The sequence below is a fragment of the Mobula birostris genome, chromosome 29, assembly GCF_030028105.1.
Source record: "Mobula birostris isolate sMobBir1 chromosome 29, sMobBir1.hap1, whole genome shotgun sequence".
In the NCBI taxonomy this organism is placed as follows: domain Eukaryota; kingdom Metazoa; phylum Chordata; class Chondrichthyes; order Myliobatiformes; family Myliobatidae; genus Mobula; species Mobula birostris.
In genome coordinates this window covers 39,674,254-39,746,342 of record NC_092398.1, presented here as the reverse complement: position 1 = coordinate 39,746,342, position 72,089 = coordinate 39,674,254, and positions in this window count along the sequence as shown.

Here is a 72,089-nt window from a genome sequence, read left to right as displayed (position 1 = left end):
AAGGTGTTTCCATTAGGTTTGCAGTGAGTACTTTGGTGTAAAATTGAAATGTATACTATTTGTATTGCCTAAGCCTAGTATGCACTGAGAAAGTAACTTTTTTGTCTTGATGAACAGAGGCATGAAACAGCTTTCAACCTACTCATACTCATGTGGGAAGTTAACCAAAGGTGTTTCCATTAGGTTTGCAGTAAGTACTTTGGTGTAAAATTGAAATGTATACTATTTGTATTATCTAAGCATTGTATGCACTGAGATAACAACTTTTTTGTGTTGATGTGTGGAGCCATGAAAAAACTTTCAAACTACTCATGATCATTTGGGAAGTTAACCTAGGGTGTTTCCATTAGGTTTGCAGTCAGTACTTTGGTGTAAAATTGAAATGTATACTATTTGCATTATCTAAGCATTGTATGCTCTGAGATAACAACTTTTTTGTGTTGATGTGTGGAGCCATGAAAAAACTTTCAAACTACTCATGATCATTTGGGAAGTTAACCTAAGGTGTTTCCATTAGGTTTGCAGACAGTACTTTGGTGTAAAATTGAAATGTATACTATTTGTATTAGCTACGCATTGTATGCACTGAGAAAGTAACTTTTTTCTCTTGATGAACAGAGGCATGAAACAACTTTCAACCTACTCATACTCATGTGGGAAGCTAACCAAAAGTGTTTCCATTAGGTTTGCAGTCAGTACTTTGGAGTAAAATTGAAATGTATACTATTTGTATTATCTAAGCATTGTATGCACTGAGATAACAACTTTTTTGTGTTGATGTGTGGAGCCATGAAAAAACTTTCAAACTACTCATGATCATTTGGGACGTTAACCTAAGGTGTTTCCATTAGGTTTGCAGACAGTACTTTGGTGTAAAATTGAAATGTATACTATTTGTATTGTCTAAGCATAGTATGCACTGAGAAAGTAACTTTTTTGTCTTGATGAACAGAGGCATGAAACAACTTTCAACCTACTCATACTCATGTGGGAAGCTAACCAAAAGTGTTTCCATTAGGTTTGCAGTCAGTACTTTGGAGTAAAATTGAAATGTATACTATTTGTATTATCTAAGCATTGTATGCACTGAGATAACAACTTTTTTGTGTTGATGTGTGGAGCCATGAAAAAACTTTCAAACTACTCATGATCATTTGGGACGTTAACCTAGGGTGTTTCCATTAGGTTTGCAGACAGTACTTTGGTGTAAAATTGAAATGTATACTATTTGTATTATCTAAGCATTGTATGCACTGAGATAACAACTTTTTTGTGTTGATGTGTGGAGCCATGAAAAAACTTTCAAACTACTCATGATCATTTGGGACGTTAACCTAGGGTGTTTCCATTAGGTTTGCAGACAGTACTTTGGTGTAAAATTGAAATGTATACTATTTGTATTATCTAAGCATTGTATGCACTGAGATAACAACTTTTTTGTGTTGATGTGTGGAGCCATGAAAAAACTTTCAAACTACTCATATTCATTTGGGAAGTTAACCTAAGGTGTTTCCATTAGGTTTGCAGTAAGTACTGTGGTGTAAAATTGAAATGTATACTATTTGTATTGTCTGAGCATAGTATGCACTGAGAAAGTAACTTTTTTGTCTTGATGAACAGAGGCATGAAACAACTTTCAACCTACTCATACTCATGTGGGAAGCTAACCAAAAGTGTTTCCATTAGGGTTGCAGTCAGTACTTTGGAGTAAAATTGAAATGTATACTATTTGTATTATCTAAGCATTCTATGCACTGAGATAACAACTTTTTTGTGTTGATGTGTGGAGCCATGAAAAAACTTTCAAACTACTCATGATCATTTGGGAAGTTAACCTAGGGTGTTTCCATTAGGTTTGCAGTCAGCACTTTGGTGTAAAATTGAAATGTATACTATTTGTATTATCTAAGCATTGCATGCACTGAGATAACAACTTTTTTGTGTTGATGTGTGGAGCCATGAAAAAACTTTCAAACTGCTCATGATTATTTGGGAAGTTAACCTAGGGTGTTTCCATTAGGTTTGCAGTCAGCACTTTGGTGTAAAATTGAAATGTATACTATTTGTATTATCTAAGCATTGTATGCACTGAGATAACAACTTTTTTGTGTTGATGTGTGGAGCCATGAAAAAACTTTCAAACTACTCATAATCATTTGGAAAGTTAACCTAAGGTGTTTCCATTAGGTTTGCAGTAAGTACTTTGGTGTAAAATTGAAATGTATACTATTTGTATTGTCTAAGCATAGTATGCACTGAGAAAGTAACTTTTTTGTCTTGACGAAGAGAGGCATGAAACAACTTTCAACCTATTCATTCTCATGTGGGAAGTTAACCTAAAGTGTTTCCATTAGGTTTGCAGTAAGTACTTTGGTGTAAAATTGAAATGTATACTATTTGTATTATCTAACCATTGTATGCCCTGAGATAACAACTTTTTTGTCTTGATGAACAGAGGCATGAAACAACTTTCAACCTACTCATACTCATGTGGGAATTTAACCAAAGGTGTTTCCATTAGGTTTGCAGTAAGTACTTTGGTGTAAAATTGAAATGTATACTATTTGTATTATCTAAGCATTGTATGCACTGAGATAACAACTTTTTTGTGTTGATGTGTGGAGCCATGAAAAAACTTTCAAACTACTCATGATCATTTGGGAAGTTAACCTAGGGTGTTTCCATTAGGTTTGCAGTCAGTACTTTGGTGTAAAATTGAAATGTATACTATTTGCATTATCTAAGCATTGTATGCACTGAGATAACAACTTTTTTGTGTTGATGTGTGGAGCCATGAAAAAACTTTCAAACTACTCATGATCATTTGGGACGTTAACCTAAGGTGTTTCCATTAGGTTTGCAGACAGTACTTTGGTGTAAAATTGAAATGTATACTATTTGTATTAGCTACGCATTGTATGCACTGAGATAACAACTTTTTTGTGTTGATGTGTGGAGCCATGAAAAAACTTTCAAACTACTCATATTCATTTGGGAAGTTAACCTAAGGTGTTTCCATTAGGTTTGCAGTAAGTACTTTGGTGTAAAATTGAAATGTATACTATTTGTATTGTCTAAGCATAGTATGCACTGAGAAAGTAACTTTTTTGTCTTGATGAACAGAGGCATGAAACAACTTTCAACCTACTCATACTCATGTGGGAAGCTAACCAAAAGTGTTTCCATTAGGTTTGCAGTCAGTACTTTGGAGTAAAATTGAAATGTATACTATTTGTATTATCTAAGCATTGTATGCACTGAGATAACAACTTTTTTGTGTTGATGTGTGGAGCCATGAAAAAACTTTCAAACTACTCATGATCATTTGGGAAGTTAACCTAGGGTGTTTCCATTAGGTTTGCAGTCAGCACTTTGGTGTAAAATTGAAATGTAAACTATTTGTATTATCTAAGCATTGCATGCACTGAGATAACAACTTTTTTGTGTTGATGTGTGGAGCCATGAAAAAACTTTCAAACTACTCATGATTATTTGGGAAGTTAACCTAGGGTGTTTCCATTAGGTTTGCAGTCAGCACTTTGGTGTAAAATTGAAATGTATACTATTTGTATTATCTAAGCATTGTATGCACTGAGATAACAAATTTTTTGTGTTGATGTGTGGAGCCATGAAAAAACTTTCAAACTACTCATAATCATTTGGAAAGTTAACCTAAGGTGTTTCCATTAGGTTTGCAGTAAGTACTTTGGTGTAAAATTGAAATGTATACTATTTGTATTGTCTAAGCATAGTATGCACTGAGAAAGTAACTTTTTTGTCTTGACGAAGAGAGGCATGAAACAACTTTCAACCTATTCATTCTCATGTGGGAAGTTATCCTAAAGTGTTTCCATTAGGTTTGCAGTAAGTACTTTGGTGTAAAATTGAAATGTATACTATTTGTATTATCTAACCATTGTATGCCCTGAGATAACAACATTTTTGTGTTGATGTGTGGAGCCATGAAAAAACTTTCAAACTACTCATGATTATTTGGGAAGTTAACCTAGGGTGTTTCCATTAGGTTTGCAGACAGTACTTTGGTGTAAAATTGAAATGTATACTATTTGTATTATCTAAGCATTGTATGCACTGAGATAACAACTTTTTTGTGTTGATGTGTGGAGCCATGAAAAAACTTTCAAACTACTCATATTCATTTGGGAAGTTAACCTAAGGTGTTTCCATTAGGTTTGCAGTAAGTACTGTGGTGTAAAATTGAAATGTATACTATTTGTATTGTCTAAGCATAGTATGCACTGAGAAAGTAACTTTTTTGTCTTGATGAACAGAGGCATGAAACAACTTTCAACCTACTCATACTCATGTGGGAAGCTGACCAAAAGAGTTCCCATTGCGTTTGCAGTAAGTAATTTGGAGTAAAATTGAAATGTATACTATTTGTATTATCTAAGCATTGTATGCACTGAGATAACAACTTTTTTGTGTTGATGTGTGGAGCCATGAAAAAACTTTCAAACTACTCATAATCATTTGGGAAGTTAACCTAAGGTGTTTCCATTAGGTTTGCAGTAAGTAATTTCGTGTAAAATTGAAATTTATACTATTTGTATTCTCTAAGCATAGTATGCACTGAGAAAGTAACTTTTTTGTCTTGACGAAGAGAGGCATGAAACAACTTTCAACCTATTCATTCTCATGTGGGAAGTTAACCTAAAGTGTTTCCATTAGGTTTCCAGTAAGTACTTTGGTGTAAAATTGAAATGTATACTATTTGTATTATCTAACCATTGTATGCCCTGAGATAACAACATTTTTGTGTTGATGTGTGGAGCCATGAAAAAACTTTCAAACTACTCATGATTATTTGGGAAGTTAACCTAGGGTATTTCCATTAGGTTTGCAGTCAGTACTTTGGTGTAAAATAGAAATGTATACTATTTGTATTATCTAAGCATTGTATGTACTGAGATAACAACTTTTTTGTGTTGATGTGTGGAGCCATGAAAAAACTTTCAAACTACTCATATTCATTTGGGAAGTTAACCTTAGGTGTTTCCATTAGGTTTGCAGTAAGTACTTTGGTGTAAAATTGAAATGTATACTATTTGTATTATCTAAGCTTTGTATGCACTGAGATAACAACTTTTTTGTGTTGATGTGTGGAGCCATGAAAAAACTTTCAAACTACTCATACTCATTTGGGAAGTTAACCTAAGGTGTTTCCATTAGGTTTGCAGTAAGTACTTTGGTGTAAAATTGAAATGTATACTATTTGTATTATCTAACCATTGTATGCCCTGAGTTAACAACATTTTTGTGTTGATGTGTGGAGCCATGAAAAAGCTTTCAAAGTACTCATAATCATGTGGGAAGTTAACTTAAAATGTTTCCCAATGGTTTGCAATCTGCACTTTGGTGGAAAATTGAGATGTATACTACCTTAATGTCAGAAAATAGTATGCACTGAGAAAGTAACTTTTTTGTCTTGATGAACAGAGGTATGAAACAACATTCAACCTACTCATACTCATGTGGGAAGTTAACCTAAGGTGTTTCCATTAGGTTTTCAGGAAGAACTTTGGTGTAAAATTGATATGTAGACTATTTGTATTATCTAAGCATTGTCTGCACTGGGATAAGAACTTTTTTGTGTTGATGTATGGAGCCATGAAAAAACTTTCAAACTACTCATAATCATTTGGGAAGTTAACCTGAGCTGTTTCCATTAGGTTTCCAGTAAGTACTTTGGTGTAAAATTGAAATGTATACTATTTGTATTGTCTAAGCCTAGTATGCACTGAGAAATAACTTTTTTGTCTTGATGAACAGAGGCATGAAACAACTTTCAACCTACTCATACTCATGTGGGAAGTTAACCTAAGGTGTTTCCATTAGGTTTGCAGTAAGTACTTTGGTGTAAAATTGAAATGTATACTATTTGTATTATCTAACCATTGTATGCCCTGAGTTAACAACATTTTTGTGTTGATGTGTGGAGCCATGAAAAAGCTTTCAAAGTACTCATAATCATGTGGGAAGTTAACTTAAAATGTTTCCCAATGGTTTGCAATCTGCACTTTGGTGGAAAATTGAGATGTATACTACCTTAATGTCAGAAAATAGTATGCACTGAGAAAGTAACTTTTTTGTCTTGATGAACAGAGGTATGAAACAACATTCAACCTACTCATACTCATGTGGGAAGTTAACCTAAGGTGTTTCCATTAGGTTTTCAGGAAGAACTTTGGTGTAAAATTGATATGTAGACTATTTGTATTATCTAAGCATTGTCTGCACTGGGATAAGAACTTTTTTGTGTTGATGTATGGAGCCATGAAAAAACTTTCAAACTACTCATAATCATTTGGGAAGTTAACCTGAGCTGTTTCCATTAGGTTTCCAGTAAGTACTTCGGTGTAAAATTGAAATGTATACTATTTGTATTGTCTAAGCCTAGTATGCACTGAGAAATAACTTTTTTGTCTTGATGAACAGAGGCATGAAACAACTTTCAACCTACTCATACTCATGTGGGAAGCTGACCAAAAGAGTTCCCATTGCGTTTGCAGTAAGTAATTTGGAGTAAAATTGAAATGTATACTATTTGTATTATCTAAGCATTGTATGCACTGAGATAACAACTTTTTTGTGTTGATGTGTGGAGCCATGAAAAAACTTTCAAACTACTCATAATCATTTGGGAAGTTAACCTAAGGTGTTTCCATTAGGTTTGCAGTAAGTAATTTCGTGTAAAATTGAAATTTATACTATTTGTATTCTCTAAGCATAGTATGCACTGAGAAAGTAACTTTTTTGTCTTGACGAAGAGAGGCATGAAACAACTTTCAACCTATTCATTCTCATGTGGGAAGTTAACCTAAAGTGTTTCCATTAGGTTTGCAGTAAGTACTTTGGTGTAAAATTGAAATGTATACTATTTGTATTATCTAACCATTGTATGCCCTGAGATAACAACATTTTTGTGTTGATGTGTGGAGCCATGAAAAAACTTTCAAACTACTCATGATTATTTGGGAAGTTAACCTAGGGTATTTCCATTAGGTTTGCAGTCAGTACTTTGGTGTAAAATTGAAATGTATACTATTTGTATTATCTAAGCATTGTATGTACTGAGATAACAACTTTTTTGTGTTGATGTGTGGAGCCATGAAAAAACTTTCAAACTACTCATATTCATTTGGGAAGTTAACCTTAGGTGTTTCCATTAGGTTTGCAGTAAGAACTTTGGTGTAAAATTGAAATGTATACTATTTGTATTATCTAAGCTTTGTATGCACTGAGATAACAACTTTTTTGTGTTGATGTGTGGAGCCATGAAAAAACTTTCAAACTACTCATACTCATTTGGGAAGTTAACCTAAGGTGTTTCCATTAGGTTTGCAGTAAGTACTTTGGTGTAAAATTGAAATGTATACTATTTGTATTATCTAAGCATTGTATGCACTGAGATAACAACTTTTTTGTGTTGATCTATGGAGCCATGAAAAAACTTCCAAACTACTCATAATCATTTGGGAAGTTAACCTAAGGTGTTTCCATTAGGTTTGCAGTAAGTACTTTGGTGTAAAATTGAAATGTATACTATTTGTATTGTCTAAGGATAGTATGCACTGAGAAAGTAACTTTTTTGTCTTGATGAACAGAGGCATGAAACAACTTTCAACCTACTCATACTCATGTGGGAAGTTAACCAAAAGTGTTTCCATTAGGTTTGCAGTAAGTTCTTTGGAGTAAAATTGAAATGTATACTATTTGTATTGTCTTAGTATTGTATGCACTGAGAAAACAACTTTTTTCTCTTGATGTGCAGAGGCATAATACAACTTTCAAACTATTCATAATCATGTGGGAAGTTAATTTAAAATGTTTCCCAATGGTTTGCACTCTGCACTTTGGTGGAAAATTGAGATGTATACTACCTTAATGTCAGACCATAGTATGCACTGAGAAAGTAACTTTTTTGTCTTGATGAACAGAGACATGAAACAACTTTCAACCTACTCATACTCATGTGGGAAGTTAAGCAAAAGTGTTTCCATTTGGTTTGCAGTAAGTACTTTGGAGTAAAATTGAAATGTATACTATTTGTATTGTCTTAGTATAGTATGCTCTGAGATAACAACTATTTTGTTTTCATGTGTAGATCCATAATACAACTTTCAAACAACTCAGAAACATGTGGGAAGATAACCAAAGGTGTTTCCATTAGGTTTGCAGTAAGTACTTTGGTGTAAAATTGAAATGTATACTATTTGTATTGTCTAAGCATTGTATGCACAGAGAGATCAACTTTTTTGTCTTTATGTGCACAGGTTTGAAGCAACTTTCAGACATCTCAGAATCATGTGGGAAGTTAACCTAAGGTGTTTCCATTAGGATTGCAGTAAGTACTTTGGTGTAAAATTGAAATGTATACTATTTATATTAACTAATCATTGTATGCCCTGAGTTAACAACATTTTTGTGTTGATGTGTAGAGCCATGAAAGAACTTTCAAACTATTCATAATCATGTGGGAAGTTAACTTAAGGTGTTTCCATTAGGTTTGCAGTGAGTACTTTGGTGTAAAATTGAAATGTATACTATTTGTATTGCCTAAGCCTAGTATGCACTGAGAAAGTAACTTTTTTGTCTTGATGAACAGAGGCATGAAACAGCTTTCAACCTACTCATACTCATGTGGGAAGTTAACCAAAGGTGTTTCCATTAGGTTTGCAGTAAGTACTTTGGTGTAAAATTGAAATGTATACTATTTGTATTATCTAAGCATTGTATGCACTGAGATAACAACTTTTTTGTGTTGATGTGTGGAGCCATGAAAAAACTTTCAAACTACTCATGATCATTTGGGAAGTTAACCTAGGTTGTTTCCATTAGGTTTGCAGTCAGTACTTTGGTGTAAAATTGAAATGTATACTATTTGCATTATCTAAGCATTGTATGCTCTGAGATAACAACTTTTTTGTGTTGATGTGTGGAGCCATGAAAAAACTTTCAAACTACTCATGATCATTTGGGACGTTAACCTAAGGTGTTTCCATTAGGTTTGCAGACAGTACTTTGGTGTAAAATTGAAATGTATACTATTTGTATTAGCTACGCATTGTATGCACTGAGAAAGTAACTTTTTTGTCTTGATGAACAGAGGCATGAAACAACTTTCAACCTACTCATACTCATGTGGGAAGCTAACCAAAAGTGTTTCCATTAGGTTTGCAGTCAGTACTTTGGAGTAAAATTGAAATGTATACTATTTGTATTATCTATGCATTGTATGCACTGAGATAACAACTTTTTTGTGTTGATGTGTGGAGCCATGAAAAAACTTTCAAACTACTCATGATCATTTGGGACGTTAACCTAAGGTGTTTCCATTAGGTTTGCAGACAGTACTTTGGTGTAAAATTGAAATGTATACTATTTGTATTGTCTAAGCATAGTATGCACTGAGAAAGTAACTTTTTTGTCTTGATGAACAGAGGCATGAAACAACTTTCAACCTACTCATACTCATGTGGGAAGCTAACCAAAAGTGTTTCCATTAGGTTTGCAGTCAGTACTTTGGAGTAAAATTGAAATGTATACTATTTGTATTATCTAAGCATTGTATGCACTGAGATAACAACTTTTTTGTGTTGATGTGTGGAGCCATGAAAAAACTTTCAAACTACTCATGATCATTTGGGACGTTAACCTAAGGTGTTTCCATTAGGTTTGCAGACAGTACTTTGGTGTAAAATTGAAATGTATACTATTTGTATTGTCTAAGCATAGTATGCACTGAGAAAGTAACTTTTTTGTCTTGATGAACAGAGGCATGAAACAACTTTCAACCTACTCATACTCATGTGGGAAGCTAACCAAAAGTGTTTCCATTAGGTTTGCAGTCAGTACTTTGGAGTAAAATTGAAATGTATACTATTTGTATTATCTAAGCATTGTATGCACTGAGATAACAACTTTTTTGTGTTGATGTGTGGAGCCATGAAAAAACTTTCAAACTACTCATGATCATTTGGGAAGTTAACCTAGGGTGTTTCCATTAGGTTTGCAGTCAGTACTTTGGTGTAAAATTGAAATGTATACTATTTGCATTATCTAAGCATTGTATGCTCTGAGATAACAACTTTTTTGTGTTGATGAGTGGAGCCATGAAAAAACTTTCAAACTACTCATGATCATTTGGGACGTTAACCTAAGGTGTTTCCATTAGGTTTGCAGACAGTACTTTGGTGTAAAATTGAAATGTATACTATTTGTATTAGCTACGCATTGTATGCACTGAGAAAGTAACTTTTTTGTCTTGATGAACAGAGGCATGAAACAACTTTCAACCTACTCATACTCATGTGGGAAGCTAACCAAAAGTGTTTCCATTAGGTTTGCAGTCAGTACTTTGGAGTAAAATTGAAATGTATACTATTTGTATTATCTAAGCATTGTATGCACTGAGATAACAACTTTTTTGTGTTGATGTGTGGAGCCATGAAAAAACTTTCAAACTACTCATGATCATTTGGGACGTTAACCTAAGGTGTTTCCATTAGGTTTGCAGACAGTACTTTGGTGTAAAATTGAAATGTATACTATTTGTATTGTCTAAGCATAGTATGCACTGAGAAAGTAACTTTTTTGTCTTGATGAACAGAGGCATGAAACAACTTTCAACCTACTCATACTCATGTGGGAAGCTAACCAAAAGTGTTTCCATTAGGTTTGCAGTCAGTACTTTGGAGTAAAATTGAAATGTATACTATTTGTATTATCTAAGCATTGTATGCACTGAGATAACAACTTTTTTGTGTTGATGTGTGGAGCCATGAAAAAACTTTCAAACTACTCATGATCATTTGGGACGTTAACCTAGGGTGTTTCCATTAGGTTTGCAGACAGTACTTTGGTGTAAAATTGAAATGTATACTATTTGTATTATCTAAGCATTGTATGCACTGAGATAACAACTTTTTTGTGTTGATGTGTGGAGCCATGAAAAAACTTTCAAACTACTCATGATCATTTGGGAGGTTAACCTAGGGTGTTTCCATTAGGTTTGCAGACAGTACTTTGGTGTAAAATTGAAATGTATACTATTTGTATTATCTGAGCATTGTATGCACTGAGATAACAACTTTTTTGTGTTGATGTGTGGAGCCATGAAAAAACTTTCAAACTACTCATATTCATTTGGGAAGTTAACCTAAGGTGTTTCCATTAGGTTTGCAGTAAGTACTGTGGTGTAAAATTGAAATGTATACTATTTGTATTGTCTAAGCATAGTATGCACTGAGAAAGTAACTTTTTTGTCTTGATGAACAGAGGCATGAAACAACTTTCAACCTACTCATACTCATGTGGGAAGCTAACCAAAAGTGTTTCCATTAGGGTTGCAGTCAGTACTTTGGAGTAAAATTGAAATGTATACTATTTGTATTATCTAAGCATTCTATGCACTGAGATAACAACTTTTTTGTGTTGATGTGTGGAGCCATGAAAAATCTTTCAAACTACTCATGATTATTTGGGAAGTTAACCTAGGGTGTTTCCATTAGGTTTGCAGTCAGCACTTTGGTGTAAAATTGAAATGTATACTATTTGTATTATCTAAGCATTGTATGCACTGAGATAACAACTTTTTTGTGTTGATCTATGGAGCCATGAAAAAACTTCCAAACTACTCATAATCATTTGGGAAGTTAACCTAAGGTGTTTCCATTAGGTTTGCAGTAAGTACTTTGGTGTAAAATTGAAATGTATACTATTTGTATTGTCTAAGGATAGTATGCACTGAGAAAGTAACTTTTTTGTCTTGATGAACAGAGGCATGAAACAACTTTCAACCTACTCATACTCATGTGGGAAGTTAACCAAAAGTGTTTCCATTAGGTTTGCAGTAAGTTCTTTGGAGTAAAATTGAAATGTATACTATTTGTATTGTCTTAGTATTGTATGCACTGAGAAAACAACTTTTTTCTCTTGATGTGCAGAGCCATAATACAACTTTCAAACTATTCATAATCATGTGGGAAGTTAATTTAAAATGTTTCCCAATGGTTTGCACTCTGCACTTTGGTGGAAAATTGAGATGTATACTACCTTAATGTCAGAACATAGTATGCACTGAGAAAGTAACTTTTTTGTCTTGATGAACAGAGACATGAAACAACTTTCAACCTACTCATACTCATGTGGGAAGTTAACCAAAAGTGTTTCCATTTGGTTTGCAGTAAGTACTTTGGAGTAAAATTGAAATGTATACTATTTGTATTGTCTTAGTATAGTATGCTCTGAGATAACAACTATTTTGTTTTCATGTGTAGATCCATAATACAACTTTCAAACAACTCAGAAACATGTGGGAAGGTAACCAAAGGTGTTTCCATTAGGTTTGCAGTAAGTACTTTGGTGTAAAATTGAAATGTATACTATTTGTATTGTCTAAGCATTGTATGCACAGAGAGATCAACTTTTTTGTCTTTATGTGCACAGGTTTGAAGCAACTTTCAGACATCTCAGAATCATGTGGGAAGTTAACCAAAGGTGTTTCCATTAGGATTGCAGTAAGTACTTTGGTGTAAAATTGAAATGTATACTATTTATATTAACTAATCATTGTATGCCCTGAGTTAACAACATTTTTGTGTTGATGTGTAGAGCCATGAAAGAACTTTCAAACTATTCATAATCATGTGGGAAGTTAACTTAAGGTGTTTCCATTAGGTTTGCAGTGAGTACTTTGGTGTAAAATTGAAATGTATACTATTTGTATTGCCTAAGCCTAGTATGCACTGAGAAAGTAACTTTTTTGTCTTGATGAACAGAGGCATGAAACAGCTTTCAACCTACTCATACTCATGTGGGAAGTTAACCAAAGGTGTTTCCATTAGGTTTGCAGTAAGTACTTTGGTGTAAAATTGAAATGTATACTATTTGTATTATCTAAGCATTGTATGCACTGAGATAACAACTTTTTTGTGTTGATGTGTGGAGCCATGAAAAAACTTTCAAACTACTCATGATCATTTGGGAAGTTAACCTAGGGTGTTTCCATTAGGTTTGCAGTCAGTACTTTGGTGTAAAATTGAAATGTATACTATTTGCATTATCTAAGCATTGTATGCTCTGAGATAACAACTTTTTTGTGTTGATGTGTGGAGCCATGAAAAAACTTTCAAACTACTCATGATCATTTGGGACGTTAACCTAAGGTGTTTCCATTAGGTTTGCAGACAGTACTTTGGTGTAAAATTGAAATGTATACTATTTGTATTAGCTACGCATTGTATGCACTGAGAAAGTAACTTTTTTGTCTTGATGAACAGAGGCATGAAACAACTTTCAACCTACTCATACTCATGTGGGAAGCTAACCAAAAGTGTTTCCATTAGGTTTGCAGTCAGTACTTTGGAGTAAAATTGAAATGTATACTATTTGTATTATCTAAGCATTGTATGCACTGAGATAACAACTTTTTTGTGTTGATGTGTGGAGCCATGAAAAAACTTTCAAACTACTCATGATCATTTGGGACGTTAACCTAAGGTGTTTCCATTAGGTTTGCAGACAGTACTTTGGTGTAAAATTGAAATGTATACTATTTGTATTGTCTAAGCATAGTATGCACTGAGAAAGTAACTTTTTTGTCTTGATGAACAGAGGCATGAAACAACTTTCAACCTACTCATACTCATGTGGGAAGCTAACCAAAAGTGTTTCCATTAGGTTTGCAGTCAGTACTTTGGAGTAAAATTGAAATGTATACTATTTGTATTATCTAAGCATTGTATGCACTGAGATAACAACTTTTTTGTGTTGATGTGTGGAGCCATGAAAAAACTTTCAAACTACTCATGATCATTTGGGACGTTAACCTAGGGTGTTTCCATTAGGTTTGCAGACAGTACTTTGGTGTAAAATTGAAATGTATACTATTTGTATTATCTAAGCATTGTATGCACTGAGATAACAACTTTTTTGTGTTGATGTGTGGAGCCATGAAAAAACTTTCAAACTACTCATGATCATTTGGGACGTTAACCTAGGGTGTTTCCATTAGGTTTGCAGACAGTACTTTGGTGTAAAATTGAAATGTATACTATTTGTATTATCTAAGCATTGTATGCACTGAGATAACAACTTTTTTGTGTTGATGTGTGGAGCCATGAAAAAACTTTCAAACTACTCATATTCATTTGGGAAGTTAACCTAAGGTGTTTCCATTAGGTTTGCAGTAAGTACTGTGGTGTAAAATTGAAATGTATACTATTTGTATTGTCTAAGCATAGTATGCACTGAGAAAGTAACTTTTTTGTCTTGATGAACAGAGGCATGAAACAACTTTCAACCTACTCATACTCATGTGGGAAGCTAACCAAAAGTGTTTCCATTAGGGTTGCAGTCAGTACTTTGGAGTAAAATTGAAATGTATACTATTTGTATTATCTAAGCATTCTATGCACTGAGATAACAACTTTTTTGTGTTGATGTGTGGAGCCATGAAAAAACTTTCAAACTACTCATGATCATTTGGGAAGTTAACCTAGGGTGTTTCCATTAGGTTTGCAGTCAGCACTTTGGTGTAAAATTGAAATGTATACTATTTGTATTATCTAAGCATTGCATGCACTGAGATAACAACTTTTTTGTGTTGATGTGTGGAGCCATGAAAAAACTTTCAAACTGCTCATGATTATTTGGGAAGTTAACCAAGGGTGTTTCCATTAGGTTTGCAGTCAGCACTTTGGTGTAAAATTGAAATGTATACTATTTGTATTATCTAAGCATTGTATGCACTGAGATAACAACTTTTTTGTGTTGATGTGTGGAGCCATGAAAAAACTTTCAAACTACTCATAATCATTTGGAAAGTTAACCTAAGGTGTTTCCATTAGGTTTGCAGTAAGTACTTTGGTGTAAAATTGAAATGTATACTATTTGTATTGTCTAAGCATAGTATGCACTGAGAAAGTAACTTTTTTGTCTTGACGAAGAGAGGCATGAAACAACTTTCAACCTATTCATTCTCATGTGGGAAGTTAACCTAAAGTGTTTCCATTAGGTTTGCAGTAAGTACTTTGGTGTAAAATTGAAATGTATACTATTTGTATTATCTAACCATTGTATGCCCTGAGATAACAACTTTTTTGTCTTGATGAACAGAGGCATGAAACAACTTTCAACCTACTCATACTCATGTGGGAATTTAACCAAAGGTGTTTCCATTAGGTTTGCAGTAAGTACTTTGGTGTAAAATTGAAATGTATACTATTTGTATTATCTAAGCATTGTATGCACTGAGATAACAACTTTTTTGTGTTGATGTGTGGAGCCATGAAAAAACTTTCAAACTACTCATGATCATTTGGGAAGTTAACCTAGGGTGTTTCCATTAGGTTTGCAGTCAGTACTTTGGTGTAAAATTGAAATGTATACTATTTGCATTATCTAAGCATTGTATGCACTGAGATAACAACTTTTTTGTGTTGATGTGTGGAGCCATGAAAAAACTTTCAAACTACTCATGATCATTTGGGACGTTAACCTAAGGTGTTTCCATTAGGTTTGCAGACAGTACTTTGGTGTAAAATTGAAATGTATACTATTTGTATTAGCTACGCATTGTATGCACTGAGATAACAACTTTTTTGTGTTGATGTGTGGAGCCATGAAAAAACTTTCAAACTACTCATATTCATTTGGGAAGTTAACCTAAGGTGTTTCCATTAGGTTTGCAGTAAGTACTTTGGTGTAAAATTGAAATGTATACTATTTGTATTGTCTAAGCATAGTATGCACTGAGAAAGTAACTTTTTTGTCTTGATGAACAGAGGCATGAAACAACTTTCAACCTACTCATACTCATGTGGGAAGCTAACCAAAAGTGTTTCCATTAGGTTTGCAGTCAGTACTTTGGAGTAAAATTGAAATGTATACTATTTGTATTATCTAAGCATTGTATGCACTGAGATAACAACTTTTTTGTGTTGATGTGTGGAGCCATGAAAAAACTTTCAAACTACTCATGATCATTTGGGACGTTAACCTAAGGTGTTTCCATTAGGTTTGCAGACAGTACTTTGGTGTAAAATTGAAATGTATACTATTTGTATTGTCTAAGCATAGTATGCACTGAGAAAGTAACTTTTTTGTCTTGATGAACAGAGGCATGAAACAACTTTCAACCTACTCATACTCATGTGGGAAGCTAACCAAAAGTGTTTCCATTAGGTTTGCAGTCAGTACTTTGGAGTAAAATTGAAATGTATACTATTTGTATTATCTAAGCATTGTATGCACTGAGATAACAACTTTTTTGTGTTGATGTGTGGAGCCATGAAAAAACTTTCAAACTACTCATGATCATTTGGGACGTTAACCTAGGGTGCTTCCATTAGGTTTGCAGACAGTACTTTGGTGTAAAATTGAAATGTATACTATTTGTATTATCTAAGCATTGTATGCACTGAGATAACAACTTTTTTGTGTTGATGTGTGGAGCCATGAAAAAACTTTCAAACTACTCATGATCATTTGGGAGGTTAACCTAGGGTGTTTCCATTAGGTTTGCAGACAGTACTTTGGTGTAAAATTGAAATGTATACTATTTGTATTATCTGAGCATTGTATGCACTGAGATAACAACTTTTTTGTGTTGATGTGTGGAGCCATGAAAAAACTTTCAAACTACTCATATTCATTTGGGAAGTTAACCTAAGGTGTTTCCATTAGGTTTGCAGTAAGTACTGTGGTGTAAAATTGAAATGTATACTATTTGTATTGTCTAAGCATAGTATGCACTGAGAAAGTAACTTTTTTGTCTTGATGAACAGAGGCATGAAACAACTTTCAACCTACTCATACTCATGTGGGAAGCTAACCAAAAGTGTTTCCATTAGGGTTGCAGTCAGTACTTTGGAGTAAAATTGAAATGTATACTATTTGTATTATCTAAGCATTCTATGCACTGAGATAACAACTTTTTTGTGTTGATGTGTGGAGCCATGAAAAATCTTTCAAACTACTCATGATTATTTGGGAAGTTAACCTAGGGTGTTTCCATTAGGTTTGCAGTCAGCACTTTGGTGTAAAATTGAAATGTATACTATTTGTATTATCTAAGCATTGTATGCACTGAGATAACAACTTTTTTGTGTTGATCTATGGAGCCATGAAAAAACTTCCAAACTACTCATAATCATTTGGGAAGTTAACCTAAGGTGTTTCCATTAGGTTTGCAGTAAGTACTTTGGTGTAAAATTGAAATGTATACTATTTGTATTGTCTAAGGATAGTATGCACTGAGAAAGTAACTTTTTTGTCTTGATGAACAGAGGCATGAAACAACTTTCAACCTACTCATACTCATGTGGGAAGTTAACCAAAAGTGTTTCCATTAGGTTTGCAGTAAGTTCTTTGGAGTAAAATTGAAATGTATACTATTTGTATTGTCTTAGTATTGTATGCACTGAGAAAACAACTTTTTTCTCTTGATGTGCAGAGCCATAATACAACTTTCAAACTATTCATAATCATGTGGGAAGTTAATTTAAAATGTTTCCCAATGGTTTGCACTCTGCACTTTGGTGGAAAATTGAGATGTATACTACCTTAATGTCAGAACATAGTATGCACTGAGAAAGTAACTTTTTTGTCTTGATGAACAGAGACATGAAACAACTTTCAACCTACTCATACTCATGTGGGAAGTTAACCAAAAGTGTTTCCATTTGGTTTGCAGTAAGTACTTTGGAGTAAAATTGAAATGTATACTATTTGTATTGTCTTAGTATAGTATGCTCTGAGATAACAACTATTTTGTTTTCATGTGTAGATCCATAATACAACTTTCAAACAACTCAGAAACATGTGGGAAGGTAACCAAAGGTGTTTCCATTAGGTTTGCAGTAAGTACTTTGGTGTAAAATTGAAATGTATACTATTTGTATTGTCTAAGCATTGTATGCACAGAGAGATCAACTTTTTTGTCTTTATGTGCACAGGTTTGAAGCAACTTTCAGACATCTCAGAATCATGTGGGAAGTTAACCAAAGGTGTTTCCATTAGGATTGCAGTAAGTACTTTGGTGTAAAATTGAAATGTATACTATTTATATTAACTAATCATTGTATGCCCTGAGTTAACAACATTTTTGTGTTGATGTGTAGAGCCATGAAAGAACTTTCAAACTATTCATAATCATGTGGGAAGTTAACTTAAGGTGTTTCCATTAGGTTTGCAGTGAGTACTTTGGTGTAAAATTGAAATGTATACTATTTGTATTGCCTAAGCCTAGTATGCACTGAGAAAGTAACTTTTTTGTCTTGATGAACAGAGGCATGAAACAGCTTTCAACCTACTCATACTCATGTGGGAAGTTAACCAAAGGTGTTTCCATTAGGTTTGCAGTAAGTACTTTGGTGTAAAATTGAAATGTATACTATTTGTATTATCTAAGCATTGTATGCACTGAGATAACAACTTTTTTGTGTTGATGTGTGGAGCCATGAAAAAACTTTCAAACTACTCATGATCATTTGGGAAGTTAACCTAGGGTGTTTCCATTAGGTTTGCAGTCAGTACTTTGGTGTAAAATTGAAATGTATACTATTTGCATTATCTAAGCATTGTATGCTCTGAGATAACAACTTTTTTGTGTTGATGTGTGGAGCCATGAAAAAACTTTCAAACTACTCATGATCATTTGGGACGTTAACCTAAGGTGTTTCCATTAGGTTTGCAGACAGTACTTTGGTGTAAAATTGAAATGTATACTATTTGTATTAGCTACGCATTGTATGCACTGAGAAAGTAACTTTTTTGTCTTGATGAACAGAGGCATGAAACAACTTTCAACCTACTCATACTCATGTGGGAAGCTAACCAAAAGTGTTTCCATTAGGTTTGCAGTCAGTACTTTGGAGTAAAATTGAAATGTATACTATTTGTATTATCTAAGCATTGTATGCACTGAGATAACAACTTTTTTGTGTTGATGTGTGGAGCCATGAAAAAACTTTCAAACTACTCATGATCATTTGGGACGTTAACCTAAGGTGTTTCCATTAGGTTTGCAGACAGTACTTTGGTGTAAAATTGAAATGTATACTATTTGTATTGTCTAAGCATAGTATGCACTGAGAAAGTAACTTTTTTGTCTTGATGAACAGAGGCATGAAACAACTTTCAACCTACTCATACTCATGTGGGAAGCTAACCAAAAGTGTTTCCATTAGGTTTGCAGTCAGTACTTTGGAGTAAAATTGAAATGTATACTATTTGTATTATCTAAGCATTGTATGCACTGAGATAACAACTTTTTTGTGTTGATGTGTGGAGCCATGAAAAAACTTTCAAACTACTCATGATCATTTGGGACGTTAACCTAGGGTGTTTCCATTAGGTTTGCAGACAGTACTTTGGTGTAAAATTGAAATGTATACTATTTGTATTATCTAAGCATTGTATGCACTGAGATAACAACTTTTTTGTGTTGATGTGTGGAGCCATGAAAAAACTTTCAAACTACTCATGATCATTTGGGACGTTAACCTAGGGTGTTTCCATTAGGTTTGCAGACAGTACTTTGGTGTAAAATTGAAATGTATACTATTTGTATTATCTAAGCATTGTATGCACTGAGATAACAACTTTTTTGTGTTGATGTGTGGAGCCATGAAAAAACTTTCAAACTACTCATATTCATTTGGGAAGTTAACCTAAGGTGTTTCCATTAGGTTTGCAGTAAGTACTGTGGTGTAAAATTGAAATGTATACTATTTGTATTGTCTAAGCATAGTATGCACTGAGAAAGTAACTTTTTTGTCTTGATGAACAGAGGCATGAAACAACTTTCAACCTACTCATACTCATGTGGGAAGCTAACCAAAAGTGTTTCCATTAGGGTTGCAGTCAGTACTTTGGAGTAAAATTGAAATGTATACTATTTGTATTATCTAAGCATTCTATGCACTGAGATAACAACTTTTTTGTGTTGATGTGTGGAGCCATGAAAAAACTTTCAAACTACTCATGATCATTTGGGAAGTTAACCTAGGGTGTTTCCATTAGGTTTGCAGTCAGCACTTTGGTGTAAAATTGAAATGTATACTATTTGTATTATCTAAGCATTGCATGCACTGAGATAACAACTTTTTTGTGTTGATGTGTGGAGCCATGAAAAAACTTTCAAACTGCTCATGATTATTTGGGAAGTTAACCTAGGGTGTTTCCATTAGGTTTGCAGTCAGCACTTTGGTGTAAAATTGAAATGTATACTATTTGTATTATCTAAGCATTGTATGCACTGAGATAACAACTTTTTTGTGTTGATGTGTGGAGCCATGAAAAAACTTTCAAACTACTCATAATCATTTGGAAAGTTAACCTAAGGTGTTTCCATTAGGTTTGCAGTAAGTACTTTGGTGTAAAATTGAAATGTATACTATTTGTATTGTCTAAGCATAGTATGCACTGAGAAAGTAACTTTTTTGTCTTGACGAAGAGAGGCATGAAACAACTTTCAACCTATTCATTCTCATGTGGGAAGTTAACCTAAAGTGTTTCCATTAGGTTTGCAGTAAGTACTTTGGTGTAAAATTGAAATGTATACTATTTGTATTATCTAACCATTGTATGCCCTGAGATAACAACTTTTTTGTCTTGATGAACAGAGGCATGAAACAACTTTCAACCTACTCATACTCATGTGGGAATTTAACCAAAGGTGTTTCCATTAGGTTTGCAGTAAGTACTTTGGTGTAAAATTGAAATGTATACTATTTGTATTATCTAAGCATTGTATGCACTGAGATAACAACTTTTTTGTGTTGATGTGTGGAGCCATGAAAAAACTTTCAAACTACTCATGATCATTTGGGAAGTTAACCTAGGGTGTTTCCATTAGGTTTGCAGTCAGTACTTTGGTGTAAAATTGAAATGTATACTATTTGCATTATCTAAGCATTGTATGCACTGAGATAACAACTTTTTTGTGTTGATGTGTGGAGCCATGAAAAAACTTTCAAACTACTCATGATCATTTGGGACGTTAACCTAAGGTGTTTCCATTAGGTTTGCAGACAGTACTTTGGTGTAAAATTGAAATGTATACTATTTGTATTAGCTACGCATTGTATGCACTGAGATAACAACTTTTTTGTGTTGATGTGTGGAGCCATGAAAAAACTTTCAAACTACTCATATTCATTTGGGAAGTTAACCTAAGGTGTTTCCATTAGGTTTGCAGTAAGTACTTTGGTGTAAAATTGAAATGTATACTATTTGTATTGTCTAAGCATAGTATGCACTGAGAAAGTAACTTTTTTGTCTTGATGAACAGAGGCATGAAACAACTTTCAACCTACTCATACTCATGTGGGAAGCTAACCAAAAGTGTTTCCATTAGGTTTGCAGTCAGTACTTTGGAGTAAAATTGAAATGTATACTATTTGTATTATCTAAGCATTGTATGCACTGAGATAACAACTTTTTTGTGTTGATGTGTGGAGCCATGAAAAAACTTTCAAACTACTCATGATCATTTGGGAAGTTAACCTAGGGTGTTTCCATTAGGTTTGCAGTCAGCACTTTGGTGTAAAATTGAAATGTAAACTATTTGTATTATCTAAGCATTGCATGCACTGAGATAACAACTTTTTTGTGTTGATGTGTGGAGCCATGAAAAAACTTTCAAACTACTCATGATTATTTGGGAAGTTAACCTAGGGTGTTTCCATTAGGTTTGCAGTCAGCACTTTGGTGTAAAATTGAAATGTATACTATTTGTATTATCTAAGCATTGTATGCACTGAGATAACAAATTTTTTGTGTTGATGTGTGGAGCCATGAAAAAACTTTCAAACTACTCATAATCATTTGGAAAGTTAACCTAAGGTGTTTCCATTAGGTTTGCAGTAAGTACTTTGGTGTAAAATTGAAATGTATACTATTTGTATTGTCTAAGCATAGTATGCACTGAGAAAGTAACTTTTTTGTCTTGACGAAGAGAGGCATGAAACAACTTTCAACCTATTCATTCTCATGTGGGAAGTTAACCTAAAGTGTTTCCATTAGGTTTGCAGTAAGTACTTTGGTGTAAAATTGAAATGTATACTATTTGTATTATCTAACCATTGTATGCCCTGAGATAACAACATTTTTGTGTTGATGTGTGGAGCCATGAAAAAACTTTCAAACTACTCATGATTATTTGGGAAGTTAACCTAGGGTGTTTCCATTAGGTTTGCAGACAGTACTTTGGTGTAAAATTGAAATGTATACTATTTGTATTGTCTAAGCATAGTATGCACTGAGAAAGTAACTTTTTTGTCTTGATGAACAGAGGCATGAAACAACTTTCAACCTACTCATACTCATGTGGGAAGCTAACCAAAAGTGTTTCCATTAGGGTTGCAGTCAGTACTTTGGAGTAAAATTGAAATGTATACTATTTGTATTATCTAAGCATTCTATGCACTGAGATAACAACTTTTTTGTGTTGATGTGTGGAGCCATGAGAAAACTTTCAAACTACTCATGATTATTTGGGAAGTTAACCTAGGGTGTTTCCATTAGGTTTGCAGTCAGCACTTTGGTGTAAAATTTAAATGTATACTATATGTATTATCTAAGCATTGCATGCACTGAGATAACAACTTTTTTGTGTTGATGTGTGGAGCCATGAAAAAACTTTCAAACTACTCATCATTATTTGGGAAGTTAACCTAGGGTGTTTCTATTAGGTTTGCAGTCAGCACTTTGGTGTAAAATTGAAATGTATACTATTTGTATTATCTAAGCATTGTATGCACTGAGATAACAACTTTTTTGTGTTGATGTGTGGAGCCATGAAAAAACTTTCAAACTACTCATAATCATTTGGAAATTTAACCTAAGGTGTTTCCATTAGGTTTGCAGTAAGTACTTTGGTGTAAAATTGAAATGTATACTATTTGTATTGTCTAAGCATAGTATGCACTGAGAAAGTAACTTTTTTGTCTTGACGAAGAGAGGCATGAAACAACTTTCAACCTATCCATTCTCCTGTGGGAAGTTAACCTAAAGTGTTTCCATTAGGTTTGCAGTAAGTACTTTGGTGTAAAATTGAAATGTATACTATTTGTATTATCTAACCATTGTATGCCCTGAGATAACAACTTTTTTGTGTTGATGTGTGGAGCCATGAAAAAACTTTCAAACTACTCATGATTATTTGGGAAGTTTACCTAAGGTGTTTCCATTAGGTTTGCAGTAAGTACTTTGGTGTAAAATTGAAATGTATACTATTTGTATTATCTAAGCATTGTATGCACTGAGATAACAACTTTTTTGTGTTGATGTATGGAGCCATGAAAAAACTTCCAAACTACTCATAATCATTTGGGAAGTTAACCTAAGGTGTTTCCATTAGGTTTGCAGTAAGTACTTTGGTGTAAAATTGAAATGTATACTATTTGTATTGTCCAAGCATAGTATGCACTGAGATAACAACTTTTTTGTGTTGATGTGTGGAGCCATGAAAAAACTTTCAAACTACTCATGATTATTTGGGAAGTTAACCTGGGGTGTTTCCATTAGGTTTGCAGTCAGCACTTTGGTGTAAAATTGAAATGTATACTATTTGTATTATCTAAGCATTGTATGCACTGAGATAACAACTTTTTTGTGTTGATGTGTGGAGCCATGAAAAAACTTTCAAACTACTCATGATCATTTGGGAAGTTAACCTAGGGTGTTTCCATTAGGTTTGCAATCAGTACTTAAGGTGTAAAATTGAAATGTATACTATTTGTATTATCTAAGCATTGTATGCACTGAGATAACAACTTTTTTGTGTTGATGTGTGGAGCCATGAAAAAACTTTCAAACTACTCATAATCATTTGGGAAGTTAACCTAAGGTTTTTCCATTAGGTTTGCAGTAAGTACTTTGGTGTAAAATTGAAATGTATACTATTTGCATTGTCTAAGCATAGTATGCACTGAGAAAGTAACTTTTTTGTCTTGACGAAGAGAGGCATGAATCAACTTTCAACCTATTCATTCTCATGTGGGAAGTTAATCTAAAGTGTTTCCATTAGGTTTGCAGTAAGTACTTTGGAGTAAAATTGAAATGTATACTATTTGTATTATCTAAGCATTGTATGCACTGAGATAACAACTTTTTTGTGTTGATGTGTGGAGCCATGAAAAAACTTTCAAACTACTCATGATCATTTGGGACGTTAACCTAGGGTGTTTCCATTAGGTTTGCAGACAGTACTTTGGTGTAAAATTGAAATGTATACTATTTGTATTATCTAAGCATTGTATGCAGTGAGATAACAACTTTTTTGTGTTGATGTGTGGAGCCATGAAAAAACTTTCAAACTACTCATGATCATTTGGGATGTTAACCTAGGGTGTTTCCATTAGTTTTGCAATCAGTACTTAAGGTGTAAAATTGAAATGTATACTATTTGTATTATCTAAGCATTGTATGCACTGAGATAACAACTTTTTTGTGTTCATGTGTGGAGCCATGAAAAAACTTTCAAACTACTCATAATCATTTGGGAAGTTAAACTAAGGTGTTTCCATTAGGTTTGCAGTAAGTACTTTGGTGTAAAATTGAAATGTATACTATTTGTATTGTCTAAGCATAGTATGCACTGAGAAAGTAACTTTTTTGTCTTGACGAAGAGAGGCATGAATCAACGTTCAACCTATTCATTCTCATGTGGGAAGTTAATCTAAAGTGTTTCCATTAGGTTTGCAGTGAGTACTTTGGTGTAAAATTGAAATGTATACTATTTGTATTGCCTAAGCCTAGTATGCACTGAGAAAGTAACTTTTTTGTCTTGATGAACAGAGCCATGAAACAACTTTCAACCTACTCATAGTCATGTGGGAAGCTAACCAAAGGTGTTTGCATTAGGTTTGCAGTAAGTTCTTTGGTGTAAAAGTGAAATGTATGCTATTTGTATTATCTAAGCATTGTATGCACAGAGAGATCAACTTTTTTGTCTTTATGTGCACAGGTTTGAAGCAACTTTCAGACATCTCAGAATCATGTGGGAAGTTAACCTAAGGTGTTTCCATTAGGTTTGCAGTAAGTACTTTGGTGTAAAATTGAAATGTATACTATTTATATTAACTAATCATTGTATGCCCTGAGTTAACAACATTTTTGTGTTGATGTGTAGAGCCATGAAAGAACGTTCAAACTATTCATAATCATGTGGGAAGTTAACTTAAGCTGTTTCCATTAGGTTTGCAGTAAGTACTTTGGTGTAAAATTGAAATGTATACTATTTGTATTGTCTAAGCATTGTATGCACAGAGAGATCAACTTTTTTGTCTTTATGTGCACAGGTTTGAAGCAACTTTCAGACATCTCAGAATCATGTGGGAAGTTAACCTAAGGTGTTTCCATTAGGATTGCAGTAAGTACTTTGGTGTAAAATTGAAATGTATACTATTTGTATTATCTAAGCATTGTATGCACTGAGATAACAACTTTTTTGTGTTGATGTGTGGAGCCATGAAAAAACTTTCAAACTACTCATATTCATTTGGGAAGTTAACCTAAGGTGTTTCAATTAGGTTTGCAGTAAGTACTTTGGTGTAAAATTGAAATGTATACTATTTGTATTGTCTAAGCATAGTATGCACTGAGAAAGTAACTTTTTTGTCTTGATGAACAGAGGTATGAAACAACTTTCAACCTACTCATACTCATGTGGGAAGCTAACCAAAAGTGTTTCCATTAGGTTTGCAGTAAGTACTTTGGAGTAAAATTGAAATGTATACTATTTGTATTATCTAAGCATTGTATGCACTGAGATAACAACTTTTTTGTGTTGATGTGTGGAGCCATGAAAAAACTTTCAAACTACTCATGATCATTTGGGAAGTTAACCTAGGGTGTTTCCATTAGGTTTGCAGTAAGTAGTTTGGTGTAAAATTGAAATTTATACTATTTGTATTATCTAAGCATTGTATGCACTGAGATAACAACTTTTTTGTGTTGATGTATGGAGCCATGAAAAAACTTCCAAACTACTCATAATCATTTGGGAAGTTAACCTAAGGTGTTTCCATTAGGTTTGCAGTAAGTACTTTGGTGTAAAATTGAAATGTATACTATTTGTATTGTCTAAGCATAGTATGCACTGAGAAAGTAACTTTTTTGTCTTGATGAACAGAGGCATGAAACAACTTTCAACCTACTCATACTCATGTGGGAAGTTAACCTAAGGTGTTTCCATTAGGTTTTCAGGAGGAACTTTGGTGTAAAATTGAAATGTATACTATTTGTTTTATCTAAGCATTGTATGCACTGAGATAACAACTTTTTTGTGTTGATGTGTGGAGTCATGAAAAAACTTTCAACCTACTCATATTCATTTGGGAAGTTAACCTAAGGTGTTTCCATTAGGTTTGCAGTAAGTACTGTGGTGTAAAATTGAAATGTATACTATTTGTATTGTCTAAGCATAGTATGCACTGAGAAAGTAACTTTTTTGTCTTGATGAACAGAGGCATGAAACAACTTTCAACCTACTCATACTCATGTGGGAAGCTAACCAAATGTGTTTCCATTAGGGTTGCAGTCAGTACTTTGGAGTAAAATTGAAATGTATACTATTTGTATTATCTAAGCATTGTATGCACTGAGATAACAACTTTTTTGTGTTGATGTGTGGAGCCATGAAAAAACGTTCAAACTACTCATGATTATTTGGGAAGTTAACCTAGGGTGTTTCCATTAGGTTTGCAGTCAGCACTTTGGTGTAAAATTGAAATGTATACTATTTGTATTATCTAAGCATTGTATGCACTGAGATAACAACTTTTTTGTGTTGATGTGTGGAGCCATGAAAAAACTTTCAAACTACTCATAATCATTTGGAAAGTTAACCTAAGGTGTTTCCATTAGGTTTGCAGTAAGTACTTTGGTATAAAATTGAAATGTATACTATTTGTATTGTCTAAGCATAGTATGCACTGAGAAAGTAACTTTTTTGTCTTGACGAAGAGAGGCATGAAACAACTTTCAACCTATTCATTCTCATGTGGGAAGTTAACCTAAAGTGTTTCCATTAGGTTTGCAGTAAGTACTTTGGTGTAAAATTGAAATGTATACTATTTGTATTATCTAACCATTGTATGCCCTGAGATAACAACTTTTTTGTGTTGATGTGTGGAGCCATGAAAAAACTTTCAAACTACTCATGATTATTTGGGAAGTTTACCTAGGGTGTTTCCATTAGGTTTGCAGTCAGTACTTTGGTGTAAAATTGAAATGTATACTATTTGTATTATCTAAGCATTGTATGCACTGAGATACCAACTTTTTTGTGTTGATGTGTGGAGCCATGAAAAAACTTTCAAACTACTCATATTCATTTGGGAAGTTAACCTAAGGTGTTTCCATTAGGTTTGCAGTAAGTACTTTGGTGTAAAATTGAAATGTATACTATCTGTATTGTCTAAGCATAGTATGCACTGAGAAAGTAACTTTTTTGTCTTGATGAACAGAGGCATGAAACAACTTTCAACCTACTCATACTCATGTGGGAAGCTGACCAAAAGTGTTTCCATTGCGTTTGCAGTAAGTACTTTGGAGTAAAATTGAAATGTATACTATTTGTATTATGTAAGCATTGTATGCACTGAGATAACAACTTTTTTGTGTTGATGTGTGGAGCCATGAAAAAACTTTCAAACTTTTCATGATCATTTGGGAAGTTAACCTAGGGTGTTTCCATTAGGTTTGCAGTAAGTACTTTGGTGTAAAATTGAAATTTATACTATTTGTATTATCTATGCATTGTATGCACTGAGATAACAACTTTTTTCGTGTTGATGTGTGGAGCCATGAAAAAACTTTCAAACTACTCATACTCATTTGGGAAGTTAACCTAAGGTGTTTCCATTAGGTTTGCAGTAAGTACTTTGGTGTAAAATTGAAATGTATACTATTTGTATTATCTACGCATTGTATGCACTGAGATAACAACTTTTTTGTGTTGATGTGTGGAGCCATGAAAAAACTTTCAAACTACTCATATTCATTTGGGAAGTTAACCTAAGGTGTTTCCATTAGGTTTGCAGTAAGTACTTTGGTGTAAAATTGAAATGTATACTATTTGTATTGTCTAAGCATAGTATGCACTGAGAAAGTAACTTTTTTGTCTTGATGAACAGAGGCATGAAACAACTTTCAACCTACTCATACTCATGTGGGAAGCTAACCAAAAGTGTTTCCATTAGGTTTGCAGTCAGTACTTTGGAGTAAAATTGAAATGTATACTATTTGTATTATCTAAGCATTGTATGCACTGAGATAACAACTTTTTTGTGTTGATGTGTGGAGCCATGAAAAAAACTTTCAAACTACTCATGATCATTTGGGACGTTAACCTAGGGTGTTTCCATTAGGTTTGCAGACAGTACTTTGGTGTAAAATTGAAATGTATACTATTTGTATTATCTAAGCATTGTATGCACTGAGATAACAACTTTTTTGTGTTGATGTGTGGAGCCATGAAAAAACTTTCAAACTGCTCATATTCATTTGGGAAGTTAACCTAAGGTGTTTCCATTAGGTTTGCAGTAAGTACTGTGGTGTAAAATTGAAATGTATACTATTTGTATTGTCTAAGCATAGTATGCACTGAGAAAGTAACTTTTTAGTCTTGATGAACAGAGGCATGAAACAACTTTCAACCTACTCATACTCATGTGGGAAGCTAACCAAAAGTGTTTCCATTAGGGTTGCAGTCAGTACTTTGGAGTAAAATTGAAATGTATACTATTTGTATTATCTAAGCATTGTATGCACTGAGATAACAACTTTTTTGTGTTGATGTGTGGAGCCATGAAAAAACGTTCAAACTACTCATGATTATTTGGGAAGTTAACCTAGGGTGTTTCCATTAGGTTTGCAGTCAGCACTTTGGTGTAAAATTGAAATGTATACTATTTGTATTATCTAAGCATTGCATGCACTGAGATAACAACTTTTTTGTGTTGATGTGTGGGGCCATGAAAAAACTTTCAAACTACTCATGATTATTTGGGAAGTTAACCTAGGGTGTTTCCATTAGGTTTGCAGTCAGCACTTTGGTGTAAAATTGAAATGTATACTATTTGTATTATCTAAGCATTGTATGCACTGAGATAACAACATTTTTGTGTTGATGTGTGGAGCCATGAAAAAACTTTCAAACTACTCATAATCATTTGGAAAGTTAACCTAAGGTGTTTCCATTAGGTTTGCAGTAAGTACTTTGCTGTAAAATTGAAATGTATACTATTTGTATTGTCTAAGCATAGTATGCACTGAGAAAGTAACTTTTTTGTCTTGACGAAGAGAGGCATGAAACAACTTTCAACCTATTCATTTTCATGTGGGAAGTTAACCTAAAGTGTTTCCATTAGGTTTGCAGTAAGTACTTTGGTGCAAAATTGAAATGTATACTATTTGTATTATCTAACCATTGTATGCCCTGAGATAACAACTTTTTTGTGTTTATGTGTGGAGCCATGAAAAAACTTTCAAACTACTCATGATCATTTGGGACGTTAACCTAGGGTGTTTCCATTAGGTTTGCAGACAGTACTTTGGTGTAAAATTGAAATGTATACTATTTGTATTGTCTAAGCATTGTATGCACTGAGATAACAACTTTTTTGTGTTGATGTGTGGAGCCATGAAAAAACTTTCAACCTACTCATATTCATTTGGGAAGTTAACCTAAGGTGTTTCCATTAGGTTTGCAGTAAGTACTGTGGTGTAAAATTGAAATGTATACTATTTGTATTGTCTAAGCATAGTATGCACTGAGAAAGTAACTTTTTTGTCTTGATGAACAGAGGCATGAAACAACTTTCAACCTACTCATACTCATGTGAGAAGCTAACCAAAAGTGTTTCCATTAGGGTTGCAGTCAGTACTTTGGAGTAAAATTGAAATGTATACTATTTGTATTATCTAAGCATTGTATGCACTGAGATAACAACTTTTTTGTGTTGATGTGTGGAGCCATGAAAAAACTTTCAAACTACTCATGATTATTTGGGAAGTTAACCTAGGGTGTTTCCATTAGGTTTGCAGTCAGCACTTTGGTGTAAAATTGAAATGTATACTATTTGTATTATCTAAGCATTGCATGCACTGAGATAACAACTTTTTTGTGTTGATGTGTGGGGCCATGAAAAAATTTTCAAACTACTCATGATTATTTGGGAAGTTAACCTAGGGTGTTTCCATTAGGTTTGCAGTCAGCACTTTGGTGTAAAATTGAAATGTATACTATTTGTATTATCTAAGCATTGTATGCACTGAGATAACAACTTTTTTGTGTTGATGTGTGGAGCCATGAAAAAACTTTCAAACTACTCATAATCATTTGGAAAGTTAACCTAAGGTGTTTCCATTAGGTTTGCAGTAAGTACTTTGGTATAAAATTGAAATGTATACTATTTGTATTGTCTAAGCATAGTATGCACTGAGAAAGTAACTTTTTTGTCTTGACGAAGAGAGGCATGAAACAACTTTCAACCTATTCATTCTCATGTGGGAAGTTAACCTAAAGTGTTTCCATTAGGTTTGCAGTAAGTACTTTGGTGTAAAATTGAAATGTATACTATTTGTATTATCTAACCATTGTATGCCCTGAGATAACAACTTTTTTGTGTTGATGTGTGGAGCCATGAAAAAACTTTCAAACTACTCATGATTATTTGGGAAGTTTACCTAGGGTGTTTCCATTAGGTTTGCAGTCAGTACTTTGGTGTAAAATTGAAATGTATACTATTTGTATTATCTAAGCATTGTATGCACTGAGATACCAACTTTTTTGTGTTGATGTGTGGAGCCATGAAAAAACTTTCAAACTACTCATATTCATTTGGGAAGTTAACCTAAGGTGTTTCCATTAGGTTTGCAGTAAGTACTTTGGTGTAAAATTGAAATGTATACTATCTGTATTGTCTAAGCATAGTATGCACTGAGAAAGTAACTTTTTTGTCTTGATGAACAGAGGCATGAAACAACTTTCAACCTACTCATACTCATGTGGGAAGCTGACCAAAAGTGTTTCCATTGCGTTTGCAGTAAGTACTTTGGAGTAAAATTGAAATGTATACTATTTGTATTATCTAAGCATTGTATGCACTGAGATAACAACTTTTTTGTGTTGATGTGTGGAGCCATGAAAAAACTTTCAAACTACTCATGATCATTTGGGAAGTTAACCTAAGGTGTTTCCATTAGGTTTGCAGTAAGTACTTTGGTGTAAAATTGAAATGTATACTATTTGTATTGTCTAAGCATAGTATGCACTGAGAAAGTAACTTTTTTGTCTTGATGAACAGAGGCATGAAACAACTTTCAACCTACTCACACTCATGTGGGAAGTTAACCTAAAGTGTTTCCATTAGGTTTCCAGTAAGTACTTGGTGTAAAATTGAAATGTATACTATTTGTATTATCTAACCATTGTATGCCCTGAGTTAACAACATTTTTGTGTTGATGTGTGGAGCCATGAAAAAGCTTTCAAAGTACTCATAATCATGTGGGAAGTTAACTTAAAATGTTTCCCAATGGTTTGCACTCTGCACTTTGGTGGAAAATTGAGATGTATACTACCTTAATGTCAGAAAATAGTATGCACTGAGAAAGTAACTTTTTTGTCTTGATGAACAGAGGTATGAAACAACATTCAACCTACTCATACTCATGTGGGAAGTTAACCTAAGGTGTTTCCATTAGGTTTTCAGGAAGAACTTTGGTGTAAAATTGATATGTAGACTATTTGTATTATCTAAGCATTGTCTGCACTGAGATAACAACTTTTTTGTGTTGATGTGTGGAGCCATGAAAAAACTTTCAAACTACTCATGATCATTTGGGACGTTAACCTAGGGTGTTTCCATTAGGTTTGCAGACAGTACTTTGGTGTAAAATTGACATGTATACTATTTGTATTATCTAAGCATTGTATGCACTGAGATAACAACTTTTTTGTGTTGATGTGTGGAACCAGTGAAAAAACTTTCAAACTACTCATGATCATTTGGGACGTTAACCTAGGGTGTTTCCATTAGGTTTGCAGACAGTACTTTGGTGTAAAATTGAAATGTATACTATTTGTATTATCTAAGCATTGTATGCACTGAGATAACAACTTTTTTGTGTTGATGTGTGGAGCCATGAAAAAACTTTCAAACTACTCATATTCATTTGGGAAGTTAACCTAAGGTGTTTCCATTAGGTTTGCAGTAAGTACTGTGGTGTAAAATTGAAATGTATACTATTTGTATTGTCTAAGCATAGTATGCACTGAGAAAGTAACTTTTTTGTCTTGATGAACAGAGGCATGAAACAACTTTCAACCTACTCATACTCATGTGGGAAGCTAACCAAAAGTGTTTCCATTAGGGTTGCAGTCAGTACTTTGGAGTAAAATTGAAATGTATACTATTTGTATTATCTAAGCATTCTATGCACTGAGATAACAACTTTTTTCTGTTGATGTGTGGAGCCATGAAATATCTTTCAAACTACTCATGATTATTTGGGAAGTTAACCTAGCGTGTTTCCATTAGGTTTGCAGTCAGCACTTTGGTGTAAAATTGAAATGTATACTATTTGTATTATCTAAGCATTGCATGCACTGAGATAACAACTTTTTTGTGTTGATGTGTGGAGCCATGAAAAAACTTTCAAACTGCTCATGATTATTTGGGAAGTTAACCTAGGGTGTTTCCATTAGGTTTGCAGTCAGCACTTTGGTGTAAAATTGAAATGTATACTATTTGTATTATCTAAGCATTGTATGCACTGAGATAACAACTTTTTTGTGTTGATGTGTGGAGCCATGAAAAAACTTTCAAACTACTCATAATCATTTGGAAAGTTAACCTAAGGTGTTTCCATTAGGTTTGCAGTAAGTACTTTGGTGTAAAATTGAAATGTATACTATTTGTATTGTCTAAGCATAGTATGCACTGAGAAAGTAACTTTTTTGTCTTGATGAACAGAGGCATGAAACAACTTTCAACCTACTCATACTCATGTGGGAAGCTGACCAAAAGTGTTTCCATTGCGTTTGCAGTAAGTACTTTGGAGTAAAATTGAAATGTATACTATTTGTATTATGTAAGCATTGTATGCACTGAGATAACAACTTTTTTGTGTTGATGTGTGGAGCCATGAAAAAACTTTCAAACTTTTCATGATCATTTGGGAAGTTAACCTAGGGTGTTTCCATTAGGTTTGCAGTAAGTACTTTGGTGTAAAATTGAAATTTATACTATTTGTATTATCTATGCATTGTATGCACTGAGATAACAACTTTTTTGTGTTGATGTGTGGAGCCATGAAAAAACTTTCAAACTACTCATACTCATTTGGGAAGTTAACCTAAGGTGTTTCCATTAGGTTTGCAGTAAGTACTTTGGTGTAAAATTGAAATGTATACTATTTGTATTATCTACGCATTGTATGCACTGAGATAACAACTTTTTTGTGTTGATGTGTGGAGCCATGAAAAAACTTTCAAACTACTCATATTCATTTGGGAAGTTAACCTAAGGTGTTTCCATTAGGTTTGCAGTAAGTACTTTGGTGTAAAATTGAAATGTATACTATTTGTATTGTCTAAGCATAGTATGCACTGAGAAAGTAACTTTTTTGTCTTGATGAACAGAGGCATGAAACAACTTTCAACCTACTCATACTCATGTGGGAAGCTAACCAAAAGTGTTTCCATTAGGTTTGCAGTCAGTACTTTGGAGTAAAATTGAAATGTATACTATTTGTATTATCTAAGCATTGTATGCACTGAGATAACAACTTTTTTGTGTTGATGTGTGGAGCCATGAAAAAAACTTTCAAACTACTCATGATCATTTGGGACGTTAACCTAGGGTGTTTCCATTAGGTTTGCAGACAGTACTTTGGTGTAAAATTGAAATGTATACTATTTGTATTATCTAAGCATTGTATGCACTGAGATAACAACTTTTTTGTGTTGATGTGTGGAGCCATGAAAAAACTTTCAAACTGCTCATATTCATTTGGGAAGTTAACCTAAGGTGTTTCCATTAGGTTTGCAGTAAGTACTGTGGTGTAAAATTGAAATGTATACTATTTGTATTGTCTAAGCATAGTATGCACTGAGAAAGTAACTTTTTAGTCTTGATGAACAGAGGCATGAAACAACTTTCAACCTACTCATACTCATGTGGGAAGCTAACCAAAAGTGTTTCCATTAGGGTTGCAGTCAGTACTTTGGAGTAAAATTGAAATGTATACTATTTGTATTATCTAAGCATTGTATGCACTGAGATAACAACTTTTTTGTGTTGATGTGTGGAGCCATGAAAAAACGTTCAAACTACTCATGATTATTTGGGAAGTTAACCTAGGGTGTTTCCATTAGGTTTGCAGTCAGCACTTTGGTGTAAAATTGAAATGTATACTATTTGTATTATCTAAGCATTGCATGCACTGAGATAACAACTTTTTTGTGTTGATGTGTGGGGCCATGAAAAAACTTTCAAACTACTCATGATTATTTGGGAAGTTAACCTAGGGTGTTTCCATTAGGTTTGCAGTCAGCACTTTGGTGTAAAATTGAAATGTATACTATTTGTATTATCTAAGCATTGTATGCACTGAGATAACAACATTTTTGTGTTGATGTGTGGAGCCATGAAAAAACTTTCAAACTACTCATAATCATTTGGAAAGTTAACCTAAGGTGTTTCCATTAGGTTTGCAGTAAGTACTTTGCTGTAAAATTGAAATGTATACTATTTGTATTGTCTAAGCATAGTATGCACTGAGAAAGTAACTTTTTTGTCTTGACGAAGAGAGGCATGAAACAACTTTCAACCTATTCATTTTCATGTGGGAAGTTAACCTAAAGTGTTTCCATTAGGTTTGCAGTAAGTACTTTGGTGCAAAATTGAAATGTATACTATTTGTATTATCTAACCATTGTATGCCCTGAGATAACAACTTTTTTGTGTTTATGTGTGGAGCCATGAAAAAACTTTCAAACTACTCATGATCATTTGGGACGTTAACCTAGGGTGTTTCCATTAGGTTTGCAGACAGTACTTTGGTGTAAAATTGAAATGTATACTATTTGTATTGTCTAAGCATTGTATGCACTGAGATAACAACTTTTTTGTGTTGATGTGTGGAGCCATGAAAAAACTTTCAACCTACTCATATTCATTTGGGAAGTTAACCTAAGGTGTTTCCATTAGGTTTGCAGTAAGTACTGTGGTGTAAAATTGAAATGTATACTATTTGTATTGTCTAAGCATAGTATGCACTGAGAAAGTAACTTTTTTGTCTTGATGAACAGAGGCATGAAACAACTTTCAACCTACTCATACTCATGTGAGAAGCTAACCAAAAGTGTTTCCATTAGGGTTGCAGTCAGTACTTTGGAGTAAAATTGAAATGTATACTATTTGTATTATCTAAGCATTGTATGCACTGAGATAACAACTTTTTTGTGTTGATGTGTGGAGCCATGAAAAAACTTTCAAACTACTCATGATTATTTGGGAAGTTAACCTAGGGTGTTTCCATTAGGTTTGCAGTCAGCACTTTGGTGTAAAATTGAAATGTATACTATTTGTATTATCTAAGCATTGCATGCACTGAGATAACAACTTTTTTGTGTTGATGTGTGGGGCCATGAAAAAATTTTCAAACTACTCATGATTATTTGGGAAGTTAACCTAGGGTGTTTCCATTAGGTTTGCAGTCAGCACTTTGGTGTAAAATTGAAATGTATACTATTTGTATTATCTAAGCATTGTATGCACTGAGATAACAACTTTTTTGTGTTGATGTGTGGAGCCATGAAAAAACTTTCAAACTACTCATAATCATTTGGAAAGTTAACCTAAGGTGTTTCCATTAGGTTTGCAGTAAGTACTTTGGTATAAAATTGAAATGTATACTATTTGTATTGTCTAAGCATAGTATGCACTGAGAAAGTAACTTTTTTGTCTTGACGAAGAGAGGCATGAAACAACTTTCAACCTATTCATTCTCATGTGGGAAGTTAACCTAAAGTGTTTCCATTAGGTTTGCAGTAAGTACTTTGGTGTAAAATTGAAATGTATACTATTTGTATTATCTAACCATTGTATGCCCTGAGATAACAACTTTTTTGTGTTGATGTGTGGAGCCATGAAAAAACTTTCAAACTACTCATGATTATTTGGGAAGTTTACCTAGGGTGTTTCCATTAGGTTTGCAGTCAGTACTTTGGTGTAAAATTGAAATGTATACTATTTGTATTATCTAAGCATTGTATGCACTGAGATACCAACTTTTTTGTGTTGATGTGTGGAGCCATGAAAAAACTTTCAAACTACTCATATTCATTTGGGAAGTTAACCTAAGGTGTTTCCATTAGGTTTGCAGTAAGTACTTTGTTGTAAAATTGAAATGTATACTATCTGTATTGTCTAAGCATAGTATGCACTGAGAAAGTAACTTTTTTGTCTTGATGAACAGAGGCATGAAACAACTTTCAACCTACTCATACTCATGTGGGAAGCTGACCAAAAGTGTTTCCATTGCGTTTGCAGTAAGTACTTTGGAGTAAAATTGAAATGTATACTATTTGTATTATCTAAGCATTGTATGCACTGAGATAACAACTTTTTTGTGTTGATGTGTGGAGCCATGAAAAAACTTTCAAACTACTCATGATCATTTGGGAAGTTTAACCTAAGGTGTTTCCATTAGGTTTGCAGTAAGTACTTTGGTGTAAAATTGAAATGTATACTATTTGTATTGTCTAAGCATAGTATGCACTGAGAAAGTAACTTTTTTGTCTTGATGAACAGAGGCATGAAACAACTTTCAACCTACTCACACTCATGTGGGAAGTTAACCTAAAGTGTTTCCATTAGGTTTCCAGTAAGTACTTTGGTGTAAAATTGAAATGTATACTATTTGTATTATCTAACCATTGTATGCCCTGAGTTAACAACATTTTTGTGTTGATGTGTGGAGCCATGAAAAAGCTTTCAAAGTACTCATAATCATGTGGGAAGTTAACTTAAAATGTTTCCCAATGGTTTGCACTCTGCACTTTGGTGGAAAATTGAGATGTATACTACCTTAATGTCAGAAAATAGTATGCACTGAGAAAGTAACTTTTTTGTCTTGATGAACAGAGGTATGAAACAACATTCAACCTACTCATACTCATGTGGGAAGTTAACCTAAGGTGTTTCCATTAGGTTTTCAGGAAGAACTTTGGTGTAAAATTGATATGTAGACTATTTGTATTATCTAAGCATTGTCTGCACTGAGATAACAACTTTTTTGTGTTGATGTGTGGAGCCATGAAAAAACTTTCAAACTACTCATGATCATTTGGGACGTTAACCTAGGGTGTTTCCATTAGGTTTGCAGACAGTACTTTGGTGTAAAATTGACATGTATACTATTTGTATTATCTAAGCATTGTATGCACTGAGATAACAACTTTTTTGTGTTGATGTGTGGAACCATGAAAAAACTTTCAAACTACTCATGATCATTTGGGACGTTAACCTAGGGTGTTTCCATTAGGTTTGCAGACAGTACTTTGGTGTAAAATTGAAATGTATACTATTTGTATTATCTAAGCATTGTATGCACTGAGATAACAACTTTTTTGTGTTGATGTGTGGAGCCATGAAAAAACTTTCAAACTACTCATATTCATTTGGGAAGTTAACCTAAGGTGTTTCCATTAGGTTTGCAGTAAGTACTGTGGTGTAAAATTGAAATGTATACTATTTGTATTGTCTAAGCATAGTATGCACTGAGAAAGTAACTTTTTTGTCTTGATGAACAGAGGCATGAAACAACTTTCAACCTACTCATACTCATGTGGGAAGCTAACCAAAAGTGTTTCCATTAGGGTTGCAGTCAGTACTTTGGAGTAAAATTGAAATGTATACTATTTGTATTATCTAAGCATTCTATGCACTGAGATAACAACTTTTTTCTGTTGATGTGTGGAGCCATGAAATATCTTTCAAACTACTCATGATTATTTGGGAAGTTAACCTAGCGTGTTTCCATTAGGTTTGCAGTCAGCACTTTGGTGTAAAATTGAAATGTATACTATTTGTATTATCTAAGCATTGCATGCACTGAGATAACAACTTTTTTGTGTTGATGTGTGGAGCCATGAAAAAACTTTCAAACTGCTCATGATTATTTGGGAAGTTAACCTAGGGTGTTTCCATTAGGTTTGCAGTCAGCACTTTGGTGTAAAATTGAAATGTATACTATTTGTATTATCTAAGCATTGTATGCACTGAGATAACAACTTTTTTGTGTTGATGTGTGGAGCCATGAAAAAACTTTCAAACTACTCATAATCATTTGGAAAGTTAACCTAAGGTGTTTCCATTAGGTTTGCAGTAAGTACTTTGGTGTAAAATTGAAATGTATACTATTTGTATTGTCTAAGCATAGTATGCACTGAGAAAGTAACTTTTTTGTCTTGACGAAGAGAGGCATGAAACAACTTTCAACCTATTCATTCTCATGTGGGAAGTTAACCTAAAGTGTTTCCATTAGGTTTGCAGTAAGTACTTTGGTGTAAAATTGAAATGTATACTATTTGTATTATCTAACCATTGTATGCCCTGAGATAACAACATTTTTGTGTTGATGTGTGGAGCCATGAAAAAACTTTCAAACTACTCATGATTATTTGGGAAGTTAACCTAGGGTATTTCCATTAGGTTTGCAGTCAGTACTTTGGTGTAAAATTGAAATGTATACTATTTGTATTATCTAAGCATTGTATGCACTGAGATAACAACTTTTTTGTGTTGATCTGTGGAGCCATGAAAAAACTTTCAAACTACTCATATTCATTTGGGAAGTTAACCTTAGGTGTTTCCATTAGGTTTGCAGTAAGTACTTTGGTGTAAAATTGAAATGTATACTATTTGTATTATCTAAGCACAGTATGCACTGAGAAAGTAACTTTTTTGTCTTGATGAACAGAGGCATGAAACAACTTTCAACCTACTCATACTGATGTGGGAAGTTAACCAAAGGTGTTTCCATTAGGTTTGCAGTAAGTACTTTGGTGTAAAATTGAAATGTATACTATTTGTATTATCTAAGCATTGTATGCACTGAGATAACAACTTTTTTGTGTTGATGTGTGGAGCCATGAAAAAACTTTCAACTACTCATGATCATTTGGGAAGTTAACCTAGGGTGTTTCCATTAGGTTTGCAGTCAGTACTTTGGTGTAAAATTGAAATGTATACTATTTGCATTATCTAAGCATTGTATGCACTGAGATAACAACTTTTTTGTGTTGATGTGTGGAGCCATGAAAAAACTTTCAAACTACTCATGATCATTTGGGACGTTAACCTAAGGTGTTTCCATTAGGTTTGCAGACAGTACTTTGGTGTAAAATTGAAATGTATACTATTTGTATTAGCTACGCATTGTATGCACTGAGATAACAACTTTTTTGTGTTGATGTGTGGAGCCATGAAAAAACTTTCAAACTACTCATATTCATTTGGGAAGTTAACCTAAGGTGTTTCCATTAGGTTTGCAGTAAGTACTTTGGTGTAAAATTGAAATGTATACTATTTGTATTGTCTAAGCATAGTATGCACTGAGAAAGTAACTTTTTTGTCTTGATGAACAGAGGCATGAAACAACTTTCAACCTACTCATACTCATGTGGGAAGCTAACCAAAAGTGTTTCCATGAGGTTTGCAGTCAGTACTTTGGAGTAAAATTGAAATGTATACTATTTGTATTATCTAAGCATTGTATGCACTGAGATAACAACTTTTTTGTGTTGATGTGTGGAGCCATGAAAAAACTTTCAAACTACTCATGATCATTTGGGACGTTAACCTAGGGTGTTTCCATTAGGTTTGCAGACAGTACTTTGGTGTAAAATTGAAATGTATACTATTTGTATTATCTAAGCATTGTATGCTCTGAGATAACAACTTTTTTGTGTTGATGTGTGGAGCCATGAAAAAACTTTCAAACTACTCATATTCATTTGGGAAGTTAACCTAAGGTGTTTCCATTAGGTTTGCAGTAAGTACTGTGGTGTAAAATTGAAATGTATACTATTTGTATTGTCTAAGCATAGTATGCACTGAGAAAGTAACTTTTTTGTCTTGATGAACAGAGGCATGAAACAACTTTCAACCTACTCACACTCATGTGGGAAGCTAACCAAAAGTGTTTCCATTAGGGTTGCAGTCAGTACTTTGGAGTAAAATTGAAATGTATACTATTTGTATTATCTAAGCATTCTATGCACTGAGATAACAACTTTTTTGTGTTGATGTGTGGAGCCATGAAAAAACTTTCAAACTACTCATCATTATTTGGGAAGTTAACCTAGGGTGTTTCCATTAGGTTTGCAGTCAGCACTTTGGTGTAAAATTGAAATGTAAACTATTTGTATTATCTAAGCATTGCATGCACTGAGATAACAACTTTTTTGTGTTGATGTGTGGAGCCATGAAAAAACTTTCAAACTACTCATGATTATTTGGGAAGTTAACCTAGGGTGTTTCCATTAGGTTTGCAGTCAGCACTTTGGTGTAAAATTGAAATGTATACTATTTGTATTATCTAAGCATTGTATGCACTGAGATAACAACTTTTTTGTGTTGATGTGTGGAGCCATGAAAAAACTTTCAAACTACTCATAATCATTTGGAAAGTTAACCTAAGGTGTTTCCATTAGGTTTGCAGTAAGTACTTTGGTGTAAAATTGAAATGTATACTATTTGTATTGTCTAAGCATAGTATGCACTGAGAAAGTAACTTTTTTGTCTTGACGAAGAGAGGTATGAAACAACTTTCAACCTATTCATTCTCCTGTGGGAAGTTAACCTAAAGTGTTTCCATTAGGTTTGCAGTAAGTACTTTGGTGTAAAATTGAAATGTATACTATTTGTATTATCTAACCATTGTATGCCCTGAGATAACAACTTTTTTGTGTTGATGTGTGGAGCCATGAAAAAACTTTCAAACTACTCATAATCATTTGGGAAGTTAACCTAAGGTGTTTCCATTAGGTTTGCAGTAAGTACTTTCGGGTAAAATTGGAATTTATACTATTTGTATTCTCTAAGCATAGTATGCACTGAGAAAGTAACTTTTTTGTCTTGATGAACAGAGGCATGAAACAACTTTCAACCTACTCATACTCATGTGGGAAGTTAACCAAAGGTGGTACCATTCGGTTTGCAGTAAGTACTTTGGTGTAAAATTGAAATGTATACTATTTGTATTGTCTAAGCATAGTATGCACTGAGAAAGTAACTTTTTTGTCTTGATGAACAGAGGCATGAAACAACTTTCAACCTACTCATACTCATGTGGGAAGCTAACCAAAAGTGTTTCCATGAGGTTTGCAGTCAGTACTTTGGAGTAAAATTGAAATGTATACTATTTGTATTATCTAAGCATTGTATGCACTGAGATAACAACTTTTTTGTGTTGATGTGTGGAGCCATGAAAAAACTTTCAAACTACTCATGATCATTTGGGACGTTAACCTAGGGTGTTTCCATTAGGTTTGCAGACAGTACTTTGGTGTAAAATTGAAATGTATACTATTTGTATTATCTAAGCATTGTATGCACTGAGATAACAACTTTTTTGTGTTGATGTGTGGAGCCATGAAAAAACTTTCAAACTACTCATGATCATTTGGGACGTTAACCTAGGGTGTTTCCATTAGGTTTGCAGACAGTACTTTGGTGTAAAATTGAAATGTATACTATTTGTATTATCTAAGCATTGTATGCTCTGAGATAACAACTTTTTTGTGTTGATGTGTGGAGCCATGAAAAAACTTTCAAACTACTCATATTCATTTGGGAAGTTAACCTAAGGTGTTTCCATTAGGTTTGCAGTAAGTACTGTGGTGTAAAATTGAAATGTATACTATTTGTATTGTCTAAGCATAGTATGCACTGAGAAAGTAACTTTTTTGTCTTGATGAACAGAGGCATGAAACAACTTTCAACCTACTCACACTCATGTGGGAAGCTAACCAAAAGTGTTTCCATTAGGGTTGCAGTCAGTACTTTGGAGTAAACTTGAAATGTATACTATTTGTATTATCTAAGCATTCTATGCACTGAGATAACAACTTTTTTGTGTTGATGTGTGGAGCCATGAAAAAACTTTCAAACTACTCATCATTATTTGGGAAGTTAACCTAGGGTGTTTCCATTAGGTTTGCAGTCAGCACTTTGGTGTAAAATTGAAATGTAAACTATTTGTATTATCTAAGCATTGCATGCACTGAGATAACAACTTTTTTGTGTTGATGTGTGGAGCCATGAAAAAACTTTCAAACTACTCATGATTATTTGGGAAGTTAACCTAGGGTGTTTCCATTAGGTTTGCAGTCAGCACTTTGGTGTAAAATTGAAATGTATACTATTTGTATTATCTAAGCATTGTATGCACTGAGATAACAACTTTTTTGTGTTGATGTGTGGAGCCATGAAAAAACTTTCAAACTACTCATAATCATTTGGAAAGTTAACCTAAGGTGTTTCCATTAGGTTTGCAGTAAGTACTTTGGTGTAAAATTGAAATGTATACTATTTGTATTGTCTAAGCATAGTATGCACTGAGAAAGTAACTTTTTTGTCTTGACGAAGAGAGGCATGAAACAACTTTCAACCTATTCATTCTCCTGTGGGAAGTTAACCTAAAGTGTTTCCATTAGGTTTGCAGTAAGTACTTTGGTGTAAAATTGAAATGTATACTATTTGTATTATCTAACCATTGTATGCCCTGAGATAACAACTTTTTTGTGTTGATGTGTGGAGCCATGAAAAAACTTTCAAACTACTCATAATCATTTGGGAAGTTAACCTAAGGTGTTTCCATTAGGTTTGCAGTAAGTACTTTCGGGTAAAATTGAAATTTATACTATTTGTATTCTCTAAGCATAGTATGCACTGAGAAAGTAACTTTTTTGTCTTGATGAACAGAGGCATGAAACAACTTTCAACCTACTCATACTCATGTGGGAAGTTAACCAAAGGTGGTACCATTCGGTTTGCAGTAAGTACTTTGGTGTAAAATTGAAATGTATACTATTTGTATTGTAAAAGCATTGTATGCACTCAGAGATCAACTTTTTTGTCATTAAGTGCACAGGTATGAAACAATTTCAGACATCTCAGAATCATGTGGGAAGTTAACCTAAGGTGTTTCCATTAGGTTTGCATTAAGTACTTTGGTGTAAAATTGAAATGTATACTATTTGTATTACCTAACCATTGTATGCCCTGAGTTATCAACATTTTTGTGTTGATGTTTAGAGCCATGAAACAACTTTCAAACTATTCATAATCATGTGGGAAGTTAACTTAAAATGTTTCCCAATGGTTTGCACTCTGCACTTTGGTGGAAAATTGAGATGTATACTACCTTAATGTCTAACATAGTATGCACTGAGAAAGTAACTTTTTTGTATTCATGAACAGAGGCATGAAACAACTTTCAACCTACTCATACTCATGTGGGAAGTTAACCAAAGGTTTTTCCATTAGGTTTGCAGTAAGTACTTTGGTGTAAAATTGAAATGTATGCTATTTGTATTGTAAATGCATTGTATGCACTGAGAGATCAACTTTTTTGTCTTTATGTGCACAGGTGTGAAACAACTTTCAGACATCTCAGAATCATGTGGGAAGTTAACCTAAGGTGTTTCCATTAGGTTTGCAGTAAGTACTTGGTGTAAAATTGAAATGTATACTATTTGTATTATCTAACCATTGTATGCACTGAGATAACAACTTTTTTGTGTTGATGTGTGGAGCCATGAAAAAACTTTCAAACTACTCATAATCATTTGGGAAGTTAACCTAAGGTGTTTCCATTAGTTTTGCAGTATGTAGTTTGGTGTAAAATTGAAATGTATACTATTTGTATTATCTAACCATTGTATGCCCTGAGTTAACAACATTTTTGTGTTGATGTGTGGAGCCATGAAAAAGCTTTCAAACTACTCATAATCATGTGGGAAGTTAACTTAAAATGTTTCCCAATGGTTTGCACTCTGCACTTTGGTGGAAAATTGAGATGTATACTACCTTAATGTCAGAAAATAGTATGCACTGAGAAAGTAACTTTTTTGTCTTGATGAACAGAGGTATGAAACAACATTCAACCTACTCATACTCATGTGGGAAGTTAACCTAAGGTGTTTCCATTAGGTTTTCAGGAAGAACTTTGGTGTAAAATTGATATGTAGACTATTTGTATTATCTAAGCATTGTCTGCACTGGGATAAGAACTTTTTTGTGTTGATGTATGGAGCCATGAAAAAACTTTCAAACTACTCATAATCATTTGGGAAGTTAACCTGAGCTGTTTCCATTAGGTTTCCAGTAAGTACTTTGGTGTAAAATTGAAATGTATACTACTTGTATTGTCTAAGCCTAGTATGCACTGAGAAATAACTTTTTTGTCTTGATGAACAGAGGCATGAAACAACTTTCAACCTACTCATACTCATGTGGGAAGCTGACCAAAAGAGTTCCCATTGCGTTTGCAGTAAGTAATTTGGAGTAAAATTGAAATGTATACTATTTGTATTATCTAAGCATTGTATGCACTGAGATAACAACTTTTTTGTGTTGATGTGTGGAGCCATGAAAAAACTTTCAAACTACTCATAATCATTTGGGAAGTTAACCTAAGGTGTTTCCATTAGGTTTGCAGTAAGTAATTTCGTGTAAAATTGAAATTTATACTATTTGTATTCTCTAAGCATAGTATGCACTGAGAAAGTAACTTTTTTGTCTTGATGAAGAGAGGCATGAAACAACTTTCAACCTATTCATTCTCATGTGGGAAGTTAACCTAAAGTGTTTCCATTAGGTTTCCAGTAAGTACTTTGGTGTAAAATTGAAATGTATACTATTTGTATTATCTAACCACTGTATGCCCTGAGATAACAACATTTTTGTGTTGATGTGTGGAGCCATGAAAAAACTTTCAAACTACTCATGATTATTTGGGAAGTTAACCTAGGGTATTTCCATTAGGTTTGCAGTCAGTACTTTGGTGTAAAATAGAAATGTATACTATTTGTATTATCTAAGCATTGTATGTACTGAGATAACAACTTTTTTGTGTTGATGTGTGGAGCCATGAAAAAACTTTCAAACTACTCATATTCATTTGGGAAGTTAACCTTAGGTGTTTCCATTAGGTTTGCAGTAAGTACTTTGGTGTAAAATTGAAATGTATACTATTTGTATTATCTAAGCTTTGTATGCACTGAGATAACAACTTTTTTGTGTTGATGTGTGGAGCCATGAAAAAACTTTCAAACTACTCATACTCATTTGGGAAGTTAACCTAAGGTGTTTCCATTAGGTTTGCAGTAAGAACTTTGGTGTAAAATTGAAATGTATACTATTTGTATTATCTAACCATTGTATGCCCTGAGTTAACAACATTTTTGTGTTGATGTGTGGAGCCATGAAAAAGCTTTCAAAGTACTCATAATCATGTGGGAAGTTAACTTAAAATGTTTCCCAATGGTTTGCAATCTGCACTTTGGTGGAAAATTGAGATGTATACTACCTTAATGTCAGAAAATAGTATGCACTGAGAAAGTAACTTTTTTGTCTTGATGAACAGAGGTATGAAACAACATTCAACCTACTCATACTCATGTGGGAAGTTAACCTAAGGTGTTTCCATTAGGTTTTCAGGAAGAACTTTGGTGTAAAATTGATATGTAGACTATTTGTATTATCTAAGCATTGTCTGCACTGGGATAAGAACTTTTTTGTGTTGATGTATGGAGCCATGAAAAAACTTTCAAACTACTCATAATCATTTGGGAAGTTAACCTGAGCTGTTTCCATTAGGTTTCCAGTAAGTACTTTGGTGTAAAATTGAAATGTATACTATTTGTATTGTCTAAGCCTAGTATGCACTGAGAAATAACTTTTTTGTCTTGATGAACAGAGGCATGAAACAACTTTCAACCTACTCATACTCATGTGGGAAGCTGACCAAAAGAGTTCCCATTGCGTTTGCAGTAAGTAATTTGGAGTAAAATTGAAATGTATACTATTTGTATTATCTAAGCATTGTATGCACTGAGATAACAACTTTTTTGTGTTGATGTGTGGAGCCATGAAAAAACTTTCAAACTACTCATAATCATTTGGGAAGTTAACCTAAGGTGTTTCCATTAGGTTTGCAGTAAGTAATTTCGTGTAAAATTGAAATTTATACTATTTGTATTCTCTAAGCATAGTATGCACTGAGAAAGTAACTTTTTTGTCTTGACGAAGAGAGGCATGAAACAACTTTCAACCTATTCATTCTCATGTGGGAAGTTAACCTAAAGTGTTTCCATTAGGTTTCCAGTAAGTACTTTGGTGTAAAATTGAAATGTATACTATTTGTATTATCTAACCATTGTATGCCCTGAGATAACAACATTTTTGTGTTGATGTGTGGAGCCATGAAAAAACTTTCAAACTACTCATGATTATTTGGGAAGTTAACCTAGGGTATTTCCATTAGGTTTGCAGTCAGTACTTTGGTGTAAAATAGAAATGTATACTATTTGTATTATCTAAGCATTGTATGTACTGAGATAACAACTTTTTTGTGTTGATGTGTGGAGCCATGAAAAAACTTTCAAACTACTCATATTCATTTGGGAAGTTAACCTTAGGTGTTTCCATTAGGTTTGCAGTAAGTACTTTGGTGTAAAATTGAAATGTATACTATTTGTATTATCTAAGCTTTGTATGCACTGAGATAACAACTTTTTTGTGTTGATGTGTGGAGCCATGAAAAAACTTTCAAACTACTCATACTCATTTGGGAAGTTAACCTAAGGTGTTTCCATTAGGTTTGCAGTAAGTACTTTGGTGTAAAATTGAAATGTATACTATTTGTATTATCTAACCATTGTATGCCCTGAGTTAACAACATTTTTGTGTTGATGTGTGGAGCCATGAAAAAGCTTTCAAAGTACTCATAATCATGTGGGAAGTTAACTTAAAATGTTTCCCAATGGTTTGCAATCTGCACTTTGGTGGAAAATTGAGATGTATACTACCTTAATGTCAGAAAATAGTATGCACTGAGAAAGTAACTTTTTTGTCTTGATGAACAGAGGTATGAAACAACATTCAACCTACTCATACTCATGTGGGAAGTTAACCTAAGGTGTTTCCATTAGGTTTTCAGGAAGAACTTTGGTGTAAAATTGATATGTAGACTATTTGTATTATCTAAGCATTGTCTGCACTGGGATAAGAACTTTTTTGTGTTGATGTATGGAGCCATGAAAAAACTTTCAAACTACTCATAATCATTTGGGAAGTTAACCTGAGCTGTTTCCATTAGGTTTCCAGTAAGTACTTTGGTGTAAAATTGAAATGTATACTATTTGTATTGTCTAAGCCTAGTATGCACTGAGAAATAACTTTTTTGTCTTGATGAACAGAGGCATGAAACAACTTTCAACCTACTCATACTCATGTGGGAAGCTGACCAAAAGAGTTCCCATTGCGTTTGCAGTAAGTAATTTGGAGTAAAATTGAAATGTATACTATTTGTATTATCTAAGCATTGTATGCACTGAGATAACAACTTTTTTGTGTTGATGTGTGGAGCCATGAAAAAACTTTCAAACTACTCATAATCATTTGGGAAGTTAACCTAAGGTGTTTCCATTAGGTTTGCAGTAAGTAATTTCGTGTAAAATTGAAATTTATACTATTTGTATTCTCTAAGCATAGTATGCACTGAGAAAGTAACTTTTTTGTCTTGACGAAGAGAGGCATGAAACAACTTTCAACCTATTCATTCTCATGTGGGAAGTTAACCTAAAGTGTTTCCATTAGGTTTCCAGTAAGTACTTTGGTGTAAAATTGAAATGTATACTATTTGTATTATCTAACCATTGTATGCCCTGAGATAACAACATTTTTGTGTTGATGTGTGGAGCCATGAAAAAACTTTCAAACTACTCATGATTATTTGGGAAGTTAACCTAGGGTATTTCCATTAGGTTTGCAGTCAGTACTTTGGTGTAAAATAGAAATGTATACTATTTGTATTATCTAAGCATTGTATGTACTGAGATAACAACTTTTTTGTGTTGATGTGTGGAGCCATGAAAAAACTTTCAAACTACTCATATTCATTTGGGAAGTTAACCTTAGGTGTTTCCATTAGGTTTGCAGTAAGTACTTTGGTGTAAAATTGAAATGTATACTATTTGTATTATCTAAGCTTTGTATGCACTGAGATAACAACTTTTTTGTGTTGATGTGTGGAGCCATGAAAAAACTTTCAAACTACTCATACTCATTTGGGAAGTTAACCTAAGGTGTTTCCATTAGGTTTGCAGTAAGTACTTTGGTGTAAAATTGAAATGTATACTATTTGTATTATCTAACCATTGTATGCCCTGAGTTAACAACATTTTTGTGTTGATGTGTGGAGCCATGAAAAAGCTTTCAAAGTACTCATAATCATGTGGGAAGTTAACTTAAAATGTTTCCCAATGGTTTGCAATCTGCACTTTGGTGGAAAATTGAGATGTATACTACCTTAATGTCAGAAAATAGTATGCACTGAGAAAGTAACTTTTTTGTCTTGATGAACAGAGGTATGAAACAACATTCAACCTACTCATACTCATGTGGGAAGTTAACCTAAGGTGTTTCCATTAGGTTTTCAGGAAGAACTTTGGTGTAAAATTGATATGTAGACTATTTGTATTATCTAAGCATTGTCTGCACTGGGATAAGAACTTTTTTGTGTTGATGTATGGAGCCATGAAAAAACTTTCAAACTACTCATAATCATTTGGGAAGTTAACCTGAGCTGTTTCCATTAGGTTTCCAGTAAGTACTTTGGTGTAAAATTGAAATGTATACTATTTGTATTGTCTAAGCCTAGTATGCACTGAGAAATAACTTTTTTGTCTTGATGAACAGAGGCATGAAACAACTTTCAACCTACTCATACTCATGTGGGAAGCTGACCAAAAGAGTTCCCATTGCGTTTGCAGTAAGTAATTTGGAGTAAAATTGAAATGTATACTATTTGTATTATCTAAGCATTGTATGCACTGAGATAACAACTTTTTTGTGTTGATGTGTGGAGCCATGAAAAAACTTTCAAACTACTCATAATCATTTGGGAAGTTAACCTAAGGTGTTTCCATTAGGTTTGCAGTAAGTAATTTCGTGTAAAATTGAAATTTATACTATTTGTATTCTCTAAGCATAGTATGCACTGAGAAAGTAACTTTTTTGTCTTGACGAAGAGAGGCATGAAACAACTTTCAACCTATTCATTCTCATGTGGGAAGTTAACCTAAAGTGTTTCCATTAGGTTTGCAGTAAGTACTTTGGTGTAAAATTGAAATGTATACTATTTGTATTATCTAACCATTGTATGCCCTGAGATAACAACATTTTTGTGTTGATGTGTGGAGCCATGAAAAAACTTTCAAACTACTCATGATTATTTGGGAAGTTAACCTAGGGTATTTCCATTAGGTTTGCAGTCAGTACTTTGGTGTAAAATTGAAATGTATACTATTTGTATTATCTAAGCATTGTATGTACTGAGATAACAACTTTTTTGTGTTGATGTGTGGAGCCATGAAAAAACTTTCAAACTACTCATATTCATTTGGGAAGTTAACCTTAGGTGTTTCCATTAGGTTTGCAGTAAGAACTTTGGTGTAAAATTGAAATGTATACTATTTGTATTATCTAAGCTTTGTATGCACTGAGATAACAACTTTTTTGTGTTGATGTGTGGAGCCATGAAAAAACTTTCAAACTACTCATACTCATTTGGGAAGTTAACCTAAGGTGTTTCCATTAGGTTTGCAGTAAGTACTTTGGTGTAAAATTGAAATGTATACTATTTGTATTATCTAAGCATTGTATGCACTGAGATAACAACTTTTTTGTGTTGATCTATGGAGCCATGAAAAAACTTCCAAACTACTCATAATCATTTGGGAAGTTAACCTAAGGTGTTTCCATTAGGTTTGCAGTAAGTACTTTGGTGTAAAATTGAAATGTATACTATTTGTATTGTCTAAGGATAGTATGCACTGAGAAAGTAACTTTTTTGTCTTGATGAACAGAGGCATGAAACAACTTTCAACCTACTCATACTCATGTGGGAAGTTAACCAAAAGTGTTTCCATTAGGTTTGCAGTAAGTTCTTTGGAGTAAAATTGAAATGTATACTATTTGTATTGTCTTAGTATTGTATGCACTGAGAAAACAACTTTTTTCTCTTGATGTGCAGAGGCATAATACAACTTTCAAACTATTCATAATCATGTGGGAAGTTAATTTAAAATGTTTCCCAATGGTTTGCACTCTGCACTTTGGTGGAAAATTGAGATGTATACTACCTTAATGTCAGACCATAGTATGCACTGAGAAAGTAAATTTTTTGTCTTGATGAACAGAGACATGAAACAACTTTCAACCTACTCATACTCATGTGGGAAGTTAAGCAAAAGTGTTTCCATTTGGTTTGCAGTAAGTACTTTGGAGTAAAATTGAAATGTATACTATTTGTATTGTCTTAGTATAGTATGCTCTGAGATAACAACTATTTTGTTTTCATGTGTAGATCCATAATACAACTTTCAAACAACTCAGAAACATGTGGGAAGATAACCAAAGGTGTTTCCATTAGGTTTGCAGTAAGTACTTTGGTGTAAAATTGAAATGTATACTATTTGTATTGTCTAAGCATTGTATGCACAGAGAGATCAACTTTTTTGTCTTTATGTGCACAGGTTTGAAGCAGCTTTCAGACATCTCAGAATCATGTGGGAAGTTAACCTAAGGTGTTTCCATTAGGATTGCAGTAAGTACTTTGGTGTAAAATTGAAATGTATACTATTTATATTAACTAATCATTGTATGCCCTGAGTTAACAACATTTTTGTGTTGATGTGTAGAGCCATGAAAGAACTTTCAAACTATTCATAATCATGTGGGAAGTTAACTTAAGGTGTTTCCATTAGGTTTGCAGTGAGTACTTTGGTGTAAAATTGAAATGTATACTATTTGTATTGCCTAAGCCTAGTATGCACTGAGAAAGTAACTTTTTTGTCTTGATGAACAGAGGCATGAAACAGCTTTCAACCTACTCATACTCATGTGGGAAGTTAACCAAAGGTGTTTCCATTAGGTTTGCGGTAAGTACTTTGGTGTAAAATTGAAATGTATACTATTTGTATTATCTAAGCATTGTATGCACTGAGATAACAACTTTTTTGTGTTGATGTGTGGAGCCATGAAAAAACTTTCAAACTACTCATGATCATTTGGGAAGTTAACCTAGGTTGTTTCCATTAGGTTTGCAGTCAGTACTTTGGTGTAAAATTGAAATGTATACTATTTGCATTATCTAAGCATTGTATGCTCTGAGATAACAACTTTTTTGTGTTGATGTGTGGAGCCATGAAAAAACTTTCAAACTACTCATGATCATTTGGGACGTTAACCTAAGGTGTTTCCATTAGGTTTGCAGACAGTACTTTGGTGTAAAATTGAAATGTATACTATTTGTATTAGCTACGCATTGTATGCACTGAGAAAGTAACTTTTTTGTCTTGATGAACAGAGGCATGAAACAACTTTCAACCTACTCATACTCATGTGGGAAGCTAACCAAAAGTGTTTCCATTAGGTTTGCAGTCAGTACTTTGGAGTAAAATTGAAATGTATACTATTTGTATTATCTATGCATTGTATGCACTGAGATAACAACTTTTTTGTGTTGATGTGTGGAGCCATGAAAAAACTTTCAAACTACTCATGATCATTTGGGACGTTAACCTAAGGTGTTTCCATTAGGTTTGCAGACAGTACTTTGGTGTAAAATTGAAATGTATACTATTTGTATTGTCTAAGCATAGTATGCACTGAGAAAGTAACTTTTTTGTCTTGATGAACAGAGGCATGAAACAACTTTCAACCTACTCATACTCATGTGGGAAGCTAACCAAAAGTGTTTCCATTAGGTTTGCAGTCAGTACTTTGGAGTAAAATTGAAATGTATACTATTTGTATTATCTAAGCATTGTATGCACTGAGATAACAACTTTTTTGTGTTGATGTGTGGAGCCATGAAAAAACTTTCAAACTACTCATGATCATTTGGGACGTTAACCTAAGGTGTTTCCATTAGGTTTGCAGACAGTACTTTGGTGTAAAATTGAAATGTATACTATTTGTATTGTCTAAGCATAGTATGCACTGAGAAAGTAACTTTTTTGTCTTGATGAACAGAGGCATGAAACAACTTTCAACCTACTCATACTCATGTGGGAAGCTAACCAAAAGTGTTTCCATTAGGTTTGCAGTCAGTACTTTGGAGTAAAATTGAAATGTATACTATTTGTATTATCTAAGCATTGTATGCACTGAGATAACAACTTTTTTGTGTTGATGTGTGGAGCCATGAAAAAACTTTCAAACTACTCATGATCATTTGGGAAGTTAACCTAGGGTGTTTCCATTAGGTTTGCAGTCAGTACTTTGGTGTAAAATTGAAATGTATACTATTTGCATTATCTAAGCATTGTATGCTCTGAGATAACAACTTTTTTGTGTTGATGAGTGGAGCCATGAAAAAACTTTCAAACTACTCATGATCATTTGGGACGTTAACCTAAGGTGTTTCCATTAGGTTTGCAGACAGTACTTTGGTGTAAAATTGAAATGTATACTATTTGTATTAGCTACGCATTGTATGCACTGAGAAAGTAACTTTTTTGTCTTGATGAACAGAGGCATGAAACAACTTTCAACCTACTCATACTCATGTGGGAAGCTAACCAAAAGTGTTTCCATTAGGTTTGCAGTCAGTACTTTGGAGTAAAATTGAAATGTATACTATTTGTATTATCTAAGCATTGTATGCACTGAGATAACAACTTTTTTGTGTTGATGTGTGGAGCCATGAAAAAACTTTCAAACTACTCATGATCATTTGGGACGTTAACCTAAGGTGTTTCCATTAGGTTTGCAGACAGTACTTTGGTGTAAAATTGAAATGTATACTATTTGTATTGTCTAAGCATAGTATGCACTGAGAAAGTAACTTTTTTGTCTTGATGAACAGAGGCATGAAACAACTTTCAACCTACTCATACTCATGTGGGAAGCTAACCAAAAGTGTTTCCATTAGGTTTGCAGTCAGTACTTTGGAGTAAAATTGAAATGTATACTATTTGTATTATCTAAGCATTGTATGCACTGAGATAACAACTTTTTTGTGTTGATGTGTGGAGCCATGAAAAAACTTTCAAACTACTCATGATCATTTGGGACGTTAACCTAGGGTGTTTCCATTAGGTTTGCAGACAGTACTTTGGTGTAAAATTGAAATGTATACTATTTGTATTATCTAAGCATTGTATGCACTGAGATAACAACTTTTTTGTGTTGATGTGTGGAGCCATGAAAAAACTTTCAAACTACTCATGATCATTTGGGAGGTTAACCTAGGGTGTTTCCATTAGGTTTGCAGACAGTACTTTGGTGTAAAATTGAAATGTATACTATTTGTATTATCTGAGCATTGTATGCACTGAGATAACAACTTTTTTGTGTTGATGTGTGGAGCCATGAAAAAACTTTCAAACTACTCATATTCATTTGGGAAGTTAACCTAAGGTGTTTCCATTAGGTTTGCAGTAAGTACTGTGGTGTAAAATTGAAATGTATACTATTTGTATTGTCTAAGCATAGTATGCACTGAGAAAGTAACTTTTTTGTCTTGATGAACAGAGGCATGAAACAACTTTCAACCTACTCATACTCATGTGGGAAGCTAACCAAAAGTGTTTCCATTAGGGTTGCAGTCAGTACTTTGGAGTAAAATTGAAATGTATACTATTTGTATTATCTAAGCATTCTATGCACTGAGATAACAACTTTTTTCTGTTGATGTGTGGAGCCATGAAAAATCTTTCAAACTACTCATGATTATTTGGGAAGTTAACCTAGGGTGTTTCCATTAGGTTTGCAGTCAGCACTTTGGTGTAAAATTGAAATGTATACTATTTGTATTATCTAAGCATTGTATGCACTGAGATAACAACTTTTTTGTGTTGATCTATGGAGCCATGAAAAAACTTCCAAACTACTCATAATCATTTGGGAAGTTAACCTAAGGTGTTTCCATTAGGTTTGCAGTAAGTACTTTGGTGTAAAATTGAAATGTATACTATTTGTATTGTCTAAGGATAGTATGCACTGAGAAAGTAACTTTTTTGTCTTGATGAACAGAGGCATGAAACAACTTTCAACCTACTCATACTCATGTGGGAAGTTAACCAAAAGTGTTTCCATTAGGTTTGCAGTAAGTTCTTTGGAGTAAAATTGAAATGTATACTATTTGTATTGTCTTAGTATTGTATGCACTGAGAAAACAACTTTTTTCTCTTGATGTGCAGAGCCATAATACAACTTTCAAACTATTCATAATCATGTGGGAAGTTAATTTAAAATGTTTCCCAATGGTTTGCACTCTGCACTTTGGTGGAAAATTGAGATGTATACTACCTTAATGTCAGAACATAGTATGCACTGAGAAAGTAACTTTTTTGTCTTGATGAACAGAGACATGAAACAACTTTCAACCTACTCATACTCATGTGGGAAGTTAACCAAAAGTGTTTCCATTTGGTTTGCAGTAAGTACTTTGGAGTAAAATTGAAATGTATACTATTTGTATTGTCTTAGTATAGTATGCTCTGAGATAACAACTATTTTGTTTTCATGTGTAGATCCATAATACAACTTTCAAACAACTCAGAAACATGTGGGAAGGTAACCAAAGGTGTTTCCATTAGGTTTGCAGTAAGTACTTTGGTGTAAAATTGAAATGTATACTATTTGTATTGTCTAAGCATTGTATGCACAGAGAGATCAACTTTTTTGTCTTTATGTGCACAGGTTTGAAGCAACTTTCAGACATCTCAGAATCATGTGGGAAGTTAACCAAAGGTGTTTCCATTAGGATTGCAGTAAGTACTTTGGTGTAAAATTGAAATGTATACTATTTATATTAACTAATCATTGTATGCCCTGAGTTAACAACATTTTTGTGTTGATGTGTAGAGCCATGAAAGAACTTTCAAACTATTCATAATCATGTGGGAAGTTAACTTAAGGTGTTTCCATTAGGTTTGCAGTGAGTACTTTGGTGTAAAATTGAAATGTATACTATTTGTATTGCCTAAGCCTAGTATGCACTGAGAAAGTAACTTTTTTGTCTTGATGAACAGAGGCATGAAACAGCTTTCAACCTACTCATACTCATGTGGGAAGTTAACCAAAGGTGTTTCCATTAGGTTTGCAGTAAGTACTTTGGTGTAAAATTGAAATGTATACTATTTGTATTATCTAAGCATTGTATGCACTGAGATAACAACTTTTTTGTGTTGATGTGTGGAGCCATGAAAAAACTTTCAAACTACTCATGATCATTTGGGAAGTTAACCTAGGGTGTTTCCATTAGGTTTGCAGTCAGTACTTTGGTGTAAAATTGAAATGTATACTATTTGCATTATCTAAGCATTGTATGCTCTGAGATAACAACTTTTTTGTGTTGATGTGTGGAGCCATGAAAAAACTTTCAAACTACTCATGATCATTTGGGACGTTAACCTAAGGTGTTTCCATTAGGTTTGCAGACAGTACTTTGGTGTAAAATTGAAATGTATACTATTTGTATTAGCTACGCATTGTATGCACTGAGAAAGTAACTTTTTTGTCTTGATGAACAGAGGCATGAAACAACTTTCAACCTACTCATACTCATGTGGGAAGCTAACCAAAAGTGTTTCCATTAGGTTTGCAGTCAGTACTTTGGAGTAAAATTGAAATGTATACTATTTGTATTATCTAAGCATTGTATGCACTGAGATAACAACTTTTTTGTGTTGATGTGTGGAGCCATGAAAAAACTTTCAAACTACTCATGATCATTTGGGACGTTAACCTAAGGTGTTTCCATTAGGTTTGCAGACAGTACTTTGGTGTAAAATTGAAATGTATACTATTTGTATTGTCTAAGCATAGTATGCACTGAGAAAGTAACTTTTTTGTCTTGATGAACAGAGGCATGAAACAACTTTCAACCTACTCATACTCATGTGGGAAGCTAACCAAAAGTGTTTCCATTAGGTTTGCAGTCAGTACTTTGGAGTAAAATTGAAATGTATACTATTTGTATTATCTAAGCATTGTATGCACTGAGATAACAACTTTTTTGTGTTGATGTGTGGAGCCATGAAAAAACTTTCAAACTACTCATGATCATTTGGGACGTTAACCTAGGGTGTTTCCATTAGGTTTGCAGACAGTACTTTGGTGTAAAATTGAAATGTATACTATTTGTATTATCTAAGCATTGTATGCACTGAGATAACAACTTTTTTGTGTTGATGTGTGGAGCCATGAAAAAACTTTCAAACTACTCATGATCATTTGGGACGTTAACCTAGGGTGTTTCCATTAGGTTTGCAGACAGTACTTTGGTGTAAAATTGAAATGTATACTATTTGTATTATCTAAGCATTGTATGCACTGAGATAACAACTTTTTTGTGTTGATGTGTGGAGCCATGAAAAAACTTTCAAACTACTCATATTCATTTGGGAAGTTAACCTAAGGTGTTTCCATTAGGTTTGCAGTAAGTACTGTGGTGTAAAATTGAAATGTATACTATTTGTATTGTCTGAGCATAGTATGCACTGAGAAAGTAACTTTTTTGTCTTGATGAACAGAGGCATGAAACAACTTTCAACCTACTCATACTCATGTGGGAAGCTAACCAAAAGTGTTTCCATTAGGGTTGCAGTCAGTACTTTGGAGTAAAATTGAAATGTATACTATTTGTATTATCTAAGCATTCTATGCACTGAGATAACAACTTTTTTGTGTTGATGTGTGGAGCCATGAAAAAACTTTCAAACTACTCATGATCATTTGGGAAGTTATCCTAGGGTGTTTCCATTAGGTTTGCAGTCAGCACTTTGGTGTAAAATTGAAATGTATACTATTTGTATTATCTAAGCATTGCATGCACTGAGATAACAACTTTTTTGTGTTGATGTGTGGAGCCATGAAAAAACTTTCAAACTGCTCATGATTATTTGGGAAGTTAACCTAGGGTGTTTCCATTAGGTTTGCAGTCAGCACTTTGGTGTAAAATTGAAATGTATACTATTTGTATTATCTAAGCATTGTATGCACTGAGATAACAACTTTTTTGTGTTGATGTGTGGAGCCATGAAAAAACTTTCAAACTACTCATAATCATTTGGAAAGTTAACCTAAGGTGTTTGCATTAGGTTTGCAGTAAGTACTTTGGTGTAAAATTGAAATGTATACTATTTGTATTGTCTAAGCATAGTATGCACTGAGAAAGTAACTTTTTTGTCTTGACGAAGAGAGGCATGAAACAACTTTCAACCTATTCATTCTCATGTGGGAAGTTAACCTAAAGTGTTTCCATTAGGTTTGCAGTAAGTACTTTGGTGTAAAATTGAAATGTATACTATTTGTATTATCTAACCATTGTATGCCCTGAGATAACAACTTTTTTGTCTTGATGAACAGAGGCATGAAACAACTTTCAACCTACTCATACTCATGTGGGAATTTAACCAAAGGTGTTTCCATTAGGTTTGCAGTCAGCACTTTGGTGTAAAATTGAAATGTATACTATTTGTATTATCTAAGCATTGTATGCACTGAGATAACAACTTTTTTGTGTTGATGTGTGGAGCCATGAAAAAACTTTCAAACTACTCATAATCATTTGGAAAGTTAACCTAAGGTGTTTCCATTAGGTTTGCAGTAAGTACTTTGGTGTAAAATTGAAATGTATACTATTTGTATTATCTAAGCATTGTATGCACTGAGATAACAACTTTTTTGTGTTGATGTGTGGAGCCATGAAAAAACTTTCAAACTACTCATGATCATTTGGGAAGTTAACCTAGGGTGTTTCCATTAGGTTTGCAGTCAGTACTTTGGTGTAAAATTGAAATGTATACTATTTGCATTATCTAAGCATTGTATGCACTGAGATAACAACTTTTTTGTGTTGATGTGTGGAGCCATGAAAAAACTTTCAAACTACTCATGATCATTTGGGACGTTAACCTAAGGTGTTTCCATTAGGTTTGCAGACAGTACTTTGGTGTAAAATTGAAATGTATACTATTTGTATTAGCTACGCATTGTATGCACTGAGATAACAACTTTTTTGTGTTGATGTGTGGAGCCATGAAAAAACTTTCAAACTACTCATATTCATTTGGGAAGTTAACCTAAGGTGTTTCCATTAGGTTTGCAGTAAGTACTTTGGTGTAAAATTGAAATGTATACTATTTGTATTGTCTAAGCATAGTATGCACTGAGAAAGTAACTTTTTTGTCTTGATGAACAGAGGCATGAAACAACTTTCAACCTACTCATACTCATGTGGGAAGCTAACCAAAAGTGTTTCCATTAGGTTTGCAGTCAGTACTTTGGAGTAAAATTGAAATGTATACTATTTGTATTATCTAAGCATTGTATGCACTGAGATAACAACTTTTTTGTGTTGATGTGTGGAGCCATGAAAAAACTTTCAAACTACTCATGATCATTTGGGAAGTTAACCTAGGGTGTTTCCATTAGGTTTGCAGACAGTACTTTGGTGTAAAATTGAAATGTATACTATTTGTATTGTCTAAGCATAGTATGCACTGAGAAAGTAACTTTTTTGTCTTGATGAACAGAGGCATGAAACAACTTTCAACCTACTCATACTCATGTGGGAAGCTAACCAAAAGTGTTTCCATTAGGTTTGCAGTCAGTACTTTGGAGTAAAATTGAAATGTATACTATTTGTATTATCTAAGCATTGTATGCACTGAGATAACAACTTTTTTGTGTTGATGTGTGGAGCCATGAAAAAACTTTCAAACTACTCATGATCATTTGGGACGTTAACCTAGGGTGTTTCCATTAGGTTTGCAGACAGTACTTTGGTGTAAAATTGAAATGTATCCTATTTGTATTATCTAAGCATTGTATGCACTGAGATAACAACTTTTTTGTGTTGATGTGTGGAGCCATGAAAAAACTTTCAAACTACTCATGATCATTTGGGACGTTAACCTAGGGTGTTTCCATTAGGTTTGCAGACAGTACTTTGGTGTAAAATTGAAATGTATACTATTTGTATTATCTAAGCATTGTATGCACTGAGATAACAACTTTTTTGTGTTGATGTGTGGAGCCATGAAAAAACTTTCAAACTACTCATATTCATTTGGGAAGTTAACCTAAGGTGTTTCCATTAGGTTTGCAGTAAGTACTGTGGTGTAAAATTGAAATGTATACTATTTGTATTGTCTGAGCATAGTATGCACTGAGAAAGTAACTTTTTTGTCTTGATGAACAGAGGCATGAAACAACTTTCAACCTACTCATACTCATGTGGGAAGCTAACCAAAAGTGTTTCCATTAGGGTTGCAGTCAGTACTTTGGAGTAAAATTGAAATGTATACTATTTGTATTATCTAAGCATTCTATGCACTGAGATAACAACTTTTTTGTGTTGATGTGTGGAGCCATGAAAAAACTTTCAAACTACTCATGATCATTTGGGAAGTTAACCTAGGGTGTTTCCATTAGGTTTGCAGTCAGCACTTTGGTGTAAAATTGAAATGTATACTATTTGTATTATCTAAGCATTGCATGCACTGAGATAACAACTTTTTTGTGTTGATGTGTGGAGCCATGAAAAAACTTTCAAACTGCTCATGATTATTTGGGAAGTTAACCTAGGGTGTTTCCATTAGGTTTGCAGTCAGCACTTTGGTGTAAAATTGAAATGTATACTATTTGTATTATCTAAGCATTGTATGCACTGAGATAACAACTTTTTTGTGTTGATGTGTGGAGCCATGAAAAAACTTTCAAACTACTCATAATCATTTGGAAAGTTAACCTAAGGTGTTTCCATTAGGTTTGCAGTAAGTACTTTGGTGTAAAATTGAAATGTATACTATTTGTATTGTCTAAGCATAGTATGCACTGAGAAAGTAACTTTTTTGTCTTGACGAAGAGAGGCATGAAACAACTTTCAACCTATTCATTCTCATGTGGGAAGTTAACCTAAAGTGTTTCCATTAGGTTTGCAGTAAGTACTTTGGTGTAAAATTGAAATGTATACTATTTGTATTATCTAACCATTGTATGCCCTGAGATAACAACATTTTTGTGTTGATGTGTGGAGCCATGAAAAAACTTTCAAACTACTCATGATTATTTGGGAAGTTAACCTAGGGTGTTTCCATTAGGTTTGCAGACAGTACTTTGGTGTAAAATTGAAATGTATACTATTTGTATTATCTAAGCATTGTATGCACTGAGATAACAACTTTTTTGTGTTGATGTGTGGAGCCATGAAAAAACTTTCAAACTACTCATATTCATTTGGGAAGTTAACCTAAGGTGTTTCCATTAGGTTTGCAGTAAGTACTGTGGTGTAAAATTGAAATGTATACTATTTGTATTGTCTAAGCATAGTATGCACTGAGAAAGTAACTTTTTTGTCTTGATGAACAGAGGCATGAAACAACTTTCAACCTACTCATACTCATGTGGGAAGCTGACCAAAAGAGTTCCCATTGCGTTTGCAGTAAGTAATTTGGAGTAAAATTGAAATGTATACTATTTGTATTATCTAAGCATTGTATGCACTGAGATAACAACTTTTTTGTGTTGATGTGTGGAGCCATGAAAAAACTTTCAAACTACTCATAATCATTTGGGAAGTTAACCTAAGGTGTTTCCATTAGGTTTGCAGTAAGTAATTTCGTGTAAAATTGAAATTTATACTATTTGTATTCTCTAAGCATAGTATGCACTGAGAAAGTAACTTTTTTGTCTTGACGAAGAGAGGCATGAAACAACTTTCAACCTATTCATTCTCATGTGGGAAGTTAACCTAAAGTGTTTCCATTAGGTTTCCAGTAAGTACTTTGGTGTAAAATTGAAATGTATACTATTTGTATTATCTAACCATTGTATGCCCTGAGATAACAACATTTTTGTGTTGATGTGTGGAGCCATGAAAAAACTTTCAAACTACTCATGATTATTTGGGAAGTTAACCTAGGGTATTTCCATTAGGTTTGCAGTCAGTACTTTGGTGTAAAATAGAAATGTATACTATTTGTATTATCTAAGCATTGTATGTACTGAGATAACAACTTTTTTGTGTTGATGTGTGGAGCCATGAAAAAACTTTCAAACTACTCATATTCATTTGGGAAGTTAACCTTAGGTGTTTCCATTAGGTTTGCAGTAAGTACTTTGGTGTAAAATTGAAATGTATACTATTTGTATTATCTAAGCTTTGTATGCACTGAGATAACAACTTTTTTGTGTTGATGTGTGGAGCCATGAAAAAACTTTCAAACTACTCATACTCATTTGGGAAGTTAACCTAAGGTGTTTCCATTAGGTTTGCAGTAAGTACTTTGGTGTAAAATTGAAATGTATACTATTTGTATTATCTAACCATTGTATGCCCTGAGTTAACAACATTTTTGTGTTGATGTGTGGAGCCATGAAAAAGCTTTCAAAGTACTCATAATCATGTGGGAAGTTAACTTAAAATGTTTCCCAATGGTTTGCAATCTGCACTTTGGTGGAAAATTGAGATGTATACTACCTTAATGTCAGAAAATAGTATGCACTGAGAAAGTAACTTTTTTGTCTTGATGAACAGAGGTATGAAACAACATTCAACCTACTCATACTCATGTGGGAAGTTAACCTAAGGTGTTTCCATTAGGTTTTCAGGAAGAACTTTGGTGTAAAATTGATATGTAGACTATTTGTATTATCTAAGCATTGTCTGCACTGGGATAAGAACTTTTTTGTGTTGATGTATGGAGCCATGAAAAAACTTTCAAACTACTCATAATCATTTGGGAAGTTAACCTGAGCTGTTTCCATTAGGTTTCCAGTAAGTACTTTGGTGTAAAATTGAAATGTATACTATTTGTATTGTCTAAGCCTAGTATGCACTGAGAAATAACTTTTTTGTCTTGATGAACAGAGGCATGAAACAACTTTCAACCTACTCATACTCATGTGGGAAGCTGACCAAAAGAGTTCCCATTGCGTTTGCAGTAAGTAATTTGGAGTAAAATTGAAATGTATACTATTTGTATTATCTAAGCATTGTATGCACTGAGATAACAACTTTTTTGTGTTGATGTGTGGAGCCATGAAAAAACTTTCAAACTACTCATAATCATTTGGGAAGTTAACCTAAGGTGTTTCCATTAGGTTTGCAGTAAGTAATTTCGTGTAAAATTGAAATTTATACTATTTGTATTCTCTAAGCATAGTATGCACTGAGAAAGTAACTTTTTTGTCTTGACGAAGAGAGGCATGAAACAACTTTCAACCTATTCATTCTCATGTGGGAAGTTAACCTAAAGTGTTTCCATTAGGTTTGCAGTAAGTACTTTGGTGTAAAATTGAAATGTATACTATTTGTATTATCTAACCATTGTATGCCCTGAGATAACAACATTTTTGTGTTGATGTGTGGAGCCATGAAAAAACTTTCAAACTACTCATGATTATTTGGGAAGTTAACCTAGGGTATTTCCATTAGGTTTGCAGTCAGTACTTTGGTGTAAAATTGAAATGTATACTATTTGTATTATCTAAGCATTGTATGTACTGAGATAACAACTTTTTTGTGTTGATGTGTGGAGCCATGAAAAAACTTTCAAACTACTCATATTCATTTGGGAAGTTAACCTTAGGTGTTTCCATTAGGTTTGCAGTAAGAACTTTGGTGTAAAATTGAAATGTATACTATTTGTATTATCTAAGCTTTGTATGCACTGAGATAACAACTTTTTTGTGTTGATGTGTGGAGCCATGAAAAAACTTTCAAACTACTCATACTCATTTGGGAAGTTAACCTAAGGTGTTTCCATTAGGTTTGCAGTAAGTACTTTGGTGTAAAATTGAAATGTATACTATTTGTATTATCTAAGCATTGTATGCACTGAGATAACAACTTTTTTGTGTTGATCTATGGAGCCATGAAAAAACTTCCAAACTACTCATAATCATTTGGGAAGTTAACCTAAGGTGTTTCCATTAGGTTTGCAGTAAGTACTTTGGTGTAAAATTGAAATGTATACTATTTGTATTGTCTAAGGATAGTATGCACTGAGAAAGTAACTTTTTTGTCTTGATGAACAGAGGCATGAAACAACTTTCAACCTACTCATACTCATGTGGGAAGTTAACCAAAAGTGTTTCCATTAGGTTTGCAGTAAGTTCTTTGGAGTAAAATTGAAATGTATACTATTTGTATTGTCTTAGTATTGTATGCACTGAGAAAACAACTTTTTTCTCTTGATGTGCAGAGGCATAATACAACTTTCAAACTATTCATAATCATGTGGGAAGTTAATTTAAAATGTTTCCCAATGGTTTGCACTCTGCACTTTGGTGGAAAATTGAGATGTATACTACCTTAATGTCAGACCATAGTATGCACTGAGAAAGTAACTTTTTTGTCTTGATGAACAGAGACATGAAACAACTTTCAACCTACTCATACTCATGTGGGAAGTTAAGCAAAAGTGTTTCCATTTGGTTTGCAGTAAGTACTTTGGAGTAAAATTGAAATGTATACTATTTGTATTGTCTTAGTATAGTATGCTCTGAGATAACAACTATTTTGTTTTCATGTGTAGATCCATAATACAACTTTCAAACAACTCAGAAACATGTGGGAAGATAACCAAAGGTGTTTCCATTAGGTTTGCAGTAAGTACTTTGGTGTAAAATTGAAATGTATACTATTTGTATTGTCTAAGCATTGTATGCACAGAGAGATCAACTTTTTTGTCTTTATGTGCACAGGTTTGAAGCAACTTTCAGACATCTCAGAATCATGTGGGAAGTTAACCTAAGGTGTTTCCATTAGGATTGCAGTAAGTACTTTGGTGTAAAATTGAAATGTATACTATTTATATTAACTAATCATTGTATGCCCTGAGTTAACAACATTTTTGTGTTGATGTGTAGAGCCATGAAAGAACTTTCAAACTATTCATAATCATGTGGGAAGTTAACTTAAGGTGTTTCCATTAGGTTTGCAGTGAGTACTTTGGTGTAAAATTGAAATGTATACTATTTGTATTGCCTAAGCCTAGTATGCACTGAGAAAGTAACTTTTTTGTCTTGATGAACAGAGGCATGAAACAGCTTTCAACCTACTCATACTCATGTGGGAAGTTAACCAAAGGTGTTTCCATTAGGTTTGCGGTAAGTACTTTGGTGTAAAATTGAAATGTATACTATTTGTATTATCTAAGCATTGTATGCACTGAGATAACAACTTTTTTGTGTTGATGTGTGGAGCCATGAAAAAACTTTCAAACTACTCATGATCATTTGGGAAGTTAACCTAGGTTGTTTCCATTAGGTTTGCAGTCAGTACTTTGGTGTAAAATTGAAATGTATACTATTTGCATTATCTAAGCATTGTATGCTCTGAGATAACAACTTTTTTGTGTTGATGTGTGGAGCCATGAAAAAACTTTCAAACTACTCATGATCATTTGGGACGTTAACCTAAGGTGTTTCCATTAGGTTTGCAGACAGTACTTTGGTGTAAAATTGAAATGTATACTATTTGTATTAGCTACGCATTGTATGCACTGAGAAAGTAACTTTTTTGTCTTGATGAACAGAGGCATGAAACAACTTTCAACCTACTCATACTCATGTGGGAAGCTAACCAAAAGTGTTTCCATTAGGTTTGCAGTCAGTACTTTGGAGTAAAATTGAAATGTATACTATTTGTATTATCTATGCATTGTATGCACTGAGATAACAACTTTTTTGTGTTGATGTGTGGAGCCATGAAAAAACTTTCAAACTACTCATGATCATTTGGGACGTTAACCTAAGGTGTTTCCATTAGGTTTGCAGACAGTACTTTGGTGTAAAATTGAAATGTATACTATTTGTATTGTCTAAGCATAGTATGCACTGAGAAAGTAACTTTTTTGTCTTGATGAACAGAGGCATGAAACAACTTTCAACCTACTCATACTCATGTGGGAAGCTAACCAAAAGTGTTTCCATTAGGTTTGCAGTCAGTACTTTGGAGTAAAATTGAAATGTATACTATTTGTATTATCTAAGCATTGTATGCACTGAGATAACAACTTTTTTGTGTTGATGTGTGGAGCCATGAAAAAACTTTCAAACTACTCATGATCATTTGGGACGTTAACCTAAGGTGTTTCCATTAGGTTTGCAGACAGTACTTTGGTGTAAAATTGAAATGTATACTATTTGTATTGTCTTAGCATAGTATGCACTGAGAAAGTAACTTTTTTGTCTTGATGAACAGAGGCATGAAACAACTTTCAACCTACTCATACTCATGTGGGAAGCTAACCAAAAGTGTTTCCATTAGGTTTGCAGTCAGTACTTTGGAGTAAAATTGAAATGTATACTATTTGTATTATCTAAGCATTGTATGCACTGAGATAACAACTTTTTTGTGTTGATGTGTGGAGCCATGAAAAAACTTTCAAACTACTCATGATCATTTGGGAAGTTAACCTAGGGTGTTTCCATTAGGTTTGCAGTCAGTACTTTGGTGTAAAATTGAAATGTATACTATTTGCATTATCTAAGCATTGTATGCTCTGAGATAACAACTTTTTTGTGTTGATGAGTGGAGCCATGAAAAAACTTTCAAACTACTCATGATCATTTGGGACGTTAACCTAAGGTGTTTCCATTAGGTTTGCAGACAGTACTTTGGTGTAAAATTGAAATGTATACTATTTGTATTAGCTACGCATTGTATGCACTGAGAAAGTAACTTTTTTGTCTTGATGAACAGAGGCATGAAACAACTTTCAACCTACTCATACTCATGTGGGAAGCTAACCAAAAGTGTTTCCATTAGGTTTGCAGTCAGTACTTTGGAGTAAAATTGAAATGTATACTATTTGTATTATCTAAGCATTGTATGCACTGAGATAACAACTTTTTTGTGTTGATGTGTGGAGCCATGAAAAAACTTTCAAACTACTCATGATCATTTGGGACGTTAACCTAAGGTGTTTCCATTAGGTTTGCAGACAGTACTTTGGTGTAAAATTGAAATGTATACTATTTGTATTGTCTAAGCATAGTATGCACTGAGAAAGTAACTTTTTTGTCTTGATGAACAGAGGCATGAAACAACTTTCAACCTACTCATACTCATGTGGGAAGCTAACCAAAAGTGTTTCCATTAGGTTTGCAGTCAGTACTTTGGAGTAAAATTGAAATGTATACTATTTGTATTATCTAAGCATTGTATGCACTGAGATAACAACTTTTTTGTGTTGATGTGTGGAGCCATGAAAAAACTTTCAAACTACTCATGATCATTTGGGACGTTAACCTAGGGTGTTTCCATTAGGTTTGCAGACAGTACTTTGGTGTAAAATTGAAATGTATACTATTTGTATTATCTAAGCATTGTATGCACTGAGATAACAACTTTTTTGTGTTGATGTGTGGAGCCATGAAAAAACTTTCAAACTACTCATGATCATTTGGGAGGTTAACCTAGGGTGTTTCCATTAGGTTTGCAGACAGTACTTTGGTGTAAAATTGAAATGTATACTATTTGTATTATCTGAGCATTGTATGCACTGAGATAACAACTTTTTTGTGTTGATGTGTGGAGCCATGAAAAAACTTTCAAACTACTCATATTCATTTGGGAAGTTAACCTAAGGTGTTTCCATTAGGTTTGCAGTAAGTACTGTGGTGTAAAATTGAAATGTATACTATTTGTATTGTCTAAGCATAGTATGCACTGAGAAAGTAACTTTTTTGTCTTGATGAACAGAGGCATGAAACAACTTTCAACCTACTCATACTCATGTGGGAAGCTAACCAAAAGTGTTTCCATTAGGGTTGCAGTCAGTACTTTGGAGTAAAATTGAAATGTATACTATTTGTATTATCTAAGCATTCTATGCACTGAGATAACAACTTTTTTGTGTTGATGTGTGGAGCCATGAAAAATCTTTCAAACTACTCATGATTATTTGGGAAGTTAACCTAGGGTGTTTCCATTAGGTTTGCAGTCAGCACTTTGGTGTAAAATTGAAATGTATACTATTTGTATTATCTAAGCATTGTATGCACTGAGATAACAACTTTTTTGTGTTGATCTATGGAGCCATGAAAAAACTTCCAAACTACTCATAATCATTTGGGAAGTTAACCTAAGGTGTTTCCATTAGGTTTGCAGTAAGTACTTTGGTGTAAAATTGAAATGTATACTATTTGTATTGTCTAAGGATAGTATGCACTGAGAAAGTAACTTTTTTGTCTTGATGAACAGAGGCATGAAACAACTTTCAACCTACTCATACTCATGTGGGAAGTTAACCAAAAGTGTTTCCATTAGGTTTGCAGTAAGTTCTTTGGAGTAAAATTGAAATGTATACTATTTGTATTGTCTTAGTATTGTATGCACTGAGAAAACAACTTTTTTCTCTTGATGTGCAGAGCCATAATACAACTTTCAAACTATTCATAATCATGTGGGAAGTTAATTTAAAATGTTTCCCAATGGTTTGCACTCTGCACTTTGGTGGAAAATTGAGATGTATACTACCTTAATGTCAGAACATAGTATGCACTGAGAAAGTAACTTTTTTGTCTTGATGAACAGAGACATGAAACAACTTTCAACCTACTCATACTCATGTGGGAAGTTAACCAAAAGTGTTTCCATTTGGTTTGCAGTAAGTACTTTGGAGTAAAATTGAAATGTATACTATTTGTATTGTCTTAGTATAGTATGCTCTGAGATAACAACTATTTTGTTTTCATGTGTAGATCCATAATACAACTTTCAAACAACTCAGAAACATGTGGGAAGGTAACCAAAGGTGTTTCCATTAGGTTTGCAGTAAGTACTTTGGTGTAAAATTGAAATGTATACTATTTGTATTGTCTAAGCATTGTATGCACAGAGAGATCAACTTTTTTGTCTTTATGTGCACAGGTTTGAAGCAACTTTCAGACATCTCAGAATCATGTGGGAAGTTAACCAAAGGTGTTTCCATTAGGATTGCAGTAAGTACTTTGGTGTAAAATTGAAATGTATACTATTTATATTAACTAATCATTGTATGCCCTGAGTTAACAACATTTTTGTGTTGATGTGTAGAGCCATGAAAGAACTTTCAAACTATTCATAATCATGTGGGAAGTTAACTTAAGGTGTTTCCATTAGGTTTGCAGTGAGTACTTTGGTGTAAAATTGAAATGTATACTATTTGTATTGCCTAAGCCTAGTATGCACTGAGAAAGTAACTTTTTTGTCTTGATGAACAGAGGCATGAAACAGCTTTCAACCTACTCATACTCATGTGGGAAGTTAACCAAAGGTGTTTCCATTAGGTTTGCAGTAAGTACTTTGGTGTAAAATTGAAATGTATACTATTTGTATTATCTAAGCATTGTATGCACTGAGATAACAACTTTTTTGTGTTGATGTGTGGAGCCATGAAAAAACTTTCAAACTACTCATGATCATTTGGGAAGTTAACCTAGGGTGTTTCCATTAGGTTTGCAGTCAGTACTTTGGTGTAAAATTGAAATGTATACTATTTGCATTATCTAAGCATTGTATGCTCTGAGATAACAACTTTTTTGTGTTGATGTGTGGAGCCATGAAAAAACTTTCAAACTACTCATGATCATTTGGGACGTTAACCTAAGGTGTTTCCATTAGGTTTGCAGACAGTACTTTGGTGTAAAATTGAAATGTATACTATTTGTATTAGCTACGCATTGTATGCACTGAGAAAGTAACTTTTTTGTCTTGATGAACAGAGGCATGAAACAACTTTCAACCTACTCATACTCATGTGGGAAGCTAACCAAAAGTGTTTCCATTAGGTTTGCAGTCAGTACTTTGGAGTAAAATTGAAATGTATACTATTTGTATTATCTAAGCATTGTATGCACTGAGATAACAACTTTTTTGTGTTGATGTGTGGAGCCATGAAAAAACTTTCAAACTACTCATGATCATTTGGGACGTTAACCTAAGGTGTTTCCATTAGGTTTGCAGACAGTACTTTGGTGTAAAATTGAAATGTATACTATTTGTATTGTCTAAGCATAGTATGCACTGAGAAAGTAACTTTTTTGTCTTGATGAACAGAGGCATGAAACAACTTTCAACCTACTCATACTCATGTGGGAAGCTAACCAAAAGTGTTTCCATTAGGTTTGCAGTCAGTACTTTGGAGTAAAATTGAAATGTATACTATTTGTATTATCTAAGCATTGTATGCACTGAGATAACAACTTTTTTGTGTTGATGTGTGGAGCCATGAAAAAACTTTCAAACTACTCATGATCATTTGGGACGTTAACCTAGGGTGTTTCCATTAGGTTTGCAGACAGTACTTTGGTGTAAAATTGAAATGTATACTATTTGTATTATCTAAGCATTGTATGCACTGAGATAACAACTTTTTTGTGTTGATGTGTGGAGCCATGAAAAAACTTTCAAACTACTCATGATCATTTGGGACGTTAACCTAGGGTGTTTCCATTAGGTTTGCAGACAGTACTTTGGTGTAAAATTGAAATGTATACTATTTGTATTATCTAAGCATTGTATGCACTGAGATAACAACTTTTTTGTGTTGATGTGTGGAGCCATGAAAAAACTTTCAAACTACTCATATTCATTTGGGAAGTTAACCTAAGGTGTTTCCATTAGGTTTGCAGTAAGTACTGTGGTGTAAAATTGAAATGTATACTATTTGTATTGTCTAAGCATAGTATGCACTGAGAAAGTAACTTTTTTGTCTTGATGAACAGAGGCATGAAACAACTTTCAACCTACTCATACTCATGTGGGAAGCTAACCAAAAGTGTTTCCATTAGGGTTGCAGTCAGTACTTTGGAGTAAAATTGAAATGTATACTATTTGTATTATCTAAGCATTCTATGCACTGAGATAACAACTTTTTTGTGTTGATGTGTGGAGCCATGAAAAAACTTTCAAACTACTCATGATCATTTGGGAAGTTAACCTAGGGTGTTTCCATTAGGTTTGCAGTCAGCACTTTGGTGTAAAATTGAAATGCATACTATTTGTATTATCTAAGCATTGCATGCACTGAGATAACAACTTTTTTGTGTTGATGTGTGGAGCCATGAAAAAACTTTCAAACTGCTCATGATTATTTGGGAAGTTAACCTAGGGTGTTTCCATTAGGTTTGCAGTCAGCACTTTGGTGTAAAATTGAAATGTATACTATTTGTATTATCTAAGCATTGTATGCACTGAGATAACAACTTTTTTGTGTTGATGTGTGGAGCCATGAAAAAACTTTCAAACTACTCATAATCATTTGGAAAGTTAACCTAAGGTGTTTCCATTAGGTTTGCAGTAAGTACTTTGGTGTAAAATTGAAATGTATACTATTTGTATTGTCTAAGCATAGTATGCACTGAGAAAGTAACTTTTTTGTCTTGACGAAGAGAGGCATGAAACAACTTTCAACCTATTCATTCTCATGTGGGAAGTTAACCTAAAGTGTTTCCATTAGGTTTGCAGTAAGTACTTTGGTGTAAAATTGAAATGTATACTATTTGTATTATCTAACCATTGTATGCCCTGAGATAACAACTTTTTTGTCTTGATGAACAGAGGCATGAAACAACTTTCAACCTACTCATACTCATGTGGGAATTTAACCAAAGGTGTTTCCATTAGGTTTGCAGTAAGTACTTTGGTGTAAAATTGAAATGTATACTATTTGTATTATCTAAGCATTGTATGCACTGAGATAACAACTTTTTTGTGTTGATGTGTGGAGCCATGAAAAAACTTTCAAACTACTCATGATCATTTGGGAAGTTAACCTAGGGTGTTTCCATTAGGTTTGCAGTCAGTACTTTGGTGTAAAATTGAAATGTATACTATTTGCATTATCTAAGCATTGTATGCACTGAGATAACAACTTTTTTGTGTTGATGTGTGGAGCCATGAAAAAACTTTCAAACTACTCATGATCATTTGGGACGTTAACCTAAGGTGTTTCCATTAGGTTTGCAGACAGTACTTTGGTGTAAAATTGAAATGTATACTATTTGTATTAGCTACGCATTGTATGCACTGAGATAACAACTTTTTTGTGTTGATGTGTGGAGCCATGAAAAAACTTTCAAACTACTCATATTCATTTGGGAAGTTAACCTAAGGTGTTTCCATTAGGTTTGCAGTAAGTACTTTGGTGTAAAATTGAAATGTATACTATTTGTATTGTCTAAGCATAGTATGCACTGAGAAAGTAACTTTTTTGTCTTGATGAACAGAGGCATGAAACAACTTTCAACCTACTCATACTCATGTGGGAAGCTAACCAAAAGTGTTTCCATTAGGTTTGCAGTCAGTACTTTGGAGTAAAATTGAAATGTATACTATTTGTATTATCTAAGCATTGTATGCACTGAGATAACAACTTTTTTGTGTTGATGTGTGGAGCCATGAAAAAACTTTCAAACTACTCATGATCATTTGGGACGTTAACCTAAGGTGTTTCCATTAGGTTTGCAGACAGTACTTTGGTGTAAAATTGAAATGTATACTATTTGTATTGTCTAAGCATAGTATGCACTGAGAAAGTAACTTTTTTGTCTTGATGAACAGAGGCATGAAACAACTTTCAACCTACTCATACTCATGTGGGAAGCTAACCAAAAGTGTTTCCATTAGGTTTGCAGTCAGTACTTTGGAGTAAAATTGAAATGTATACTATTTGTATTATCTAAGCATTGTATGCACTGAGATAACAACTTTTTTGTGTTGATGTGTGGAGCCATGAAAAAACTTT